Here is a 69,787-nt window from a genome sequence, read left to right on the forward strand (position 1 = left end):
GATTTAAAAGCGCAACAGTTGAATAGGCATAGGTGGTAATGGGGAAGGGGGTGAATTTTCCCACCACGCATTTTCCGCATATAGGGTATGGGAAATAAAAAAACAACAGAACAACTAAAAGCGTGTAATAAAGGCTTTTTTTTTTAAATTTACGTATACGTAATGTATAAATGTAATCCAAACAATTTGCCCCCCACGCAAAGCAGGGTCGCTACGGCACTGTTGCTCGGAGAATTTAAAAGCAGAGGCGAGTTTCAAGTACGCAACAGTTGTATTTTTTCCTTGCAAGTGCGCTGCTCGTCTGGGACTTGCTTCCAGCTTGAATTTATCTTCAAAGCCAGGATTAGGGAGGCGTTTCTTTAAGTGAGCGTACGTGTGTGTGAGCGCGATTTGAAAATAAAACTGCAAATACATAACAAATTATCAAAAGGCAACCAATACAAACACCCGATACCAGATAGCCGTGCGTGTTTACACTTTGTTGTGCGTTGGTGTTTGTGTACCAAAGGTAAATAGAAAATGGAGAAGAAAAAAAGGGGAAGAACATGTGGACATTTTGTTGTGTGTGTGCGTGAGTGTGTCTGTGTGTGTGGATGGAAGTGGACTCCATTGCAATTTTGCGTAGGACTAATGAGTGATCGTATTCTCGAAGGTTTGGACGCTGAAAGCTCTTTGCATCTATTGTTTCCACTTAAGGCCTTATTAATGCACTTACTTAATGTTTCTTATTCCTGTTTCTGCTGTTTCTTATTTTTCTCCGTTCATGGTTATTTCCCATAAAAACAAAGGCAACAAGAATTTCGAGTGCAATATCACAAATAACTGCAACAACACATCTATAAAGTATTTGCAGACTTGCTCCTTATCGCTCACACCTCTCTCACCCCTTATATATGTATTTACTTGGTTACATTCCCACCTCCTTATCAAAAAGCAGCTTATTGCATTGCATTTAATTTTAAATGGAACAGTCCCCAGCTATACGCGTTAGACAATATTAAAAGGCAGCCGTGGCCAATCTGCTGTACTTACATTTTTTATGCCCGCTTATCGGGGAGGTTTAATGCTCCTCTGTATTGGTAATCACTGGCCCTGGGCTCGCTCTAACGCAAAAGTTATAAAACTCAAACATCAGCCGATTTCGAGTATTTGTGGTGTCTCGGAAATGACTTTCCTCTTTTGAATGGGCAATGAGAATGGATCAGAGAGAAGACACCCAGTGACACCCTATTATTTTAGTAAATAATTTTCTAACTCAATATTATTTTTACAACCAGGAACGTGAATTTCCTTTAAAGCAAACTTGCCCTAAGCTCTGACTCGCAAGGCAGCAAATTCAGAAATTTAACTAACTTAGCCAGAAACAATTTTTGAAATAGTTAATATATAGTTATAGTGTTCTTTTGTGCTTTATTAGTCTTTTCATTCATAAAAAAAAAAACCATTAAAAAACCCATAATTTAGACAGTTCTTAATTTTCTGTTCATGGAAACAATCTTTGAAACGTCAAATGACAGATCAGTTGTCATTAAGTTCGTCACTAAGCCTAAATAGGTTTTATACCAATTTACTGATAAGACTTTTGATTAAAAAAAAAAAAATACAAAAAATTAATAAATTCTAAGTAACTGATAAAGTTTCACAAGAAATATATGATGATGGCTTTGAAAACCTAGCTGACCTCCTGTCTAAAGCTGCGACACATGCCAATCTTAAGTCCCTGAAGGTCGTCAGGAGCATAATGCTGCGCAAAAATATACAGATAATTTTTGGGGTTTCTAAAAATCAATTTATTAATGTTGACATGCATCGCTAATTGGAGTTTAATAAGCAAGCAAGCAGCTTAATCTAACATTTTAGCTTGATTGCATGCTCTGACGAAAACCCATAGGTTCAGGTGATAAGACTGGATTCTGGGGAAACAAAAAATGGGTCTGGCAACAAGCCGGATATGCCTCGCTAAATGTTCCTGTGCCCCTCAGCATGGGAAGCGATAGCCGACAAACATTGTGCAAAATATCAGGCAGGCAGCAACGATAAATGATTACTTATTTAATACTTGGGTTCTTTGAGTTGTTGGGGCCGTTCCTGCAGTGGCGGTGGAGCAGGCTCCATTCTCGTCTAACAACGTACGAAGCCGTGTACCCAAACAACAACCGGCGGGGCCGAACACTAAGGCATGAATTTTATTTTTTATGAATTTTAGATTTTATCAGGTATTTATTAAAAGCTATGAGTTCGAGTTAGGGGGAAGGTGGGTTGTATAAAAGCCTCAAAAGAAATATGCAAAGTCTTTATTTGAGTTCCTTCGATCGATCGGTGAAGTCTCCCCGCTTATTCATTGCCATTATTAAAATATAACATTTAATTGTTTATTTTTCGGCTATTTGTTATTTGTTATGAACGCAATAGACTTGATTGCCTGTGGAAGTTACCCGAAAATTGGAATTGATAGAGAAACTGAAACAAAATTCGCACCAGAAAAAACCAAGTCTCAAGACAGTTGCACTGATCTCACCAACACTTCCATACAAACTTCACGAAGATCTGCAACAGAAGCTTCTCTCCACGCGCAGAAGGAACTGCAGCTGGCCACAGAGAAGAGCGTGGCATCCACAGCAGGCCAATCTATGCCGCTCAATTCGTACAACATGAACGCTGCCGCCATGGCCACTGGTGGCTATATGGACTCCAATGAAATCTTGGGCGTCACCAACAGTTGCAATCCTGTCCAAACCATGAGTGTCACGCCCGCTGGCTTCATGGCTGCACATAAAGTTAATCTGTACGAGCTACAGCTCCAAATAAAGCATACCCTTAAAGAGTTCGGCGCCTGCGGCAATGCCCTAAAGCTGCTTGTCCAAAACTACAGCTACATGCTGAACTCCACAGTCTCGCCCAATGCGGAGGTGGCCTTCAAGTGTCTGATCGAAGAGAAGGCCACCATCGTGATCACAGTGCGTAGCAGCTTCATGTACTACGAGTCGCTATACGAGATGGTCTCCCACGAGCTTAAGAACTGGCGCCGCCAGCAGGCTTTTGCCGGAAACGGGGCTCCGTTCAATGAGGGAGCTCTCGACGATATTCAGCGCTGCTTCGAGATGCTGGAGACATTTGTTGCTCACCTACTGGCCGCCATTAAGGAGTTAATGCGCGTCCGCCTGGTCAGCGAGGAGCCGGAGCTGACACACCTCCATGAACAGATCCAGCTCTCGCAGGAGAATCTGGTCTACTCTGCTTTCATTGTGGACAAGCAGCCGACACAGGTGATAAAGAAACACACACGCTTTGCAGCCTCAGTGCGCTGGCTCATTGGATCCACACTGGGCATCCACAACAATCCACCCACTGTTCAGTGCATCATCATGTCAGGTTTGTATTTCAAAGCTTCTGCTCCTCTGGATACCACGGTTCTAATCTGGTCCTGTTTTCCCTTCAGAAAAACAAGCGCGTACGTTCGTAACCCGCGGCGCCCAATTGGACAACAGCTTGGCCGGACAGTCCTCCGGCGAAATACAGAACTGCTCCAGTACAATGGAATACCAGCAGAACAACCACGTGTTTTCGGCCATCTTCAGTAACATGCAACTGATGAGCATCAAGCGGCCTGAGAAGAAGGGCAATGAGAGCGTTATGGACGAAAAGTTCGCCCTTTTATTTTATGCCACCACCACGGTGAACAATAGTCATCAGATCCGCGTTTGGACACTGTCCCTGCCCGTCGTGGTGATCGTGCACGTGAACCAGGAGCCCCAGTCGTGGGCCACCATCACCTGGGACAATGCATTTGCGGAGATGGTCCGTGATCCCTTTGTGACCACCGATCGCGTCAGCTGGGCACAGCTCTCTGTGGCGCTGAACACCAAATTTGCATCGAGCACACAGCGCTCCCTGACCCCCGACAACCTGGACTTAATTTGTAAGTTCTAATGTATGTCTTACCTGAAGGATTCTAATCTGTTTTAATTCTGTTTAAAGACGAGAAGCTCCAGCGGAAGGAATATATAACGTGGAACCAGTTCTGCAAGGAGCCCATGCCAGGTCGCTCCTTCACCTTCTGGGAGTGGTTCTCTGCCATTATGAAACTCACCAAAGAGCACATGTTGAACATGTGGAAGGCCGGCTGCATCATGGGCTTCATCAACAAGGCCAAGGCGGAAGATGATCTGAAGCGCTCTCCCGTTGGCACTTTTCTGATCCGCTTCTCCGACAGCGAGCTTGGTGCTTAAAACCAGCTTTCTTGACGCTAAAATTCTTAACCTATATTATATACCGCAGGAGGGGTCACCATTGCCTATGTCAACGAAAAGAGATTGGTCACCATGCTGGCCCCCTGGACTGCCCACGACTTTCAGGTGCTTAACCTGGCGGACCGCATTCGTGATCTTAATTTCTTGCGTTGGGTGTACCCCGTCGACCGCAGTGCTCAATGCTCAATTCTAGATAGAGACACCGCCTTTGGCGAATTCTTTTCAAAGCGTCAGGGTAAGCATTCCATCGGGCATTATATGTTCCAAAAACACTTCCTAATTTGAACCCAATTCCCGATATGCAGAACTCTCGTCTGGCTACAAGAAGACCTTCCTGCATGTCCAGGTTTATAACGGCAACAGCGACAATGCGTCCACCAGCGGAACACCGCCTCACGTGCCGACGCATGATGGCATGCAGATAGGAAAGTAAGTTTCGCATGTCCGGGCTCATTTTACTTCAAATCCAGTATGTTTAATTCAGCCGATGATGATCCGCCTTCACCTATTTCCGCTTATTTCCTTTACTTTGCGTTGTTTTGCTTATGATTTTGACAAAAAGTAAACAAAAGTTTAACCAGATTGTCGAAAACGGAACACGAAAAACGTTTGTTGTGCCTGAGACTAACCCAAAATGTAGGCTAATAAAACTAGTAAAATTTTGTTGGAAACTCTGGACGAGAGGAGAGCGAGATCTTCGCGATCTCTACTTATTTCTAGTCGAACAGAAAACTTATCACCTGTGTGCTCTCTGTTTATTTTCATTTATCGTGTCCACCTTCCTCTGCGACTTGTTGGTCATTTTTGGGTGATGGTTCAGTATTGAGGAATCAGATTCCGATGGCAGCGAATACGCAGGGGAGATTGCAAGGTTCCTGCAAGAGGCCAATCCCAACGATCCTGCAGTGAGCGCGATCAATGATACCATAATGATGTGCTCCCCGAGGCACATAACGATGAGCTCCTAAGGAGCAGCAGAGCATACAGACTGTTGATTCGGTTCGGTCACTTACCGAAAGGTATAACAACAATTTAATTATGTTCGCATCTCAAAATCATTCAAATCCGACTACGTTCCCTCCGTTCGCGGTCCATCCATTCGCTCGTTGCACAGCAGCCGCCGCCGCCGTAACAGTCGTAACTGCGCTCTCTCATCCGCCTTCCCGATGGTCATCTTTCATATCCATTTCCATCAGCAGGCCATATCCCGGGTCATCATCAGTTTCAGTTTCAGTTTCAGTTGGGTTCTCCTTCAATCAGGTTACTAACTCTAGTCTAGACGGTTGCCCTATAACACCAATCACAATATTATTAGTTTGCATCAAGTGGGTCTTTTGTTATTTTGTGTTACAGTTATTGTCTTGTTCAAAGTATTGCCATCTTTATAAACTTTTCAGCTTCAAGAAGATTTATGTATGAATAAATCAAAATCAATCAAAATTTCGCAAACTCTAAAATTGTATCTCTCTAACCGCTTACCCTTTTCCTCTTCTATTTATTTCGCTTCGAACGCAGCTTACAGAATAGCACCATCATGCACCTGTAAATCTGATCCTAAGCTGAATCTAGATCTCAGCTAGCCAAGCAACCGAATTAGACAAAACGAGAAAAGAGAAAATCGAATTACATATTTAAACTCTTGCTTAAAAGTCGCGCAACAATTACCAGATTAGAGTTATTAATATTTGTGCATGGCCTCTTTGGGGCTCGTTTGTTCGCATGTTCGTTGCCGTTGTACCTTTCGTTTTAATTGTGATTTCTCTCCCGATTTGATGTTAGTGTTGTTGCAAAATATATATTAAAATTATTTAATGTTAAGGGAACCGAACCGGTCACTGCAGCTGGCTTTCATTAAAGGCTTTGCGTCATATTAAGCCAAAACAACACAAAAAACAACCTTCATTTCTCTTTGCATTTCCCTGGCATTTCTCATTTCTCTCCTCTCTATGATCCTTCTCCCCCTCCACCTACCTCTTGAACTCACCTCCTGCATGAGTTTGGCTTTTTTTTCGATTATTATTTATTAATCCATTTTCTTTTTACATTTTACCCCCCGTTTATTCCATGTTCCAGTGGCGACTTTGGGATAGCGGACTTCGATTCAATGACGAAACGAAATCGTATAAGCGCCCGAAGAACACCTTCTTGGCACCGCTATCATGGAAGTGGATCGTAAACAGCGATTGAAACACACCGCATTTTGTGCTATTCGAAATTATTATTTTATGTTATCTAGATGTAATTATTAGAAATAGGAATGCATCGTAGAGGCAGGTTTTGTTTGGTATGTATTTTAACTGTATGTGGATTAACAACAATCAATAACACTAATTGTGTACATTGTGTTAGTGTTTTAAATGTAATTTCAAACGCTATATTAAGTGTGCTGCAATTTTGAAAACTTGAGTGGGAAATACCTAAAGAACTATTCTTGTCAAATTGGCCAATAAAATAATTGATTTTAAAAACTAATAAGAACGAGCTGTTTATTTTTTTTGGATGGTTACACGCCTTGAAGTTAGTTCTCAAGAAAATATGGATATATCGATTTTGTTTAGATATACGACTTAAAATTCGATATATAAATTGTTACATCGATTTATTGAAACAATATATTTAAATAATGAGGCAAATACATTAAATGAATTACATTAAATGAGATACTTTTCGATATTTAAAATTAGAATATGCTAACATTTATAATATTTTCCAGAATTTTGGACGTGATATTTTTGAAGAATTTTTCCTATCGCTGGCCATTTCTAGTTCTTATTGGCACAGCACTTGTCCTTGGGTCCGTTCTTGCACGAGCACTGGCACTGCTGGCTGCAGGCGCAGTTGTCGCCGCACTTGGTGGCCGAGCACTGGCAGTCTGCGGAGTTAATTATGCCCATAAAGGAGCTGTCTTTTGGTGAATTTTCGTTTCTATACTCACTGGTTCCACAAGCCTTGCAACCCATCTTGTTTTGGTATAATATTTTCTGTGAAGATTTTAAGCTTAACTGAACTTTGCTGCTAGCAAGCGCTGTTTTATGATGGCAGCTATGGGGGACCAGCCCTCTTATAGTATTCCAAAGCTGCTTTGCACACCACCAAGCGGGAATAAATCGAACGCGTTTTTTATTCTCTTATCAGGGCGTGCGCAATTTTTTGCTTTATCAGAGGAGAGGGAAACTCAATGATTTTGCGCACGCCAGCCGCGCGCAACTGCACACGGCTTTCTTATCTAATCAGCATAGCCAGCACGACCCATAGTTTTAATGGATTGAAAACGGGTATAAAGAGGCCAGACTCTCAGCCCAGAAGTCATTACAAAAGTCTTACAGCTTTACCAATAGTTTTGTTTCGAGAAAAACCAACCACAACAGCCACCAAAGATGCCTTGCAAGGGATGCGGAAATAGTAAGTAAAAAGGAAATTTGTAAAATAAAATATAATGCTAATGCAAAGCATCCATTTTTCACAGACTGCCAGTGTCAGGCCGGCAAATGCGGCGGAAACTGCGCCGGAAATAGCCAATGTCAATGTGCCGCCAAGACTGGAGGAGCCAAGTGCTGCCAAGCCAAGTGATTGCTGTCAACGAGACATACCTAATTTAAATAATTATTAGTTGTTAATAGTTGCTACCTAATTGCCTACGACTGAAGCTCAATAAATACCTTATAATGTAATATATAAAGCTATAATATTTTTTATTGAAAAAATGCCAATGAAGGTAGTGGGTTAACTCGGTGCAAAATGTGCCACTTTTCCAAAAATTGTTGTGGCGAAACGGCTGAAGGTAGTTTATTCAATTAAATGCCATATAACAACATAACAATTAAACCATTTTGTATTAATTATTGTATTGATAAATATTTAGATGTATTGTAGTAAAAAGGAATCTACCAAGTGTTTTCTCAAAAAATTGTTGGTTTTCGGTGTGCATTCTAACTGTCCACAGAAACATCCGATATCAAAAAAATACATTGCATTCGTTCCAGGATAAATATTCCGGGGTACTCACGTAGCGTTTTTATTTTAATAATTTTTTCTTGAAATTGTTTTCAAATCGTAAGTCAAAATATCGATTTTTGACCAAAAAATTAGGTTATTTTCTTAAAAAAAAAATATAATAAATTCAAAAATGAAAAATGCCGACGTAAGCACCTGAAGTTAAAGAAGTTATATACCAAATTTCAAAACGATTCGTCCAGTAGATTTTGAGTTATAGTGTAAACCGACCTTTAAAATGGCACTTTTCAGGAGAGCGCTGTAAACTTTTAGAGACTCATACATTCCACTCATACTCATAATACCACAGAACCGCCGTTAAATGTTAAATTTTTTAATTGGTAGATAAATTCTTTAATAAATAATTTAATTATCTAAAGAACAATCCTAAAGTAGCTATATAATTTGTACAAATATTTAAACCTTAAAAATACCTACAGGCAAGCATGTGAAACTTGTAGTTTCATGCCCCACTTTGGTCATAAGTTTATAATCTTTGAGGTTTATTTAATTTGCAGCGGAGGGGCAAAACAGTTTGCTGCCATTTGTGTGCCGCATTTAGCCAAGTGCAGTGGTTGGTGGCTTGTGCAGGTGCGTTAGGTTAAGGGCCATCAGCAGTCAGAAGGGCACTCGAGTCGCCGCAGTCTTTAAATGTGCAACTTGAAGGGGCTGTGTGGGTTGTGTGGGCTGTGTGAGCGGAGAATGCATGTCTGAGTGCCGTGTCCTTGCCTTACAGTCCTTCAGGATGCGTGCCTTAAACAGGCCGACAGGATGACAGGCAGCAGGTGGATAAGGATCTGGCGGACAGACAGGCAAGAAGGAGGCACTGTGTGGCAACTGTCAATTCTCGCCAACCGAAAGATGCATTAAGCGCGCTAATTGCAGTTGACAATCCCATTTTGGAAGGCATCCAGTTCAGAGATTGGCGGATCCTGTTCCCTTTCCTGTAGCACATCAAGGCCGATGTTGCCTCCATCTATTTTTGTGCTGCCTCGAGCTGGTTTCGAGCTTAGCGCTTTGGCCGAAATTTCAATTTCAGCTCTTTTAATGACGTTAAGCGGCGGAAATGGAATCGCGCGCCGCCCGGTAACTGCTTTTTGCGCCAAGTCATCAAAGTTAATTCGCATGGGTGGAAGTTCGAGCTGGAACTCAAATGTTTTTACAGCCATTTCCTGTTTTGGGGCAGGCAGTCAAAATGCCAGACATCCATCCAGCTCGTCCGTGGCTCGTTTTGCTCTATTTGTTTTGTTCCGCTTCTGGCGGAAATCCGTGTCACACCATTTGCCAGATTTGTGACTGATAAAGTGACACGTTCGCGCTGTAAGTTGCTCTTGAATACCGTCAATTGCAGGAGAGCAAGAGTGGGTCACGCGATGAGGTTGCATCTCGGCCTTAGCCCTCTTTCAGGAATCCTTACCTTTGGGGTTTCCCTGCCTTACAAGGATCCATACCATTGGGCTTTCTTGTGGCAATATTTTGTTGTGGAAAAAACTTGTAGGAAATGTTTGCTCTTGAATTTGAAAGTCTTTAAACTCACGGTTTTTCCTCTGTTCTGCGGGTCAGCAAATTCTCTGCCCGGCTTCTAAAAACTTCTTTCAGTTTCTTACACCCACAACTGCAATGTCGTCATAATCTAAACCAATTTGTATTATATGAAGCCATAATCCATTACCAGCTGTCCAATTCATTACGAACATGGCCATATTAAGACTTCCTTGGGGCCACGGGGCGCATACGCGATTTAAGACGCACATGCGGCGCATGGGGCGTATACGCGACTTCATTTTCGGCCATTTTGCGCGGCGTTCACGGAGCGCAAACGCAAACAGTTAATTACGTCATTAAGTTTTCATGTCGCAGGGCAGGGAAACGGAGCAAAGCGGAAACAGCTGCAATGCGGGCACTTCGTGAGGACTTTGTCGCCAGCCGAAAAGGAGAGCCATGCAAAAAAAGGACGACAACGACGACTACGAGAACGTTGAGGCGCCAGCGCATCACTTATGCATAAGAACATTTTAACTTTTCGTTGGCCACTTTGGACCTTGGCTGGGATAACAGCTAAGGGATGCGGGATACGGGATAAGGGATACTGTGGATCCGTGTTTATCTTTGCGTGTGAATCTTGCCTCCTGGCAGTGTAAAGTTGTTCTACGGCGAAATCAAATTATCCCCACAATGGCACACACACACACACACACACACAAGTGGCGAGAAGTTTTTGGCAGGCGGCAACGAAACATAAATTAATGAAATGCACAAAAACTGTATACAGACACCCTACCATCTGGGTGTGTGTGTGCAAATATTCTTAATAATTTATTGCAATTTGTTTGCTAAGCGCTTCGAAAACTTCCCTGAACTTTTCGGCATAAATTAACAGATTAGTCGGCAGCCGTCGCGCCGAGCGGCAGACACCACAATGCGGGTCCGTCCGGATGCCCAGGTGTTACTGTGCCGAAAAAATAAACCCAAACAGACTGTAGTCCCAGACATATCCTGCTCCTGCTGCTGCCCAGCTGTTTTCGGTTGCCCTGCGTTAATTTCCATCTCCCAACGAGCTGTGAAAACTTTCAGCCCGCACGCACCGAGGCCCGCTTGTGGCCGAAACGCTGTGGCTAACACTATAAATCTTGGCCAATTTGTAAATCTCTCCTCTAGCCGCCCTTTAGGACACTCGGTTTGGGGTTAAATCTATTGGGAGGTCCAAGCGCCTACGTTTCACACATTTGCCTCCATAAAATATTCATTTTTAATTTGTTTTATTTATCGTGCAGTTTTCTAGTTAAATTCTTAAACTTGACTTTCTTAAAGTTTTCATTATTTATGTTAAGCATAATGAAACTAGCATGTATTTAATGAAAGGAAAATAAATGTACAAATGCAGTTCAGGGCTTAGGTTACCCACAAATTATAGCAGATATTTTATAGAAGTTTCTAATGTTTTTTTTAGGGAAATATAATTTTAAACAATTTTCGTGCAGAAAATTAAAACTGTCAGCAGCGACATTGATTTCATTTTGCGGCGGCGGCACATCACACATCCAAGTGAAACGGTCCCAGGTGCGTAATCAGCCACGTCCACCGACCAACACCTTCTTCCAGGTGGAAGCGGGGTGGCCTTGGGACCGAATGTCTGCCCGGGCGCTTATCAATCGCTCTGACGGCACTCTTCGCACCGAGCTCATTTTGCTCTCGTTTCGTTTTCAGTTTTCGATTTGTCGCTGATTTCCCCAAGCACTCTGAGGCCGTGACACACGGGTCGGGAGAAGCGTGTAAATGTGTCACCTCGTGATTGCCATAACTAAGGCCAAGGAATTGCTTCCTGTGTCGGGTTGGCCGGGCAAACCCATTAGGGCAGCACATCCTGCGGTTGCAGGAAGTCGAGCGGGCGGTCGGGCGGTACAGGACTCCTGGCTGTGGGAGCTACTACGGCCGCCCTTTGTTGACAGCAATTTCATATGCACGAATGCACCATTAGACGATGTGTCACACATTGCAAAGACAAAGGCGAGCCAGCCAGCCCTGGCCGTCTCCTCTGCCTGTCAGTTGAGCAAACAAACAAAATTACAGTTGTGCGTCCTTGTCGACCATTAGATTTATTATAAAACTTTAATGCAACTCTCCCTCCCTCTGGATAGTAATGAGTTTGGCTCGGGTGTATGTGTGTGTTAATGCTGTAATGTTGTTAATTAAGTGAACATGGCAACCGCAATGACCTGGCAGCTGTCCAGCTTGTATCCTGCCAACCAGGACCTGAACCCGGAACCCCCCGCTCTCCGCCTGTCACTTGCAACCGGAGAATTGCTTCGGGTCAGGGAAAAATGCAGAAATGTCAGCGGCGATTGCAAAGCATTTCAGAAAGCCAGGATGCCAGGATGCCAGGATTCCAGGATGCCAGGATGGCAGGATGCTAGGATTCCAGGTCCTTTTCCATCATGCCGGAGCATTGGGTTCCGTCCGTGCCTCATTAGCTGGCCGTGCACGTGCACAAATCAATTTGGCTCTGTCCGCACCCCCTTCTGCTGCAACCAAGCTAAAAACAATCATACGACGCGTTGTCCAAACGGCAATCAAAGTCAACTGCTTTCGCTGGACGAGAAAATCTCACACTGAAATAAAAGCCATGTCATGGCATCAATAGAGCAGGATGCAGGGTAGATGTCATAAGAATATTAATTATTATAATTGGGTAACAATTGGGCAATATGACAATTAGGTTGGTATTAAAAATTTATTATATAATTTAAAAAAAGGATTCCTTTATTTCGGATAATTACCATTTGCAAACTGCTAAAACCCGTTGGGAATTTTAAACAAATTTTGTACGAAATAATGCGTAAGTAAAGTTTCTTTTTCTAACTAAGAGCGGACAATATTGATGCCAAGGGTGCTTTAAAAACTACCAAGTCTGAAGTCTAGTACTTCGATTGACATTTAAAAGTTAGCAAAAACACTGAAATAATATGTTAAAGGTACCCAAAAACTTAAAGAAAACATGGTAACTATCCTCACAAAGTTTCTTTAATAAATCTAAGAAAATCATTATACATTTTCTGACAAAATATTCCAGTACCTATGGTACATGTATATATTATTTGTTTCAAGTGCATTCCACATTCAAACCACGAGCATGTCGTGAAATGTTTTAATAAGCAATGGCTTAGGAGGAGCCAGCACGATGCCATATTGGATGCTTCACTGGGAGCTCCCTCACCAAGATTGCTTCAGTTTCGGTAAGTATAAGTATAATGCAGTTTTTGCACCGCTTCCATGAGTCAGCCACTCAGCTGATGCTTATCTATTGCAGTGCTTGCCAACCGCCCTGATAAGTGCACTTCATGATGTTCAAATTATATGGCTGCCTTGGAACGAGCGCCATCAGCATTACACCCACACCGAGCAGACATACACACACACACACACTCAGCGAGCACACACACATTGTTGCATAGACTATTAAACACGCTCGAGAAGAGGGGAAAATGCATTTTTAATGCAGCGCAAATGTGGCAAGTGCTTGGCCAGGCTTAGAGGATGCTGCTGCCACCGGCTTGCTTTTAGTTAACCAAAATTCGTGGCGGCTCTGTGGAAACTTCCCAATGGCGAAAACTTTGCTCTCCTCTAGCTCTTACCCAGCCCCAATTAAACAACAATTAGCGGGAGGCCAAAGTCGTCAGCTAAACTCTGGCTTGGCCAAAGTTTTCACTTTTTATATGCATTGATTTTTTAACCCTTGCTCTGGAGCCTATTTAAGGACGCACTCAATCGATCAACACAAGTGGCGGGCTCGTTTTCACGTAATCCCCGTTCTAATTGTAATTCGCTTTTAAGGACACATGGTTAGGAAATTAAATCAGAGCAAGCTAACAGTCGGGCTCATTACTTTGTAGAAGTTAATCGCTTTAAATTCAATTAATGCATTTAATGTGTAGACAGATGACTTGTCTACAATGCTTGGACTTTATTAGCTGCTTGCTGCTAAACTTAGACGATAAATAATGATGATTAAAGTGCAAGCTATAATTTAATTGCCAGCACGTTGAGCCAACACAGCCAGTGAGCTGTTATTTGGGAACCCAATCCTACAGCTACATCCTTCTCATTCTCCATTCTTTATCCTGCACACAAATCCCAGCCACGAAGTCCATTTGCATGCACAGAGATGTGGTGTTGGCAGGAATTGGCTGACTCGATTCCTCCTTAGCTTGGCGGACTGGTGAACTCCTCACTCTAATCAGTGGCTGTCGCCAGGCAGCATGCATCCCACGTACACAGGACCTCCGCCGAACCGATTCAATCGGAGCCAGCAGAATGCAGAAATCGCTGCAATTTGGCCTGTATCAACAACAATGGCGGCGGCCAAAAACCAACCGAAATGCTCGGCAGTAAAAAGCGAATCAGCCATGGCGAAAGTAGATCAACCAAATAGAAATCAGGCACGAGGCGAGGCACTTGTGAGACCGAATCAAACAAAGGGACCAACACAATGTCCATGCCAAATGAGCAGGAAGCAGGACGAGTGTCCTAGAAAGAGACGAGTTGGCTTTAAGGTCGCTTGCCTTTTACACGGAGCCAAAAAAAGGAATACATTCAATGGAAAAATAATATATGATATATGCATACTTTTCTTACAGATTTCGAGTATATTATAACAAGAATTTCAATATTTTTATGCCCAAATTGATTGTTGAATTTTTTTTTAGTTTTTATTTATTAAATTCAAACCCTTTTTATTGTATATTTTATATGTGATTTTTGATTTCCTTCGAGTGCGGACTAAGTCCATTTCACAATTCCGGAGAGTTCACCTAATTTTTCCTACGGAAAAACATCCTTCGCTGCTAGTGCATTAAAAAATGACAATAAATGTTGTACGAAAGTGCAAACAAACACCGGTATCATCGCTAAGTAACCGCAATTTGTTTTTTAGAGCACATATTTGTTTCGGCACAGGGCACACATTTTTCGTCAACTTTCATGTGCCCCACGGGCGACCCTTTTTTTACCCCCAGATGATTTATAAAGTGCAATATCTTTGCGACAAGCGAAGCGTATATAAAAACTCACAGCCAGAGTCACATATGCCAGCGGCTTTATTTGCCAACTCTTCCATAAGACTGCGGAGGAGTCCTGAGGACTCTGAGAGCATATCAAAATCCATATGAAAATGCAAATCGCAGAGTGATTTTGTTTGATAGACCGACATTCGAGGGGCATTCGAGCAGCTTTATTACACGGCCGCCACGGGGAGCAAATGATGTTTACTCATTTGCCGCAGCCTCTAAATAATGCAGAGAGTGCAAACTTTATTTTCGATCTTTATTCTGCCGCCGCTGGAAAAGCCTCTCAGCGGCTGCTGCCTAATGAAAAATGCATGTACCACCGCCGCGTGTCGCCTGCAATTGAAGATGTCGCTCGACAACTCATGTGGAACATGGAAATGCTTTTCAAGAGTAGCATTAAGTCGGTGGAGAACAATTTGATGTCTGGATCTTAGGCCTATATTCTGGGATCTACAAATTGTATCGAATGAAATATTAATTAGTTAACGAAATTAAGAAATTAAGCTGAAATTATCTAAGCGTCAGGAAAACTTCGATTTAGAGATGCTTGAAATCAAGTCATTTTATTTATAATATTATTTCAAATCAGGTTATTTTATTAATTTTATTTCTCTAACCAAAAAGCTTGTGAATTTTGATAATTGTAAATTGTGAAAACTTTTAGAAATCAGTACTAATCTATGATGTTTTAAGAATGCTTTCATTGAAGGTAAATAAAAAACATTAGGTTGATATTTTTCCCGAGAGCAGTTTTTATCTCCCAAAATTCACCTCTCTTGCCCGTTTTATTTCATCCACATTTTTAATTGTTAATACTTTGCTAACTAGTCAGTGATGTAAGCTGGCGGGTTCAATTCAAATGTATGGAATTTTTAGGCACTCGGGGAACTGACCGACCGGTTTACGTGCTGGTTTCAATGAAATGAAAATATAAAATATGCATTTACAGCTCCTGGCCCCTCGCTGTCGTAGCCTGGTGGCTCCTGGCGATGCCCGGATAAGTATGCTACGGGCCACGTGGTGGGGAATTGCGCCAAAAACGCTCGCCTTGCATTCAAATGGGTATCCTGGATAAGGGGGAAACCTAATCCTGGCTCGGGGAATGGGATGGGGTGTGACGAGGACGGGTGCATCGTCCGTTCGACTGACTGTCTGGCAGGCGACAAGGCCACTCAATAATAAATGTAACGAGCGCATTACAAACACTTATGGCAAGTTTAAAGTGCCCCGAGAAATGGAATGTGGCAGCAGCCAGTGTATAATATGCTCCTATGGCATAACCGTGCACTGACTGCCGCATAAATAATTGCACAGTTGCTGCAAATAAAATGGACATCAAGACACCAACTTAGTCTAGTTTTCTATTGTCACGGAAAAGTGCTTGCTGGTAAAGCTGAGGGAGAGATGCAATACCGGGTCGCTTGCTCTTGAAGTGGAAAAACTTTACTGCATTGCGTTAGGAAAAGTTGCGACGCTGCTTGTACTATAAAAGCAAAAGTTTGCAGTCAAAGCGAGAGTTAAAGTCGGTGCCAAAATAATTTGAATATGGAAAAATGAAATATTTTCAGGCATTGACTTGACCAGAACTGACCCCCAACGAGAGAGAGAGAAAGAGAGAGTCTCAATCAATGAAATTAAGAAAATTATTTCGAAATTATTTTTCATGTTCTAGTGCCATAAAAGGGCGTGGCAAGGAGGGTGACCAGGGTGCTGTGGGAAATCGAGAGCGAAATGGACGCAAACACACGTATCGAAATGGCACAGAAACTTTCTCGTGTTCTCGTTCCCGTTTTCTCCCTTCCCCTCGACCGAAAAAAATCCTCCACAATTGGCAATCGAAAATTGGAAAACTTTTCCCTATATTTGTTTTGGCTTCATTGACTCGACTCCCTTCGTGCTTAGGTACACACACACACCCATACATACGGGCATATCCTGCATATATAGACAATCAACTCCCGCTCAGCTGCTGTGCTGTGCTATTATCAAAAGTTTTCCTCGACAGGCGAGTTCTCAGCTAACCGAAAGCTAAGCGACGGACGGCAAAAACTTTAATGGAGCCGCGAGCAAGCCGAGGGATTGGAACTTTAATTGCGAAACGGGTAGTTTTCAATTCGTTGGCAGCTGCACCTCGCCACTTGCTACCTCGAGGCACATAACCCGTAGCTCCAAATGCCCCAAAACAAAAATTGACATAAAGTGCGCTGCAATTAGAGTGCAAACAGACGACGTTTTATGGGAGTTTTCTTCCTTCCTTCATTTCCCTTTTATTTGTTCTTTATTCTGTATGAATTATTAATAGTTAGTCCTGGGCATATATGCCGAAATATACGAATTCCGACGACATTTAGCCAGGGGCCAGGGCCACGCTGCGTATGCGTAATAACTGAAATGTCAAGAGGTGTATGTTGCCATAGATATTAAACGGATTTTTAGTTGGCAAAAGTGTTTAATTACTTTTTGAATTGTTTCTATAGTTATTTTTTGCTTTTTCGATAAATGAATTTCAATTTTAATTGTAAAATATTGTTAGAGGAAAATAATTAAAGTTACTTCTCGATTTATTGACACTTTTATGGAGTGTTCATTTATTTTCCTTTTTCATTTCGTTAGTATTTTTTCAATAATTGATTTAAATAATAATTATAAACTTTAAATAAATTTTAAAAACAATTCCGATTTTATTTTTTATATTTATTTTATATTAAATATTCATCAAAATCAAATCACAATCAGCGTTTTTGCGATTTTAAAAGTCAATTGCAATTGCAAATTTTAATATTCCGCAATATTTTCCCCATGCTATGTCGTAGAAAATCACTTCCCCGAAAGTGCCAAAGTCATTTCAACTTTTTTTTGTCGAGTGTGTGTGTGTAGGAGACACCATCGAACCAATAGACACGTTCCAGTTCACAGCCTGTTATGGCCATATATAGAAAATGTGTAGATGAGGAAGGATATCGCTGCGCTGCGTGTGCTCTATTCACTTTGTTGCCGCCGCTGATTTCCCCAAGCAGCAGCCCCACCACCCAGAAATCACCCGCAATCGGAGCCACCCCCGCCGCGTAGATATAGCCGTCATAGCGAGTGCGACTCTGTCAATATGTTCAGGGTTTATGGCAAAAGCTTTTCGCTCGACTATGATTTAGGTAAGCGTCTCCCAGGACGCCGTCGATGTGGATCCTGCTGATGCTGACACTTGGAGCTTGGACACATGCATGGTGAAACCAGTTAGTGATTTTATTATTTATTGTTCTGCGTCACACCGCAACTGGGGGGAAATGGCCACACCAAAGGATTTAACATATAAATATTTCATTCCCTAGCCGCCTCTTTTTTTTGTATAAATATTTGTACGAGAGAGAAAACGGGGGAGGAGCTGTCAAAAATGTTTGGGCATTTGCATTATAATCGTCGCATACAATATAAATCTATGCCCCATGCATATTTTATAAATGGTCGTTGGACATAACCCCTTTTGTAACCATTTCCATTCCCCCAATCCAATCCAATTCCCATTTCCCATTTGCCATTTCCCTTTGAAATGCGAAAGCGTTTACTTCAACGAATTATATTTTATGTGATAAATTCTAATGTCCTGGCATGGTCCTATAGGTGTGTGTACGAGTGCGAGCCAGTGTGTCCGAGTTCGGTTGTGTGGCTTTGACAAATTGAAATTAAATTTTCGTTTGTTTGCAGATCACATTCCGTATTTCCTGCCACTCAGGCGGGGCTTTTATTTAATTAGAAAAATGTTGAAATACGGTTTGCATGGGAATTGGTTTTGCCAAAACTGCTGCAGCTATGCCCTTCGACTCGATTAGTTGGATTAATTGCCTTTGACAGGGGACACAATACCCGTTCTAGCTCACGACCTTTGTCATGTCAAAGCTAAAAATACATATAACTTGAAATGTCAGCATTGAGTAGCTGCACTGGAAAATAAACATTTAGGGGGAAATGCCTAAGATGATTTGTGTTTAGTTAAACTTTGCTCTAAGGTGAGCAACAAAATAATTTTGAGAATCATTTTCACAGAGCTTCGATGTTTGTTTAAGATTATTCATTTAACTTTGAAATACTGACTCAAGAAACTGTGCAGAGAGTTGTGATTTATAACTGCTTATGAATTTATATCCAATTAGGAGATCTAATTTGGAAGCAGAGTTTACCAGCAAATTGCTTAGAAATTATTAGGATATAAACAGGAAAAGCGTTCATATTTGAAAGATTTATTTTTTCAGCTTTATTTAGTATTGTTTAACGAGAGTATCGTATTGTTTTGTGGTTTGCTATGATTAAATTAAATCTTTATATAAATATGTCAGTTTAAAATATGGAAACACTCGATTCTTCTCGTTGCCTAATCTACCATTTTTCTAATCCTTGTCTTTTTTCGTTTTATTCACGACTTTTTTATTTACTATTTACTAATTTTTACTCGTCGCCTTTATTTGTAATATTTAGTAGTCGATTTAACTCGTTGTTTTACTATTTGACTCGTCGTTACTACTACAAAAGAGTAACGACAACGAGTCAAGTCACCGACTGAAAATGGCTAGATTCAGGGCATTCTCGCTAATTTCACTCGCCGACTTGACTCGTTGTCGTTACTCATTGTACAACAAATGAGTAACGACAACGAGTTTGAACTGTTTGAACTGTTTTCAACTTTATCGACTCACTCGTCATTTTGCTATAATAAAAAAAATAAAAAAAATCTAAAACAAAGTATAGTGACTTATTATTAAGGTTTAAGAAACTCAGGTTACTCTTCTTACATACTTATTGAAATTAAATATAAATTATTTTCTTTCTCTGCATTTGATTTAGTCGCACTCGTGACTTAATTAAAATACAAATAATTGTTAATTAGTTAATCAGTGCGGTGCGGCAGCAGCTAAATAATCCAAATAGTGAAATCACACTAATTATAATTAAAGGTAACTAATTGCATTTAGAGCAGACCACAAATGGCAATTAATTAGGCGAAAACATTGGCCAATGCTGAGGTCACTCGAGCGGGCTTAAAGCATTTCCGCATGTTTCCCCGTTCTAGCCTTCCGGGCAACTCTATTTTATTATAATTCTATTTGTGGACTTTTTTAATTTCATTAGCTTTTCGAACCCCTGGCCTGACCCCGTTCCCGTCCCCGTTCCGTTACCCACGGCAGCGTCAGCAACGCGGTTTGTAATTAGAATGCCACAAAGAGACGCGGCTCGAGCCCCAGGAGAGCTCATCTCTGCGCACAGTCGAGTGCGGATTGTGGACGCGCCCACGCATTTTCCTATTAAAAATTTCAATTGCCGCGTAAAAACGCGCGTGTCGAAAATAAACCCGCCTGAAATGGAATAATTAAGCAGGTTCATTCATTAAATTCCGGGCCAGCAACAGCAGCAAAAGTTAAATGCAGATCACCCTCCTCTGAGTCGTGCTTCAATTTCGGGTTTAGCATATATATAAATTTGTCCTTTCCTCTCGTCGCCCCATATTTTCCATTTATTTTCGACTTTTTCCATGTGGAGCAAAGATAATAGAGTTGCGGCAAAATCGACTGACCCGTAATTACAGGGCCGAGTCCTCCTGCCTCTGAATTGTGTCAACAGAACGGGAATACAGAGAGAGAGAGCCTCGGCTACCGCAAAGAAAGCTTGGACAGCCTGCGCCAAATTGCATAGGATGAAAATGTATTTTCCACATGAGACATGAGGCCCCAGCCTGAGGCGCTCCTTCTCCGGTCTCTCTGCTAGCAGCAGGTGCGGATTATGCATAAACATAAAGCAACTGGCCGTCCCAGCAGGAGACCACACACAGCCAGAATACTTTTAAAAACCAGCAGCAAAGACCCAGACACAGGCACAGCCACAGACAACTGCAACTCGAGAGGGCATAATGCATGCAAACTTGCAATAATTTTCCCCTGACTGAAATCGTTTTCATTTTCATTTTATTTTTTTCCTCTTTGTAAATTTCACAACCAATAAATTTTATGCTTTCTGTGCAAACGCCGAAGGCGGCACTGCACACGAAGTGCCTGGGAATAACAAGGGGGTTGGGTTAGGTTGGGACAGTAAAAACATTTATGGTCGTTGGTAGATAATTAAGTTTTGACTGAGTTCTCTCCTTCTAACCCATTTCCAGCTAAGCATCTGTCTTTATGCCCGCTTAAATGAGCAAGGAGTAATTTAATGCCTTTTATAATATAGGAAATAATGAACTGATTTACTCAACTTGTTTTAAAAGTTATTTACATTTGCTGAGTACATTTTTTTATAAACAAGTTTGAGAAACTTAAAAATTGTTGAAGTCTGAGAGGATTTTTCTATATTCCTTTTACTTAGTTTAAGATAAATATTTGTTTATTGAAAAGATGATAGTTTTTAGTTTGATTTTAATATTTAAGGAGTTTTTTATTACGTTTTCTGTAAATTTATTATCTCAAATGTAAAATTGTTCTGAAATGTTCTACAAGAATTTGTGGTGATTAGGATCACTACACAGGAAATAAACCCCAGAGAACGTGACATTTTTAAATTGAGCTCTTTCACGACCTTGAGATCTGCACTTTGTATTTCCCCGGGATATTTCTCGGAATTCCAAAACAAACTGCATTTGTCAGCAGTTGCCAGGAGTTGGGTCAGCGAACAAATCTGAAGTGAATTATGCAAATCCATTCTTCCATGTCGTGCGATGCTCATGCATTATTTACCCAAATTTCGCCCACTTGGCTGTGACCCCTCAGCCCCTCTGAAGAGGAGTGGAGTGCAAGTGTCAGTGCCTGGGTATGTGTGCGACTGACAGCGGGATTGGACTTGGACCAGGACTTACCGGCCAAGAGCTGCCACTGCTCAAGGGTGCTCAGCACAAATGTGCAAAGCGAACTTCAAAATCGTGCTGGCTTGGATGTTCACCTCAAGCGCACCCCCAAAATAACAACGACGACGACAGGAGCGGGAGCCACTTGAGCTGAGCCACAGGAGCTGCGTTGCTGTTTCACGCACCTTGCACCAAACTAGGTTACTCCACTCACTCCATCAATGGCGTTGGCAAGGCGGTGACGTTCATGCGGAAGCGCTGGGCGCCAACAATTGCAGAAGGTAAACAAAAACACGTGCTGCACACTTATCCGCAGCGGAGAAAGTCCTTTTCCCAGGCGCATGAGCGGATAATGCGGAACTTGTGGATAGAAAAGAGAAAGCTAAAGAGTGAGTGGCAGCTGTTAAAAGGATAAAAGTTAAAGAGAGGCGGGACTAGAAAGTTTGAGAGAGAGAGAGAGAGGAGGGACACTGCGGCGTATACGCAATGTTTATCTTACTTTATTAAGACAGGCATTTGAAAAGTTTTTGGGTTTAAGTTTAGGCTTTAAGTGTCATGATTTCTAAATTATAGGAAAATTAGTTGTGCTAAAGAAAAACTCAAGACGTTTTTAAAGGAGTTTTAAATATAAAATATCTAAGTTACTGAAGTTTTTTAATAATAATAACTAGGAAAGTGGTATTAAATAAAAGATAAATTGATGTGCTTCATTAAAAAAACACAACGAATAACGCGGGCTCTCTAAGCTACTCTTCTCATTGATTTAAATTACTAAAAACAACGTTTGTTGAACATAAAATAACATTGTTTGCATTAAAACATGTTCTTGTAGTTCATTTTAAATATTTGAATAAATTTATTTGGAAAACTATGCTTTGCCTTACGCAATATAAATTTTATTTTTGAGCTTACAAGCAAAAAAGGAAATTTTTGGCTCCTGCCTAAGCTTTAAAATTCAAACAAGCATAGATCATGGAATCCCCTCAAAGTCCACACACACATTTCAGCTGCAAATTCTAGCTTGTAAATCAGCTCACATTGATTTGCATAGGTGTAAACGTTAAACGCTATAAAAATAGTTTCAAAGTGTTCATTGAAAACTTATTGAGGCGTAACGCCAGATGCGATATATTCGCTTTAAATAGCACAGGAGTCCTGCCGTTAGGACGAAGGACGTGTATTTGTGCACCTGTTCGAGAATGGGTGTGTTGTGGGTATGGAAATCTGGTGTACTGGGGAGTCTGGGGAGTGGGTGTGCATACAAACAGGATGCTTGCTGTGCGATGTCTGGCTTGCTTCCATTTATAGCTCGCTCACCTTTTGCAGGGTGAGAACCGGGATCGCTGGTAGTGGGAGGCTGTCCATAAATTAGATATTTGTGTGGTTCCAGAGTAGAGGAGAGGTCAGCTGTAAATAAAGGCAGCTGGCGGGGAGCAGTGGTTCGAGTGTGTGCATAAATTGAAGGCATTGAATTTGGTTTCATTTACTTTCCCCAATTCAATTTGGATCTAGTGAGAAATGCAATTTAATTAAGCGTTAAGTGGCGCACTCGGAATTGAGTCGTTCGTTTTCGAAGCTTCGATGTTTTCATGGCAGACAGCTGATGTGGCACTGCACCATAAAGCCTTGTAATGCGCTCGTAAAGGCCTCTCATAGCCCGTGGCAGTGGTCCATTAAATTTTCGTTGATAGCCCCATGTGCACATGCGATAAATTGTCGGGCTCTTTTTCTGGCTGCCTGCCTTTCGGTCCAATTTAATTAGCTTGCCAGCGAGTGTGCCATATTTTTGTTTAATTAAATGGCAAAAGGACTGGAGGCATTCGCGGCTTAAGATACCATTGAATGCATCTAGGTGGCCATGGTGCGTATGATTGATGTGTTAGAGGAACCTATAGCTCGAGGAGCTCATCCCCCCTCGCATAAGATATGCATGAACTGAGCGATCTGGAAACATTCTGTCTAACTGCCAGGTTTGTTGACCCCTTGCACAAAACCCAACAATTGTATACTGTATTCTCCCTTCCGTCCCAGAAGCGACATCCTGCATTTTTAATGAATTTGTTTCCAGCTCTTGTGTCCAGTTTTGCCTGGTTTCCCTTTGCATTCTTGCTTATTTTTTTTATGCAGTTCATGAAGGTTTTGCTACACTTTTCAGTTGCTGTTATAAGCCTGGCTCATCACATCTCAGCCCGGCTCATCCGTTCCTCGTCTGCGTCCTTCTGCTGGTGGTGAAACGCATTAATTCACTTTAGCCGAGAATTATGAAAACTTTGCCACAAAGCTGCAGTGAAAGTTCAGCCAGCAGTGCACCTTTGTGGTCGAGTCGAGTGGAGTCGAGTCGAGTATCTGTGATGGCAAAAGTTGAGCACTAATTAAGCGCTAATAACATTTTTGCACACTCTACTGATGGCCGGAGGGAGAAACTCCTTGATCAACCGCAGAAAAACGGAGATGAAAAAAGGGACTGCTCACCGCTTTAACCCGCATGCTCTTACATATATTTACTCTGGCCTGTTGGTCCGTTCGGGGGCTCTGGCCAGCTTCAGCAATCAATTTCACACAGCCGGGTTAAAAACATTTTAATTTCCATTTGGGCAGAATGGCAGGCTGGCCAAATTGCTGCGATTGCCATCAAATCCCAGGGCACTGGAATTTTCTCGGCAAGTTTTTAGGCAGCTGCCAACTGTCACACAGGTGGGCGGGGCTCGGGATGTAACACAGGGCGGGGCGGCGGCAAAAGGACAGGACAGGATAGGTTGTGCTGCCCCCGGCGGTCTCTGTGAGGATACTGAAAAAAATATTGAAAGAAAAGTGCCACAAAAATAGGTCTCGATTTAAATTAATTTTAAAATGTGTCTTAAAGTATACATAAAAATGTCGAAACATATTTCATTGCATACTTTTTGAACATAATTTTAAATGTTTGCAAATCTCCAAGTTTCCATGGAAAATTAATAAATATTAAAAGGGGTTATCGATTTTATAAATTAATTAATTATTATTAATAAATTTCGGGTGATCTGGAAATTGATCTTAATTTGAAATAATTTTAATAGGTGCCATAGATTATGCATCAACATATATCATTGTATACTTTTAGGTATTTCTTTTTTTAATTTGCTTAAATCCCTACGGTAAATTAATAAATATAAAAAGTGGACTTTGGTTTAAAATGTATGTCAGGAGTGCCCAGAAATGTATCTTAATTTTAAATAAATTTAATAGGGGCTTAAATAAATATTTAGATATTTTGTAGGGCTTACTTTTAAACACTATTTTATTTACCGAAATCCTCTTCAGCAATTTCTGTGGCATACCTTTACATCTAACTAATGAAATGCCTTAAAAATATTTATCCCTTTCAATCCATTCAGTGTAGGAGAGGACACTGCTCTTAAAGCGGCTGGCAAAAGGGGTTCGGAGAGAATAAAAATGTTGTTGCCATCTCGCAGTCAATTGAGTCTGGTCCTGAGCGAGTCTATGTGTGTGTGTGTGTTGGGGGCTGTGTGTGACTGTGGAGCTGATTGTGTGTGGACTGGAGTGTGCGAATGCCAGTGCACTTTGCATGCGAGCAGCCAGCAACAGCAGCAGGTCCCCAACCGGTCAGGGTTTAGTTTTCTTGTTTGTAGTCCTGCGTCCTCGTGTGGCGTGTGTTGGATGTGTTGCATGTTCTCGTGTCCCCCACCGGTGCCTTGAGTAATGTTGTTTAGCCGCCTCTGAGCGAACTGAGCTGAGATGCAACTGCAACATGCAATGGATGCTGAATGCCGCCCGCCGCCTGCTTGTGGCCACCCCGGCGGAAGGTTGCTTGATTTATGGGCCAGCACAATTTCACTTGACATAATCTTGGCCAATTTCTTGAATATGACTCCCCAGCGGCAGAGCTGCTTGAACTGAATTGAATTCTAATTTTCGTCAGGGGTGCAAACGAGGTCAGTTGTATGGCTCCCCTCTCCGCTCTTCCATCCCTGTGGCTTACAAATCCCGACGACTGTCGTCCTGTCTGTCTCTCTGTCTGGCAAGGCAAATAAACGCTTATTTGCACACTAATTGCACCTGCGACGTGCTTTGTTATTATAAAATTCTATATTTACACAAGCGGGAGCTCTTGTACCGCCAATTCAACCAGGTGAAACCTACCCCCATGTCGGCATCCAGCTCAACCCGTTTCACCGTTCCTTTTTGTTTTCGCCATTGTCACAATATTTGCCATTGTTGTTGCGCCAGCCTGCCAGCAAGCCTGTTAGTGCTGAAAGGCTTTTCGGCTGCTGCTGAATAAATTTTTCAGAGCCTTCAAAGCCAACGTGGCGTATGATTAACCATGCGGATGTCTCTGCTGCCGTTGCTTGTACTTCTGTTGCTATTCCTACTGCGGTTGCTGCGTTCACATGGCTTAATTATGCGCAAGGTTAGCCTGTCTTTGCCCTGACTATACATATATACGCCGGCTATATATCCCACTCATGTGCATTGCATCCTTGACCCAGGATGCGTGTTTCCCAGTAGCAGTAGCTGCAGCAGCGAAATTATGGTCATTAAAAAGCTTTCAGCCCGCGGACATATCAAATGACATTACAACATGTGTGCAAATGCGAGATTCCAAATGAGCTTGACCTCTGGTCTTTACTGAAGTCCTAACATTCCCCTTGGGGTTCATATAGATATATATTCAAAGGTCCATTAAAAAGAGTTTTAAGTTCAAGGCGACAACGTTTAATGTTTTACTTAAAGATAAAGATATAAAATAATAAAATAATCTACGGTTTCTACTTCCATTTTTAAATGATATCTTAAAGATATCAGCTTCATCGGCCAGAACCTTCAATTTATGTTAATTAATGTCCATAACTGAGCTTCGAGTTAAAAAGAAACTTATCTAGCAGATTGAGGCTTCGCCGTGACTTGTGGCCTCTTTCCAGCGTTGCCTACTTCCCGGCGCTATCTGGCGGCTGGCAATTAGGCAAAGTTCGGCTCTGCAGGCAGCTAAAATATTTAAAGAGCTCCGGCAGAGAGCTGGAATTGCGTTAACCTTCGGGGAATTACGTGTGTCCAAATGGAATGGAAATTAAATGTCCAACTGGCCGGGCGACTGGGAATCGAAGAGTTTTAGGACTTGTGCTTTTACTTCGCTCACTACTGCTGCATTTCAAGTAGGGAGAAAAGCGCAATGGCACAGGACGGCCCAGATCCAGTCTCCGGGAATAGTGAGCTGCTATAGCTTCTGTTCCTTCTTCTCCTTGCAAGGCATGTCCAAGGAGTCAGGCATGGAGCAAGGTGGGGGCTTTTGTAATATGCGCTCAACTCGCTGGAACTTTTGTCAACTCGAAATCAAAGGGGACGGAGCTGGCACAGGCACAGGCACAGGCACAGGAAGTTGAAAAGTTTCGAGTTTTGTGCTAAAGTTACTAGCAGAAAACCATTAAAGGCTCACGTAGTCAAAGTCAAAAGACAAATTTGCATTGGAACGCTTTTCGTTTATTCTCTCAGCTTATTTATATTTTATTTTTTTTTTTTAGCTTGAAGGTGCACGGAATTCGAATGAAAATTACGTGGATAAAATGGAGGAAAATCCGCTTTAAGCATGGCGAGCAATTTTCTGGGTTTGTTTGTCGCGCATTCAGCTGAAATTGTTTGCACTTAGCTGCGTTTGCTTTGAGCGCACAATTAAAATGCAATTTGCCAGCGAGCAGGCAGCCAGCGCTCACAAAGGCGCAAACAATGAAGCCGACGGAGAACCGAATGCAAAGCTCTCCCGTCCAGGTGAAAATTCGACACCTGGAACTGGCTTCTGGTCTGCAGAGCTGGGCAAAAGTGAGCTCTGCTCATGGACAATTGCTGCATTCGGTGGGGGTAGCGACTTTATTTGAAGACCCAATTTGTTGGCATTTTGTTGTATTGCTAAAATGTCGCTACTCCTCCAGTTTTAATGCGAAACGCGTGAGAACACGACTTGGCCACTTGTCCGTTATCGTTCGATTCGCATCAAGGTGTGAATTTAATGCTCCGGGGTTATCACAGGCGCAGAAGTGCGGTGGCGGTGACGCTGACCCAAAAATCAATTAATGGCAGAGCACACACACACACATTTCCTTGGGGGAATCTCCTGTTGTTGTGCCATCAATTTTTGGTTATTTTCTTCCCGTTTTTAATTCAGCGCTTCCCCACATGTTGCTGTTGTGTCACATTTCAGTTTGCTTTTGCTTTTGCCAATTTTCAGAATGCCGGAATGTTGCAATGTTTTTGTCACGTGCTCTGCAGCTGCTCGCAGCATGTAAATTGAGCTGCCACACTTTTTGTTTATTTGTTCAGCAGCACGTGTGACTGCGCCAATTGTTTATGATATGTTCGGGACCAAAACAAAGCAAAAGGTAAAAAGAGACGCCGACAACAGAAGGCACAACGGCAATTTACTATATTTTTTTTTTTAAGTATCCCCTCGATACAGGCAAAGATAATATTCCATTTAAAAGCTCTGTGAAAAAATATGTTTTATATTGTTTTTTGTATTTATATATATTGAAAATATACATTTTACAAAGAGTTTAATTTTAAAATAATAGATTGATTTCGAGGGCAATATGCTGTACATGATATTAATTTCTGTAGTTATTAGGTTTTTAGATGACATTTCAGTTTTAGGATCGTTGAGCATGATTTTATTTTGTTTAAAAATTATTTTATTTGTTCCAATATAAACCGGAACTTTGAATTTTAAGATTTGTTAAGCATCTTACTTGAAAATATTGACTGATTTTAAAAATTGAATTGTTATTGATAATATCTGGGTAATAATATTTTTTTTATTTATTTAATTATTTTTAATTTACTCCTTATAGACTTATTTTCATTTTTTTTAATAAAAATTTTCTCCAAATTTGTGTTATTATTTATGTTATGTATAATCAAATGTATTCTTAATTTTAAACCTTCACAAAATATGTTCACATTGTACAACACACATTCTATCCTATCTGGCAACCTTACACTTCTTCAGTATACGATATGAATAAACAGTTGGTAATAAGCACTCGACGTGATCGCTTCTGTCTGCTCGCTCCCAAACATAACAATTGGCGACGAGGCAAAAGAGAAGAAAAAACAGCATATAACTGTAAATCAGCCGCAAGAATACAACATTCTTGTGTATACCAGCAAACGCAGCCGTAAGGATATTACATTCTTATGTATAATTGTGTCGCATAGTCGTTGATTTTCATCAGGATGGCGGCAAAAGAAAAAGAAAACGAAAACGAAATTCAGACAATACTTGCGCAACACCGAGAATTTACATCAGCTATATTAGAGCAACAACGAAAATGGATGGAAGCAATAATGGAAAAAAGTGCTCCAGCAGCAGCTAGTTCACCGTCTCTTCAAAGTGAATTATCAATGTGTCCACCGTTTCATAAATTTGACAAAGACAATCAGAATTGGGAATCGTACCTTGAACAATTATCGCAGCATTTTAACGCATACTCGGTTAGTGCAGAACAGAAACAGAAAGCCTATTTTCTTTCATGGTGTGGTGTAAATATATTTGAGCTATTGAAAAATCTGTTCGATAGCAATAACTTAAACGAATACACATACAAAGAGCTCACAGACAAACTAACGGAACATTTCACTACAAAACGGCATGTTGTCGCGGCTCGCTACGAATTTTTCAAAAGAGAAATGAAACATACACAAACACACAGAGAGTGGGTAGCCGATTTGCGCGGGATCGCTCGTGAGTGCCAGTTTGTGTGTAACGCTAACGGTTGTTTGTCAAACTATGTAGATGAAATGATACGAGATCAAATCATAGTACATACGCCTTACGACGCCGTTCGTGCGTCAGCTCTTCAAAAGTCTCAGCCAACTCTTGAAGATGTGCTCACAGTTGCAGAAACCTATGAGACAACAACAAAAACCATTGCAGCGCTTAAAGAGAATTTACCGAGACAGGATCCAATCAATGCGATCCACACATACGCAAAAAAGTCAGCAAGCAGTGCAAGTGACGTCAGACCATACAAAAATGACTTAAAGTCTTGCTCTGGCTGTGGTGAATCTCATCAAAGAGAAAAATGCAAATTTCGCGAAGCAGTTTGTCACAAGTGTGGTAAAAAAGGGCATATATCTGTCGTGTGTATGTCGAAACATGTAAAGTCAAATAATGCGCAGTACAAAAAAGGAAGAAAGCAAACAAGCAAAGTAAATGAAATAGAAAATATCGAAGCAGTGCACAGTGTCACAAGTCTTGTGAAAAGTATACAGAACAAAAAAGTAATTGATCTTGAAATACTTAATCAAGTGATTTCATTTCAAATGGATTCCGGAGCTACAGCTTCAGTAATAAACTCTAATACATACGCGCTATTGAATAAGCCAAAATTGCACAAGTGTTCCCGAGTATTACATGCGTTTGGTCATACACCAATACCACTACTAGGGGAGTTGCACACTGTTGCAAAGTGTGGAGAAAAGCAAAAACAAATAACAATAATCGTAGCAAACATCGAAACATCAACCAATCTCTTCGGTTTGGATTTATTTAACATATTTGGGTTTGATATTATGCAAGTGTCAAACATTTATGAGGTGCACCATGAAAAAGTAATTGATGTATGCAACAAGTACAATAAAGTTTTTGAACCAGCCATGGGTGTCATAAAAGACTTCAAAGCCAGCGTATTTTTAAAAGCTTCAGCAACTCCAAAGTTTTATAAAAGCCGCCAAATTCCGTTCGCACTGATGGACAAGTTCAAAGCAGAAGTAGAAAGACTCACCTTAGCAGGAATTTGGAAACCGGTAAAATTTAGCAATTGGGCATCCCCAATCGTGCTCGCACCTAAGCCAGGTGGCGACATTCGTATTTGTGGCGATTTTAAGCAGGCAGTAAACGCACAAATCGACGTCGAACAGTATCCATTGCCAACAAAAGAAGCGCTGTTCCACATCATACGTCATGGTAAGCAGTTCAGCAAAATAGATCTTAAGGATGCCTACCTTCAGATGGAATTGGATGAAGCTGCAAAGCAAATCATGGTCGTTAACACACCACTGGGCCTATTTCAATATCAGCGCCTACCATACGGAATTGCAAGCGCACCAGCAATCTTCCAGAGATATCTTGAGCAACTTCTAAAAGGGATAGAAGGTTGTGGCAACTACCTAGATGACATCATCATCTCAGCACCTACAAGCGAAGAACACCTTCAACGCATCGAACAAGTTCTCAGCATTCTTCAAGAGAACGGCATCAAATGTAAACGTGAAAAATGTTTCTTTTTCAAAGACGAAATTGAATATTTGGGGCGAAGAATCAGCGCAAACGGGATTCTTCCAGACAGCTCAGGCTTAGAGGCAGTTAATCGTTTGAGTCCACCTTCTAATTTACAACAGTTGGAAGCATTCATGGGTAAAGTAAATTATTATTGTAACTTTATTCCAAACTATTCGCAGTTGGCGGCTCCTTTGAATCAACTTCGAAGAAAAGGCGTAAACTACTATTTTGGCCCACAACAGCAACAAGCGTTTACAGCTCTGAAGTCTCACATCATCAACGCAACGCAACTAGCTCATTTTGATGAAAAATTACCGCTAGTCCTCGCCACAGATGCCTCATCCTTTGGCATCGGGGTAGTCCTTTCGCATCTTCAACCAGACGGCGGAGAGAGACCCATTGTGTTCGCATCGAAAACACTAGACAAGCACCAGGCTAAGTACAGCCAAATCGAAAAGGAAGCACTCTCCATAGTATTTGGAGTTAAACGATTCCACCAGTATCTTTATGGAAGAAAGTTCATTCTACTTACAGACCATAAGCCGCTTGTAACTATTTTTAATCCAAGCAAGCACCTGCCGTTAATGACGTCAAACAGACTACAACGTTGGGCCATTATTCTCATGGCCTACAATTTTGAGATCCAGTACCGATCCACATCTGCTCATGGTAATGCAGATGCGCTTTCGCGCCTTCCAGTGGGTACAGATCCAGACTTTGATAAAGAAGAGGAAGCTTGCTACACAGTATTGGAATCAACTCCACCAATCAATTCAGAGACCATTCGCAACCATGTGGATAAAGACAAAGTTCTGAAGCAAGTCCTTCAATATGTATCTGAAGGATGGCCAGAAAAACTTCAGCAAGGCAACGAAGCCTTATTGCCTTACTTTAACCGGAAGTTTGCTCTCACCATCAACAAGCAGTTGCTTTGCCTACACAAAGACGCAAACCGTGTTGTAATTCCTTCTAGCCTACGTGCCCATATCCTGAAACTTTTACATGAAGGTCATTGGGGCATTGTTCGAATGAAACAGCTAGCTAGACAGCATGTTTGGTGGCCTACCATAGACGATGACATTAAAAATATTGCTCAGTCATGCGACATCTGCAAATGCAACAATCCAGCACCACCAAGGGAGTTCCAAAGTTGGCCAGCAGCAACAGCAGCATGGGAGCGAATTCATGTCGATTTCGCAGGCCCAATCTTCGACAATATGTGGCTTATATGTGTAGACGCCTACTCGCAGTTTCCATTTGTTGTTCAAATGTCGTCTACAACCACAGATAACACGATCGCTGCATTATCATCAATTTTCGCTATAGAAGGATACCCAAAGACTCTAGTTAGCGACAACGGTCCACAGCTTACGGCTGACGCCTTCAAAGAATTCTGCAAACTACACGGCGTAAAGCACATCACAACAGCACCGTTCCACCCAGCATCCAACGGATTAGCAGAACGTTTTGTACAGACGTTTAAATACTCAGTCAAGAAGAACCTTCAAGACGGTATACCAGTACGAGTAGCAGTAACTAAATATCTTGCTTCTTACAGGTTTACTCCTAATGCACAAGGGAAAACTCCTGCCGAGTTAATTCATGGTCGACCAGTCCGTACCGTTTTAAGTCAACTTTTCGAGCAACCTACTCAAGCTAAACAGCCAGCAACAAAGTACGTTCCAAATCAAATGGTCTATGCTCGAAATTATTCAAGGGGAGAAAAGTGGATAGAAGGCATCATCGACCGTTCCATTGGAAAAATGATTTATGTTGTAAAAACAAAAAATGGTTTTTTCAAGCGCCATTTCAATCAGTTGAAACCGAAGTTGCCAGTACTCAACGACATAAGAGATCTCCAGAGATTTGGTGGGTTCCTGAACTCCCACAGTCAGCTTCCAGTCAAGGACCACAACGACCAGATCAACCGTTAACTACGCCAGCTGTTCAGAATCCTGATCCTGTCCCTGATCCACCGGAGAACATAGCAGCACCCAACCAACAACCTGATCCTGTCCCTGATCCACCGGAGCACATAGCAGCACCCAACCAACAACCGGTGCAGTTACAACAAACACGTCGTCGTTCGGGCATCCCAATACGTCAAAGCACCAGAGTTCGCCAAGAAGTCGATCGTTACAAGCCTAAGGACTTCAGACAACAAAAACATCCGCATCGCTCGTAAATTAAAGGAGGAGATGTGTTATGTATAATCAAATGTATTCTTAATTTTAAACCTTCACAAAATATGTTCACATTGTACAACACACATTCTATCCTATCTGGCAACCTTACACTTCTTCAGTATACGATATGAATAAACAGTTGGTAATAAGCACTCGACGTGATCGCTTCTGTCTGCTCGCTCCCAAACATAACAATTTACAATCTAAAATATTATTCCACTTTGTCCTCAAAAAATTATGATATTTTTTCAATAGCTCAAGTTCTTGTTTTTTCTCGGAAAAAAATATTGCAAACAAATGACGGCAATTATTGCGAGGCAACGAGGCATATGAGCTGTGTAAACTTGATAGGTTAAGCACAGCAAAGCCCTGTTAAGCAAACTGCTTGCCACTGTTAAGCTACAGCGGGTTAACAGAGCGACACGCCCCTGGGCAAAGTTAGCTGAATGAATATCTAAGAATATATATTAGTGTAGCGGCGATAAGGCTCTGCTAATTAGTGACCACACGAAAATCATATCAGGCGCTGATCTTAAAATAATATAGAAAACCACCTCGAACTGGATATTTATGCAATTTTGTTTGTTTGCAAGCAATTACCACAATAATTCGCACTCGCCAATGAAAATAGATGACATTAGTTTGAGGCGTAGAGCTGCAGAATTGTCGTGCCCGATCCCTAACTGTTAATTTCTGCGGTGCGTTAATTTCTTTTTGGCACCGACTTGTTTACACCATTGCGGTTACTTATAAATAAAAGTAGAAATAACTATATAATTATAATATTATAGAAAATAATAATAGTAATATCCTTAAAAATTTATCATTAGATCCATTGATATCTATGACAGATATATAATATGTTGCTTATTAGAAATTCCTTTATTTAATCAATTATGTTTACTAATTTGATAAAAGCAACTTCAACAGGCTAATAACATCAATTAACTGTGCTAATCCAATTAGGTGCCTGTTTTCGTGGAAATTATTTAGACATGAATGAATAATTAATACAAACATTTAAATAGAAAAGCAAGTTTAAATTTAGTTTAAGGGGCGCAGGCAGAAAAATGGGCGTGACCTTATAGCGGCTATAATCATGATTATTATTTTTGTAAATGTAATAAAGGGTTTAGTAAATGATATATGAGTAATAAAATAAACAATTAAAAAAAAAATTTAGCATTAGAACTAACTCTTACCTTAAATTATAACTTGTATAATAAATTAAACAACGATTAGCTCTAAAAAATTGAAAAACCCTGTGAAGCCTTCTCGCTTTTTTCGCCTTAATATTATATTATAAATATCGTAAATTAAATTTTAGTTATCGCTATTTTCCGTACTATAAGATATGAAAATTTGGATATAAAACGATACAATCTATAAATTTCCGAAAAAAATAATAGTAATGTTCTTATCTTCCGATCATATTCGTTCAATAAATAAAAAAATAATAAAAAAATCGAAACGATAAAATAGCGGTTTATAAATTATTATTTACAATATTATTTGAAAACAATATTTAGTTTTTCTCTTTCCAGTTATATGGTTTTAATAAATTCAAAAGTAATATCGTATATCTAGATAAATCTATAAAAAAATGTTCAAATTTTGATTCATACATTGATATGATAGATCATATAGAAAACTATTCAAACACAATATTATTTATTATTATGTACACCAAAAATATATTTTTCGAATGTATTTAAAATAATATCGACAGATATGTCGATACATTTATCGAAACGTTAAAATATGGTTTTTCGATTTTTTCTACCATTCCGTATATATATGTTTATTTCACGTTAAAAAAATCTTTCTTAAACGGAACCGTCTTGAAATCAACTTAAATTAAAAGCAACCAACCTTGAACCTGTTCATTTTCCCTCATTCCACACTCGTGCTAAAAGTAGCTACCGAAATTAGTGGCAAATCTCGCAGATTCAATTTAGTATCAGCAAATGGTGGGCTGAGCGCGTAAGCAATGGTCGCCCGAATTGCTGAAAGAATTTATCTTTACAAGCGCCACATATTCCGCCTAATCAAACGATAAGCTTTATGCCGATCCCTATCAGTGCTGGCGTCCTAATCACGCCAATGTTCGGTCGGGTCCGTTCCTGCCTCTTTTGGCGCTCTGGCTGGTGGCTTTATTGCTCCCCGAGCCAGTGCCTCAATTGAAGTTAAACTGAACGATGATGAGCGGGGTGGAAATCCCAGCTCTCGCTGCCGAGCCGAGCTGTTGGCTGCCGGCAGATGGATGGATCAGTCCGTTGCCAGCTACCGGCGACTTCACACCTGCCCAACGCCCACACCTAGCGGCAAGCAGTGCAGTCGAACGGATCGATCCAAGCAGTTGACAGAGGATTCCAGTTTCCCAGGCGCTCTTTCCAACTTTCATCGGTGCGTTTTAAGTTTTTATTTAATCGATTTTTTGCCTTCCAAAAAAAAAGTTTTGTGCCAAAGTTAACGTATTTTACATACATTAAGAAAAAGTTTCAAAAGTGTTTCTGTGCACATGTACCGGTGTTTAATGAACTCGGTGAGCTGTTTGCTCAACTGTCTTCGATGAAGTTTAATTAAAGACATTTTGCCGCCTTGCAGCTGCTGGGATGCAAATCTTTATGTAGATTGCATACACCTTATGAGAGGTGTTTTCTGGATCGAATAATTTGCGTATTTTTATTAGACTTGTTCGGTTATCACGTGTCAGGTTAGGTACTGCCTTTTATGCCTATTTTTTAAGCAAAGAGGTAAATATTTTTGTCGCAACGAGCTACTTATCAGAGGCAACAGGTTTTTTGGCTTCATGTATTTTTTCATGGAGCTGTCGAAGATGTTTTGTTTGCCCCAGGCTAACCCCATCACCCGAGGCCGGAATTTACGATACCCAAAATGGCACTTCATAAAATAAAAATCTCAGTCGCAGTCAAGAAGACCAGGAATTTTTGCAGATAAGCATACATAGGACAATAAAAGGATAAGACCAGGCTATATATAACATTTTATGATTGCCATAAAAAACGAGAAACTCATTAAATAGCAATTAGTTTTTTTTTATTTTTTTAATAGGAGCAGTAAATTGTTTTACGATAGCCGATTGTGGAAATGTTTGATAGCATGGAAAACTTGCGGTAAGCACTTTCCTTTGGTTTATTCAGTTTATGACAGGCAAATGTAATCAATTGAGCGGTAGTTGTGCCATAAAACCATAATGATAAGCACAAATTCTGGTATCTATTTGTACCCACAAATGTCGAGTACCGGAGTGGAGAGTACCTAGTACCCAAGCCGAGTACTTTCACTGATTTCCCACACGTGCGTGCTGGCTGTGCAATTGCTTCAATTTTTTAATGGCAACCAAAGGCAGCGCGTGTTGTGCCGAATATTCATGCAATTTGCAAATCAAAGCGAATCAAGTCGGCTGGACAATTATTTGATTATGACATCCATGAGGTTTATAGATTCTCCGCCGGATTTCGCGTGCCACAATTGGCGAAGCACTCGCTTAATAAGTTAAATGGATAATTGAGTTAAGATGCTCTGCTGTCCAGATATCTCGTTCTTCCCGCCTCTAATCTCGGTCTGTCGTATTATGTTTCCGCATTAGTATCCCACAAATTGCTTAGCAAAATGTTTGCTCTTCGCTCAGTGTCAATGTCAATTAAGGGACGCAGCACGCAACCGATCTCGCGGGCGGGCGACTATATATAGCCCCTGTGCATGGGCGCGATCTAACAATTGGTGAAATTATAACACGCCTTTTGTATGAGGGAGAGACCTAAGTGCAAGTTTAATGAATCGCCATCACGCACATGAGTTGCCGTATTGTATTGTATAAACAAATTGGTTGAATTATTTGCATTTTCCAGGCTCACATCGATCGGCTGGCTGGCACAATGACTACTGACTTGGAGTCCCCGAAGAATGGCAAGCATCTGGAGCAGGTGGGCCACAACAAGTGAGTACTTTCCCCAAGGCTAACAATCTTGTTATGGTTCCACTTCAAATGGTTTCCGCATGCTTTAAGGCATATGGAGATAATTCAAGAGTTTACACAGTGGGGTTTGAGGAATGTTTTAATTAAATAACAAAGTGATAATCAAGAACAGAACTTGAATTCATGTTTTAATAAATAATATTGGCTTTCTAGAATTATTAATTATTATTAATATTAATTATAAACATTTATCAAAGCCCTGCAAAAGTCACTGTGTGAATAAATGAAGCTTGCCTAGCAAATAGACTCCTCTGGGCCTGGGGCGAAATGGGTTGAATAAACCAGTCGATAAGAAAACCGCTCTAAAACTGGTTCCGTGGCTAGACGTAAAAACAAAAATATAAGAAAAAGAAACAGAAACAGAGCAAACCAGACTGCCTGCAGTAAATACTGGCCAACAGAAAGGGAAAGTGATCCCCTCGGGCTCATCATTTGCATGGCTACCAACTCCTCTTCCTTCTCCTCTAACCAATTTTTTGCCCATTTCACAGCAATGAAATCACGGAGAGCGAACCGCTTACCTGGCGCTTCTGGCGTAAACAGCGCTACATTGTGGTGCTCCTCGCCTTCTTTGGCTTCTTCAACGTGTACTCTCTTCGGGTGAACCTGTCGGTGGCCATTGTGGCCATGACGGAGAACCGTACAGTGGTGGATGGGGATGGCAATATATCCTACGAGCAGGACTTTCCCTGGGACTCTAAGCAGAAGGGCTTGATCCTAAGCTCCTTCTTCTATGGCTATATACTGACGCAGTTCCTGGGCGGCTACATTGGCACCCGGATCGGTGGCAATCTGGTGAGTAATCATACTGTTTATTAAAATATTAAAAGTATTTTAAAATATGAATCGATTTTATGACATTGCTAAATTAAAGGTTTTGTAATACTTTGTAGTAAACAAATCTATATATGTACGTTAAAATTCAAAACAAAAACTGGTTTGTCTATTGTGTCTGGGGGGAGTTATTAATAGTAGTAATTATCACAAATAATTACTTTCAAATTACAGTGTGAAATCAAAAGAGTGAACTATTTAACACTACTTGAATTTAGTTAATTTAGGTTTACTATAAAATGTATACAATTTATTAAACTATTAAATGAGTTATAATTAACTAATTAAATTATTATAATTTTTTTAAAAAAGAAAAGATAAAAGTAAATAACTTCTTCTAATGTACTTTTAAAGATATTTATTAATAGTTTAATTTATTTTAAATTAATTTATTACCATTTCCCCATCTTAGGTATTCGGCACTGGCATCGGCAGCACTGCCATTTTGACCCTGCTCACTCCCCTGGCCGCCACGCACAGCCTGGAGATGTTCCTGGCCGTACGCATCATCGAGGGCTTCTTCGAGGGTGTGACCTTCCCGGGCATCCATGCGGTGTGGGCCCGCTGGTCACCGCCGCTGGAGCGTTCCCGCATGGCTTCCATTGCATTTGCCGGAAATTACGCTGGAACCGTGGTGGCAATGCCTTGCTCAGGCTTCCTGGCCACTAAATACGGCTGGCAGAGTGTGTTCTATGTATTTGGAACCATTGGTCTGGCCTGGTATATCATTTGGCTGATCTTTGTGAAGGCCGGACCCGAGTTGGATCGCTTCTGCTCGAAGGAGGAGTGCGAGTACATACAGAAGACCATCGGATTTGTGGGCACCAAGCACATCAAGCATCCCTGGAAGTCCATCTTCACGTCGATGGCCTTCTACGCCATCATGGCCTCGCACTTCTCAGAAAACTGGGGCTTCTACACGCTGCTCACCCAGCTGCCCAGCTTCCTCAAGGGTGAGTTCATATCCTGTGATTGCTTGTGCGTGGAAAAAAAGCTATATCCTTACTATTGCGCAGATACGCTCAACTTTGACTTGGGCAAAACGGGCATCCTGTCGGCAGTGCCTTACCTGGCCATGGGCATCCTCTTGGCCGTGTCCGGCTATCTGGCCGATTGGCTGCAGGTGAAGGGCATCTGGACGACCACTCAGGTGCGGCGCAACTTCAACTGCGGCGCCTTCTTGGCCCAAACGGTGTTCATGATGCTGACGGCCTATCTGCTGGATCCCACCTGGTCGGTGGTTTGCCTGACCATTGCCGTGGGTTTGGGCGCCTTTGCCTGGTCTGGATTTGCGTGAGTGTGGAGGGGAATGGTTAATCCCGAGAAGAAGTGCCACTTATTCGGACTCTTAATGTTTCACTTGCAGAGTCAATCACCTGGATATTGCACCGCAGCATGCCAGCGTGCTGATGGGCATTGGTAACACGTTCGCCACCATTCCGGGCATCGTCAGTCCGCTGCTTACCGGCTACATTGTTCAGGAGCAGACCAGCGAGGAGTGGCGCATCATCTTCTTCATTTCGGCGGGCATCTACCTGATTGGCTGCGTCATCTACTGGTTCTACTGCTCTGGCGAGCTGCAGGAGTGGGCCAAGACGCCCGAGCAGAAGGCCCAGGAGGCCGAGGAGAAGGCCCAGCTGCAGCTGACCCAGACGACTGGGTTCGTCAATACCGCCGCCGAGCTTAAGGACTAACTAACTGCTAGTTGAGGTTGCTCCAACCGAGCGAAGCGTCACCACCATCATGAATTTTGTGCCCTAGTATTTGTCATTGTTACGTTTATGTGATGCTAGCAATATGCGCACCATTGTGTCTAATTTATATATGTTAATCCAATTAGTATTTCTCCGGCACTCGCCGCGAGTGTGTGTCTGCGAATAAACAAGGCATTTTATTACAAGTATTTATTTGTATATATTTATTCAATAATAACAAGTATACTGCTACCTATGTGGCAGCTTAAACAGGTTGTAAATTATAGGGGAAGAACGAAATTTAGTTATAAATGATTATACATTAATTTTATACTATTTACATTTTAATTATTTACATTTAATTATTAAGCTACAAACAGTTATATAAATCTTAACGGGAGGTCATGTGGGTGGTATTTTTTGAGTCTCCTTTTTCTTGGTCTCAATATGAGCCTATTCGCTAGGGAGTTAGGATGAGTACCAAGGCGTTCATGGTACTTTTCTGCTTGTATCCGTATTACGTCGCCTATCTTTGGGATTTTGAGATCTCTTTCTATATCCCTAGTTCTCATAAACCAGGGGGCGTTACAAATTGATCTAAGAATCTTGCTTTGCGCTACTCTAATTTTGTTCAGGTTAGACTTAGATGCTATGCCGTAGACTTGCAATGCATATTTCCAGATTGGGCTGAGAACAGATTTATAAATTTTAACTTTATTGGACAGTGAGAGCTTATTTCGTGGTGATAATAGCCAGGACATACTTGCTGCCTTTGAAAGCACAGTCTGCTTGATCATCGTTGTGTGTCTCTGGAAAGTAAGCCCTCTATCCAAGATCACACCAAGGTATTTGTAGTAGGCCTCGTGCCGAAGTACCGAGCCAAGCATGGAGATGCCTGGGCAGTTTTTTGGCCTTGTGGAGAATGTGACACAAGCACATTTGCTGCAGTTGATGCCTATGTTCCATTCTATAGCCCACTTTTCGAAACGTGTCACGTACTCCTGCAGGCCCAAGGTTGCGATATCTATGCTTGGACTTCTGACCATAACTGCAGTGTCGTCGGCGTAAGTTGCGATGAGCATATTATCATCGTCGACTTCGGTACAGCCCCAGGAATCTGGCATATCTGATGTATACAGCGAGTATAGTGTCGGACCTAGTACACTGCCTTGGGGAACACCGGCTGAGATTGGGCGCTTTGACGACTTTTCTCCATCGACAACCACACTGAATTTTCTTTCAGATAAAAAGCTCTGAATGAGGAGAAAGAGCTGAGGAGTTATTAGATTCTTCAACTTGCTTAGGAGACCGTCGTGCCATACCCTATCAAAAGCTTGTTGAATGTCCATGAAAACAGCGACTGAATACATTCTGTTTTCCATGGCTTCTAAAGCGAAATTGACTACTCGATGTAGCTGTTCAGGTGTGCCATGACTTTTCCGAAATCCGAACTGCCATTTCGGAATAGCTCTGCTTACTGTCTCTTGTCCAAGGATCCGGTCCAGTATAACCCTTTCCATCATTTTGCCCAATGCAGGTAGGAGACTAATTGGCCTGTATGCATCAACTTCTGTGGGTTGCTTTCCAGGCTTGGGTATCATAGTGATGATAGCATTCTTCCATGCACTTGGGTAATGACTCAGCCTTAGGACACTGTTAAACAACAGGACTATAAATAGCAGTGCCTTGATAGGCAGAAGTTTCAGCGTTTTGTTGTCTAGAAGGTCCTCTCCTGGCGCTTTTTTATTTTTGAGCTTTCCGATCTGTGACTTGACTTCTTCCAGGGTTACTGGCTTACAGGGAAGAGCCATTTGAAAAGGTCTGTCCAGTTGCCTTTCCACAAACATTCGATTTTCCATCGGAGTTAGGTCTAGCGGCTTAAATCTGTTCTCTAGATTATCAGCAAAAATATCCGCCTTCTGCTGACTTGACCCACACCAACCACCAGCGGGATTTCTGAGAGGAGCCTTTGGGATAACTTGTCTCTTGAATTGGCTTGTGAGTTTCCACAAGGAGTAGTTTGTCGATGCATCTGGGCTCGCATTCTCTAACATCTGGTCTATATGGTCTTGCTTGTTCTTTTTCAAGACTTTGCTTAGCCGATTTGACAGTCTTTTATAAATCTTGTAGACGCGAATATCTCCTGTCCTTGTGTATTCTCGACGGACTCTTCTTTTAAGCTGTATGAGAACTAGAGCATTTTGTGGGAGTATATTGCTTCTATTTTGGTTCGGAAGGTGTCTTTGATTCGGGCTAGCAGCTGTCGCAGCAGTGTATATATTTTCCATGAAGGCTGCTACCTCAGCTTCAAGATCATCTGGATGGTTGATGACAGCGTTGAGGTTAATGCTTCTGTCCAGGGATTCCTTAAACTTTTCAACAGAGGAGCCGGGCGGTAGTATTGATTTCCTTTTGGCCTTGCATTGCGGTATTTGACTTAGTGTTGCGACAATTGCCAAATGGTCCGAGGATAGCTCGTATTTGGTTTCGATCGAAAGTTTGTTGAGTGGAACCCCATTTACGATGAAGAAGTCCAGAGCTGTCGGTGTGAGCCTGGTATTTGAGGAGTAAAAGGTAGGTTCCCCAGTAGCTAAAACTTGGCTTGAGCTTGAAACTATGGCCTCTTGAAGACGCTTTCCCCGGCAACAGGACCTTAAATTTCCCCACCATTGATGCTTGGCATTAAAGTCACCTCCAGCCAAAAATTTTGGGCCTAGAGAGACTAGTAGCTGGTCGAAATCGTTTCTTGTCCAAGGCTCGCTGGGAGGAAGATACAAGGAAGCTATTCTAAGTACACCACCATTTGTTAAAATATCAATGCAAGCTAGCTGTAAGTCTATTCGCGTTGTGGGCTCCCTCTGCGTGTGGATAATGCTGGTCTTGATGAAGATAGCAGAGCCACCTTTAGCGGTGTTGCTAGGGTGATTGGCAAAGTATTGGTCATAACCAGGAAGGTAAAAATTAAGGCCGGGACGCATGTGTGACTCGGTAATAAGCATTATGTCTATAGAGTTATCAATAAGGAAAAGACGAAGTTCTTCACTATTTTGAACTATACCTCTTGCATTCCATAATCCGATTTTTATTGTTGAGACTGTCATTTTCTAGAAATTAGAACCTGAACTATATCGCGAAAAGCCTTGTTCGACTCAATCGTTTCCATAACTAGTTTGAAGAGTTGATCCAGCCTAGTGTTAATATCGAAGATTGCCTTCTCCAAAGTAGACAAATTCCTATTGGGGTTGCCTCCAGGTATATGTGCGGCAGACTGCGTAGCTGCAGCGCTGGTACTGTTTGGAAGGTTACTCCTTGCCATGTCTGCATAAGAGACGCCATCTCTGGTAGCTGACATGGAGAATTGTTGACCGTGTCGGCTTTCGTTGGTCCTGCTGTTCGTTGAGTTGCTTAGCCTTATTCCAGATTTTAGTTTCCTGCTTAGTTCCAACCTGACTTTGCAGCCTTTAAAACCTGCAGGGTGATTTTCTCCGCAGTTTGCACACATACATTGGTTGTTAAGAATTGACTCGCACGATTTCGAGTTAGTAGGATGATCTCCGGCACAATTCCCACACACAGGCTTTATGAAGCAACAATTTTGAGTATGTCCAAAATTTTGGCATTTATAACATTGGACGAGGTCCCTATTTCGAGTAGCCTTTTCCACAGTAACTCTGTGCCTACCAATTTGCTTAATTTTAAGCGACTCGGCGACATTCGTAGTCATCTTGAGATTGACATAGAACAGATTTTGTCTATCATCAACATTAACGTCAGCCGTAGTGCCGCGCGTGCCAGGCTTTCTTGGACAGTAAATATTGACTACGTTGAAACCTTTGTCCGTGAAGCAACGTTCTATTTCCTCTTTTGGAACTGTGGAATGTATGTTCCTTAGCACCAGCTTAAATGGTTTGTCCTCTCGGAGTTGATGATGCCAAAACTCGCAATTTAAGGCAGTCAGGCTACGAACCACCTTGCGGAATGACTCTGCATTGTCGGTGTATATTCGAGAAACTCCGAATTTGGATGTACGAATCTCATAACTATTTGCATCGATAATTTCGTCAAGGGTTCGTTCCAGAGTGAGGATGTCAGTGACCTTTGGAACACAAATGGGTGGAGGTTTTTGGCTTGAAATTTGTGCTTGGCTTGGCGGTGGATCAGTCATCTCCTCATTTGTCTCCATCTCCTCAATTGGGTTCGTTTCCTCAACAAAAGGTGCGAAGCGGTTGTTGCGAAGTCCATTGGAGGTCGAAGCTTGATTTAAATTGCCAATTTTGGCATTGTTTACATTTGCCTTAGTCTTCTTTATGTCGTCTCTTTCTTTACCGCTGCTTGGAGGGTTACGTTTCCTGCTACGAGTAGTACTTGGTGCTTGGAACGAGCACCCCGTAGCGGGCGGGATCGGGAGATTGTTAGTTCCCAAAGATAGAGACGTTCCTGCTGTAGAAACTGGGCTGGTATATGAGGAAGCTGCAACAGTGTAAGTGGTGGTGCCAGAACTGGCACTCGTAGCTGTAACGGTGTTTGTTACAGGTGTAGCTGAGCTAGTCTTAACAGCATCTGCATTTCGTTGACGAAGGGTGTCCAATTGCCGTTGAGCCAAGTCTTTTGCAAGCTTGGCTCGAAGTTCCGCTGAAGATTGGCCAGCGATTTCCTTCATCTTCTCAAATCCGGGCAGCTCTTTCGGGAGCGGCGGATAAGAAGGTGAGTTCCCATCCATTTATTAATTAACTATAGTTTTCGATTACGAAAATTATAGAAATCAAATTCAAAATGTTCAAAAGTCTTTACTTCTTATCTCCCGCTGGGCAGTGAAGGCGCAAGCGAGAGACAAGACCGAGCCCAATGGGCGAAGTCGTAAACAACGCTTACACTATGCTCGGGTGGTAAACAAGTCGGACTCGGTAAAGACCCCGGCGGTACGGAGTCTAAAAATAGATTACGCGCAGATAAGCACAACAGAAGAAGTTGAGGATCACTCTCTGGTTGCTAATTAGGAGCTTACACGACCGTACGAGACAAGTGCACAAACTCGACGACAAGTATTTATTTGGATTTGTATTTAATTTGATCCGAAAAGTATGCCATAATCTTTATTGGAAAATATGATTGGTTCGTAGGCTGAGGGACTTGTAGGTAAAGCCGGAAAATATGCTACGGATTGTTGGGATTTTATTTAAGTTTATTTCTTTCTGCTGCTCCAATGGAATAAATAAAACTTCAGGAATTAGTTATTATTTAAACGATTCTTTGTAAATTAATGCAAAATAATTTTTTTGTTTGGGTGTAAGATCTCCAAAAATTTCTTCAGTTATGTTTTACATTTAAATATTCAAAAACTTGTGATAAATTTTATTGATTTTATTTTGTTATACTTTTCTCTTATTTTCTGTTTAAAATTTCTACAGCTAAAAAAAATATTTAAATCTCAAACATTAAATTCTGCAAACTTTCCAGTAAAATAATCCAACTGTATGAGTGCCAGTTGGTTAACCTTTTCCTTTAATTTTTATCATTTTTAAATTCAACGCTTAATTTTTAATTGTATAATTATAAATATAAATCATGTTCACAAACTGATTTGGAAGCCTTTTTCCTTAGAACAAGGACCAAACATAATTTTATGATATTTTTTTGTAACGTGATTTTTTTTTTTGGAAACAGGTTAAGGCCATTAAAATTGCTTAGATATAGTTACAAGAAAGGTAACAAAGAATAACATACGCTTTTTGTTACTGTTGCTTGTGTGCTTCTGGGATGGCCGTGAGTCATGCCACGCCAACGCGGCGTATACGCAACGCAGCTGATAAAGCCATTACGTATACGCGGCGTGTGCAGCGAGTCGGGCAAGCGAGATTGCGTGCGCAAAAAAAAAAATATCGTAGGCCCGGTGCCTGATAAATTGCGAAGCTCTCGCTCGAGGCTTGCACACGACGCGATAAGTCGGGTCAAGCCAAACAAATTTGTTTTCGATTTGTGCAATTTTGCACTCGCCCGAGGCCATCCAAATTGGTATAAATGGAGGGGTATCCACTGCCATGGGTCAACAGTTGAATAGCTAAACAAGCTAGCAAGTCCTAACGAAGTCACACAAGTCACAGAGAGATATATACCAATCGCAATGGTTTGCAAGGGTTGTGGAACTAGTAAGTGATACCAAACAGCAGCAGCAAGTCAAGTAATTGACAAGCGTTCTCCATTCTCCGTTCACAGACTGCCAGTGCTCGGGCCAGAAGTGCGGAGACAATTGCGCCTGCAACAAGGACTGCCACTGCGTCTGCAAGAATGGACCCAAGGACCAGTGCTGCAGCAGCAAATGAACTGGCCAACTAACTAGCCAACTTCTAAACTGAAGCTGAACTCCCTTCGAGTAGTTTTGGCCACAATAAAATAAAGTTTATGAAGATTTCGAGCATTTAAAAGTTGTGTCTTAACAAACTTTCATTTGGGAAGGGGAAGCAGGAGCAGCAGGCTCCAAGTCGATAATTCCATTTTTGGCCTTTCCCAGCTTAAACCAATTATGGTAAAATAATAAACGTGGGCTTGCATTTCCGTTAAGCAAACCGCAAAATAGAATTACATGAAAAATAAACAAATGCAACGCAATGCGACAATTTGGCTGAAATATCTGTAAATAAATATAGTTGTCATCTGCGCTGGGATTAAAATCCAATCCATCAGCGGTGATTTCGTTGCCAACTTTGTTCGAATTCTGGCCTAAACTGCACGCATAAACAGAAAATAGCACAAAATGTCATTCAATTTGCCTGCTCATCGAACCGAAACCAAATTATTTAGCCGTTTTAAGCCCCCTCCCGTACCGACTTTGCCCATATGGCCAATATGACAGCGAGCTCGAAATGCGTTTTATTTTTAGAGCAAAATGTATTTTGATTTTGTAGCAATAACTCACGAAATTGCATTTCGCAAAAATATATATCGAACTTGGCTTTGCAATAAATACCTCCATCGTTAGCTCAACTTTCATGACATGCCAATGGATTTTATGTGTTTCTGTATCAGCCAAATAATAACTTTCCCTCCCAGGTTTATTTATTTAATGGCCATTCGGTGTCTGCCCCCTGCTGGATTCTGTTTAAAGAGCGGCCGGCTGCTGGCTGCCGGCTGCCAGCTGTCAAAACCAAATGACCATTTAAAATACAGGCACTTGTGGACAATTTCAAGCGCCCGTTTCCGGTGCCTGAGCTGTCAAAATATTTATGAAACAACAGAGCTACGGATCCATTAGCATAATCAAAGGTGCGTGATTGAGGCGTTTCTCTGAGGCTTTTGTTGCGTGCCAAGCTCGTTTTGTTTCCCTTTGTGTTGGGCTCCGTCTAGGGCGGAAGTAAGCGGCAGTTTTTGGCTAATCAGGTGTAAATAATGTGACAAGAAAACGCTCTCGGGTATGCACTGATTTTACCTTTGCTGTTCTGAGAAGCCATTGCTTTCTTGAAATATTTTAAAGGTCTAGGAATAGTTTTGAAATTAAACTTAGTTTTGGGTTTAAATTACGAAAAAAAAATAAATTTATAGAAATAATACAAGCTAGTCTTAATTAACTATTTTTATACGTAAATTGGAAATTAAACAATAAAGTTCAACTCTCTCAAACTTTTTCTTTTGTGTTGGCAACATCAATGAGTGTTGCTAGCAACATTAGTCTTCATTTGGATGTTCTCCAACATGGTTTTAGCAACATTTGATTTCATTTGTCAATAAATTCGAGCAGTAAAGCTTATTTACTAAGATGATAATATTTAGCTCTCATATCTGGTTTTCTTATTAATGTTTAAAGTATTCTTGATTGTTGACCATATAAAAATAACAAAGAGAGTACAGAATTACCCGTCACAAATAATTACAAGCCGAAAATAACTCTAGAAATGCAACAGAAAATGAAGGTGGATTTCAAGGTGGGCCAAGGTGATCAATTCATTGAAATGCAGCCAGGAACCGCTATAGAGATTCCCCCAGGTGAGTACAAATACCAAGAGGAACTACCTCATCCTTATGCATAATTTCTTGAAGATGACGAGAGCTCCTCTGACGAAGATAAATCCTCTAAAAGCACATCAAGAGCTATATTCCTTGTGCTGTTGTTTAATGTATTTCTGATTGTGGCCGCCATTCCTGTGTATTTGTACTTTCGAACTGCAAATGAGCTATTGAAACAAAGGGTACTTGACTTTCTAATTGTCGGTGGAGCCTTCATAGGCATCCCCGTGCTGTACTGTATGGGTGTAAGTATTTAAAATAATAATTAAGCTACAACTACATTTAAAGGACTGGCTTTTACAGGATCTGTCCGAGGGTAGACCAAACTTCTACTATATATAATATTGAACCTTAAATTACTTATTTATTTTCAAAATTCAAAATGTATCGCGCTATCCATGCAATTAATTTCTAGACTGATTCCTGACTTGTTTTTCAGTTTTTCATACCAAAGCTGTTATCAATTATAGCGCATTCACTAATTTATTTACCAAATTTTTAAGTGAAAACGCAGCTTTTAAGTCTGTAAAAATGTCACTTAAGAGGCCAATATTCATGTCCTACAATCAGCGCCGCATTGCGCGGTGGTACTTTGGCGGTGTGGCCAGCTCGATGGCCGCCATGATCACTCATCCACTGGATCTGATGAAGGTGCTCATCCAAACACAAGCGGAGAAGTTGTCGATGTTTGCGACCGCGAAGAAGATTATCAAGGAGCAGGGCATCCTGGCTATGTACAACGGTATTTCCGCCTCCATGTTGCGGCAGTACACCTACACGTTGTCTCGCTTTGGAATCTACCAGGTGGGCTCCGACATGGTGGATACCAGCACTATGCCACGGAAGACTGCTCTGGCCGCGGTGGCCGGTGGACTCGGTGGGTATGTGGGTGCACCAGCAGATCTGGTCAATGTTCGCCTCCAGAACGACGTTAAATTACCCCAGGATCAGAGGCGCAAGTATATATTTAACTATTGAGCTTTAATAAGCGGATATTAATGATTATATTGTATATTTTATGACAGCTATAAGCACGCCATCGACGGGCTATTCCGAATCACTCGTGAGGAGGGCTTTCGCAGCCTATACAATGGCTCCTCAATGACCGCCTTGCGCGGCATGTGGATGACTGTGGGCCAGATCGCCTTCTACGAACAGAGCAAAGACGTCCTGTTGAGCCTGGGCATGCCGGAGAATTTGGGCACATACATGACCGCCTCTGTAGTATCGGCCACGGCGGCCACGGCATTGACACAGCCTCTGGATGTGTTAAAGACGCGTCGCATGAACGCACCGCCTGGCCAGTACTCAGGATTATCGGATGTGTTTTTCCAGACCTTAAAGGAGGGTCCCTTCGCCTTCTACAAGGGCGTAATTCCCTCCTTTGCCCGACTTATGCCGCACACCATTCTGCTGTTCTTGAGCCTCGAGTTCCTGCGGACTCACTTTGGCTATCTGCCGGAGCCGAAGAAGACAGGTCCTTATTATCGCTACGAAGGTGATACTGATGACTGATCCACTTTGTTTGTAATGTTTGAAATTCTCAGTGATTGTATGCAGTATGTCCCGTCTGATAAATAAAGTAATCAGCTTTGTATAGGTTTAAAATTCTCTGGGTTTCTATATATATTTTCTGAGTAACTAATCAGCTTATGTAATGCTCAGAATTACCCACGATTTCATGTTTACTGCAAATACAATGGGTTTCTTTGTTTGCAAACGAAATTAAATTTCGAATTTGCAATTTGCATCTGCTTTTTCTTTGGGGCCTTTAGAAGTTTTTCTTGGCTTTCGCTTCACGTTTTCGCGTTCCACTTCTTTTTCGGACCCGTTTTTGTTTGGCCAATGAATGCTTTATGAGCTGAAGGTACTCCATTACCCAGATGAATGCTTTAATGGGCCTTAAAGCTAATGAAGCTGCCGTGCGCCAGGCGCTCGGAGAACTGGCATTTCAGCAAAAGACTCATAATGCGAGCTCACAACAGGGCTGATGTCGTGTAAGCGCATTAAAGCCATTAACAGGTTACACGAGAGGAAAATAGAGGGGGAAATAGCAGGAGCAGGAAAAGTGAAAGGCGAAAGGAAAGCTAGTGTAGAGACACGTTTTGTTGACACGGGAAAACAATCATACGCCCCGTGTGCTACTCCGGTCAAGACTCAAGGTTACAGTGCCATCAGTAGTGCCCCACATCGATGGCAGTGTCCATGCAATATTGATGCCAGCCAACGAGCTTTCAATGTCCTCCTAAACAGTGTTTAAGGCAACTTGGCAGCTCTTTTCCAGCAATCTGCTCCGGGGCAGCTGCTGTTCAGCTCCAGAGTTAATTACATTTCGGAGACATTAAAAATTGAATGAGTCCCGCAGCTTCTCCACACGGCATCAATGTGCTTTGGCTCACGTGAGTGGAGTGGCTGCGGAAATTATAATAAATAATAATTATGGAAAAGAATTTAATTTCACCGTCCGATAAGCGATAAGCATTCGTTGTTCAATATAGCAGTTAATGTGCATGAGAGCTCACATTAAAGTTGAATGTTGGCGCGGAAATTGAATTTAATAGCGAGCTCTTGGGTTGCATAACGATTGCGGTGTCATTACCTTTATGGAAATAATTGTGGCTAAATAGCTCGGGCAAGGTGTGTGTGTATGTGTGGGTCAGACGGCAATGAAATTACGTCAGCGGCGAATTAATTGTTTGGACATAAATTACAATTATTATTCAAGTCTCCTGTCAACAACAAAAAATTTGAAATTTATGATTAATTTATAAGCAAAATAATAAAACTCTTTATTACCTATTTTATTAGGTAATTATTATTATTATTCATTTTATGATTATTAATTAGAAATGATTAAAATTCATTTAATTAATTAGCTTTCGACAGCTTTTAAATATAGTTTTGCTTTTGTATACTGGCTTTGTTTTTTAAAATAGAAATTATGGTAATATATTACTTTAAATATTACTCAGAATATTGTTTAGCTACGTAATTATTTATCTAAGAATAATAATTTATAGCTCAGATAATTTTAATGATTTACTCTATTTCGATTTTATAAATAAAAGCACATATTTACTATTAAACTATTTACTATTTTGTTATAAAAGTTAGGATTAGCTCTCATCTTTAAAATTGTTCTAGAATATTCTTAAGCTATTATAAATATTTTAATAATTTTAGTAATCTACGAAAAATGATCTAGAGCGTAAAAATTTTGATTTATCTAATCTCATTCGCTTTTATAAATATTTATATATTCTATTATAAGATTTTTATATTGGAGTTTTTAAAAGATAAATGTAGTTTTTTTTTTGTAATTACTCTAAGCCATTGTTAAGTTACCTTAAATATTTTCTTAAATTAATCAACTAAGAATCGTTTCGATTACGCTTTATTAAAAAATAAAATATATTTTTTAACGATTTTTAAAGAAGTTAAGGTTACAAAGAAGTTCAGAATGGATTTAAAGAAGTTAAGGTTAGTTCTACCACGAAAAAGTACTCTAAAGAATTAATAAGTTACATTATATATTTTAATAAGTTAGTATATTACAATATTATTATATATCTTACAGCTTTTAACTAATTTAATCTGCATCCCTTTTATAAATAATAAAATATACTCTTATAAGAATTTTAAAGTACGGCTTTCTTGTAGGTCCCTTATCTTATTTACATTTTAAGGTTAATCAAAAACGTTAATTGCAGTTCTTCGTTGAGTAATTACTTGCCAAGATGATCAAATTATGTTTTAAAACAGCTGTGTTGTTAAAATCAACCGTTTTCTCGGTATTCACAACTCCCTTCAAGCTTTACGACACCGCTTTGTTGCCCCCACCGAACGAAGTACATAATAAAAGTGCCATTTGGCTGCGGAAAATTTATGCAAATTTCTCATGTGCTGTGTGGCAGCATCAGGCCAGCAGGACGAAAGCACAGTCAGAACAGCACAGAACAGCACAGAACAGCACAGAACATCAGAGAACAGCGGCAATAACGACCGCAACGACAAATGCATAAATCAGTTTTAATGCAAATTTCGTTACATTCCATGTTGTTGTCGTCTCAATAAGCAGCCATTAATATGCTGCGCCTTCTGCATAAATTGTGCGATTTTTGCGGTTTTGCTTAATTATACGCATTGTCGCAAGGACAACGGCCAATCCCCGGCTCCTGTGCAATTATTCATGCGATGGTCAAGGACAACAGCATTCAACAGCAGCCTTGCCATCGTCAGCTACCAGTTGCCGCACATTTGTGGTGAGCGTTTTGCGTGGAGATTACTTGGATGCACTGGGAGAAACTGGAAATAATACACAAATATTATTTGTTGTTTTATTTAAATTGAAAAGAAAAACCAAAACCAAATTGATAATGTTATTTAATGAAGCGCAGAAAGGGACATCTAGGACAAGGGACATGAAAAGATGTCATTCTCATTTTCTTCAAAATTTAAATTGGTAAGTATTTGACCCGGGTAATAGTTTCTTCTTTAATATTTTCCCTTTGAGTTTTTTCATTGAAAAATTACAAATTGCGCAAAGTAATGTTGAATGCATAACTATTATGAATAAATTTAGAATTTTATTACTTAATTGATTACTATCATTAATATTTTTACATTTTAAATTGATAGTGCCATAAATTTATTATAATTATAGTAGATTATGCGTGTTTTTAAACCTCAAAAAATATAAAAAATAGCAAATAGTTTGGTACTATTTAATCTACTACATACTGTATTTATTAGTATCATTATTTTCTTTTTGGCTTAAGCATTTGTTTCATCTGCTTGAATTAATATGAATAATCTAATTATGTTATTTGCCATGATTTTTATCCGAGTTTCGTGTTTAACAACAATTTAAAACTGGAAAATGTTCTTTCAATTAGAATGTGGCATCCATTGGCGTGCTCCTTTGAACTACATTTCAATTAGAAACCACAATTAGAATGAACACGCCCATTTCTTGTATTTTTTTAAAAACCCGTCACACTTTTCCCAAGTGCATTTATGTCGGAATTGAGTCGCAGCAAGGCGTTCGCAATTGCCGGCCATTTAAATGCAGGACAATAAATTCAAGCACAATTTGAAGTGCCGCTTTGTCTGGCATTCGTCCCGGCATTATCCGCTTTATGCACGGAAGTCCATTTATATTGCCGGCGACCGGCGACTGGAGACTCCGGACAAGAGGCAAACGGAGTGGAGGTGGAGTTCCCATCACGGAGCACGCAGTGCGCTTAAATACCTTCGTGGCCGGCTCCATTTCCCCAGAAAGATGCCGGAATGCAATAAACTTCTAAATCAGTCGATTAAGCGGCGAGCTGCAAATGCCCCTAAAAGCATTCGATATTATTCGCACACTCACCCGAGTGTGCGTGCCAGTCTCTGAGGGTAGAAAAAAAAAGTTGGTGAAAAATGTTGAGCAATTAAAATAAGTAGCAAGGACCTCGGGTAAGAGGGAGTTGGTTTTTGGTTCGAGTTCGAGTTGCTTTGTTATCTTTCGTGTGGATTTCGCTGTCAGCAGTTGAACCGTAGATACCAGAGGGGCACTTCGTGGGTGTGGATTTAACTGGACATTCTGGACCATTTAATTATACTTTAATTTAATTTCAGCGAAAAGGAATTAGCAGAGAAAAGCTTCAGGCAAGTAGCAGGTTGATTTTAAACAAAGAAATTTTATGTAAGGAATTAAGAGAGAGTTAAATAGTGAAAGAAGCTTATGAAAAATCAAGTCAAAAAGTCACACGATGGTATTCCTTTTTCCAGAAGAAATTTAGGTTTAATTTAAAATTCCTAAAATATGTTTGAATTTGCTTTATTTATGGGCAAACCTTAAAGTCCAGCTTCATGTTGCAAAAGCTAGCAGTTTGCATTTCAAAGCCAGTCATAAATTCCTTATATTGCAATGCACAGAAAATATCAATATTGAATTTTTAAATTTACGAAGGGAGCCAAGTCCTGCCAGCTTGTAAAACAAGGCAGCCTATATATGTATAGAGTAAAGACTGGAAGTGGAATTCATTGATTGACAGCTTACCCCGAAAATAATTCTGTAAATTGGGCTTGGCATAAAGCATGCAAAATGTGATGCCAGTTTAGAAAATACAAAATAAACAGAATTCTTCTGTCCGATTAGAGATTCCAAACACATTGGAATTTATTTGGCCAGCATCTCGGCATCTTCCATCTGCCGGAACGGAGATTTTTTGGGCCATTTGAATGCTGGCCACATACACGGGCGTGGTGGCTTGGCGTTGGCAGGAAGCATAACAGTTTATCTTTATAATTAGATCTCATCTCGTTTCTATCTGGCCAAAGTAGTGCACAATGGCAGAAACCACTTCCACCGCCATTTGGAGTTCATGCTGGCTGGCTCCACGTACTTACTCCCGCTGAACCTAAAACCAGACCCAAAATCCAACCCAGGGAAACCCAGAGAAACCGAACCGCGAATCGCGAAACTTGGCTCATTAAAGATTAAGACGCATTAACACAAATGGTGTGAGGGCTAGCAATTTAAGGGCCATCAGCATAAATATTTATGCAAATTGGGATTACAAGTATTTTGTACGCATTCTGGAAAGTTTCGTCGTCTGAGATAACTTTGGGCATTGCCCGAAATTGAAATTTAATTAGAATTTAAACCCAGAATTTCGATTACTTGAAGTTTTCCACGCGAAGCTGCTTCTTAAAGCTTTTCGGTTCTCTGGGTTTCTGGTTAACACTGCTACCACTGACCTTGTTGGTTTTTGGCCGCAATTGCAGCTGCTACAGGCTCCGCAGCTTTGCAGCATCTTTGAGCTTTCCCGCTCTTTCGATTTTCCCGCTGGCTGAACTGCAGCTGCTCTTTGTTTCGACATGCTAGTTTGCATTTCCCGCACTCAAGGCCACCAAAAAAAAAGAAAAACCTTTGGCAAACAAATGCATGCGGTATAATTTATGCTGCCACGAAGCGAAACCAACTTCCAGCTCATAAAATGTCGAGGTAAGTTGAGTTGAACGGCCAAGGCTGCCGGGATTTAGACAAATGAAATGCATAAAGATTCCGCTGATGGCATCCGAGGTTATATCTGTCAGGGATTCCACTCCATTTCGAACTGAATGGCCATTAAAAGTCGCCGATTTCAGAGGGCCAATGGAAACAGAGAAACAAAATTATGTATACACATATATAGTAGATTTTTTGGTGGAATAGAAAATTAATAGTTCTTGTATTAAGCAATAATAATTGGTTGTACTTTCATAGTCATTTCATACTTAATTTTCAATATGAACCACAATAAAGGTAGCCTAAAACTATGACATATTTATTAAGCACTTATAATTAGGACGATACGGATATGTTAATTGTATTTATTTATTATATAATTCAATGATTGCTTTGCATAAATTCCTTTTTCCAGTGCACCAGTTATCCTTTACATTGGTGGATTAGCTCGCTTATCGCTTATCCCGCTTCGAGCTGAGCTCATCAATATGCATTGAATTCGAATTTGAGTGGGAAAACTTGTCGGCCCCTTTGATGTCTGTCAAATGATTATTGGCAACATTGTTGCCTAATGCAATTAGCCGCATTTATGCGCAATTTCGGTAGGCTTATGACCCCACCGCCGCCCAACTTCGCCACACCCACGCATCGTAGAGAACGTGGCAATTTCCCAGCTGCTTGTTTGTTGAAATTTCATTACTTTGTGTAAACAAAGTGCACGTGCTGCTGGTCCTCCTTCCCATGTCCTCTCCGGATGCTCTCCTTGGCTTGGCGCCTGCGCGGATAATGCCCAAAGAGCGTAAGACTTCCGACTGGCAAGCGGCATGAGACATGGCATTAAATCATTGTACGTTTTCCTGTGTTTCATTCAATTATCAAAAATAATTTAAAATAATTTTATGTGCCGCACACATACAGCACGATAGACTAACATCTCCTGGCTGGTCACGTCGTAATCAGCAAAAGGTTTCGCCTAGTTGCGGTTGTAAAGTCGCCTACGTGACTCCCATTGCAAATGGGCTGGAAAGCGGTAGCATAAATACGAAAATTTCTAATTTATGTAGTTTACGTTTTGGATTTATTGCCGTCTACTATTTGGCTGTTGTATATCATTTATCTCTGTAACTGGAAATGGATATGGATGGGTCTTTAAGCGCTTTACGCTTCACACGCGGCGTTTGAGCGATGTGCTTAAAGCCATTTCGGTTCACACGGCGTATGAGCAATGTGCTTGAGTAGCATTTAATGCGTGTGCCAATTCAGGGGTCCCAAGTGGCGCTTCACTCGAGTGCAGCTGCTTGGCTGTTGGAGGGTGCTACTAGCTCCTAAGCAAAAAGAATTATATCCAACTAGTAGCTGTGTAGTTGGTTCATCAGCTAATTAGGAGAATTACCACGGCTAATGGAACTCGACGCGAGGTGAGGCCTTGACACGTTTAGCACTGGGACTCGAATCGATCTTCGGGGACCCCTAAAGCTGCGACATGTCGGGGCGTATCCCTGCACAGGAGTCACACCTTCTTTTAGCCTCCCCGGAACGAGCAATCTCATAATCAGCAAAATTCTCATGTAAATACAGAACAACAGCCGAAAGTCAGTAAGCCGTGGCTGTGATTCCATGGCCGAGGGCCAGACAAGGCAAGAGATCTTGGCCAAGATTGTGCACTGAGATAATTATTTGGCCACTTTCCGTCGTTGCCATTTCCATTTCCACTACCACTGCCCAGATCCAATTCCGTTTCCACTTTCGCCTTCACTGCCGACGCTTTACGCTCCTCGACTGCTGTTGGCAAGTTGTGCCCTGGAGACCAGTTGGCCAAGAATAATGTTTGCCGTGTTATTATCTCCCGCTGCTGGTAGGCGTTGCCAGCGAGTGTCATAAATAAAATGGCAACTATGTGGCGGCAGTGCCGGCTTTTCTACTATTCCCCGTACTCTCCTTCTCTCGACATCCACTTAAGCACCATTATTAGCCAAATATATGTAAGGCTCGTTGTTGCCCAGTTTGCTTTTATTACCGCTGCTCAAATTTGATTTCGTTTGCACTAATTGCTGGCAGTGTAAAAATATGGCCAACCATTAATCACAGATACTACTCCGGCTGACTCCTGGCAGGCCACCAACCAAGGCAAACATCGCGTCGAGGCGAGGCGAGGCGAGTCGAGTCCGAGCATACATATATGCAGTATACTATATATATGGGCGATTGCCGATGGGCTGCATTCGAGTGCGGCGTATTTTATTGGTTGTACTCCATGTAAACAAATATAGTTACAAACAATAATATTTGCTTCGGCCTCAGGCTGTTTAATCAGGGTAAAGGTGGGCTCTGTGAGTGGCTGATATCAGATCACTTACCAATTTGTCGTCTATATATCCATAACTGAGACTCGCTGACTCGCTGGAATGTCAAGAAATTCATTAGCTTAGCGAGGGATAATACATGTTTTCCTATTAACGGGTCATGTGCGTTAAGCTGCTTTTTTTATTTGAACAGTAAAAAGTCAAGCATAACACGGAAAAAATAGAAAGGCAATCTTAATGGGCTAAGGAGAAAGTTAATTCGGTGAATTTTGAATGCTCTTTATTATTTGAAAGGGTCTTAAAAACTAAAATCATAATTAAATCTCATAAATCTATATTGAAAATCCTCTCTATTTAAGTACCTTTAAAGAATGCTGTAGTATATAAAAGAAAATATATTTTCTATATTTTTAAAATGTTTAAAAACTTATAATTAAAGAAAATAAGTGTTCAGAAAAGCCTTAATTATTTTATTTTAATGAAATAACCTACAATAAATGTGTATAACTCATTAATAAGCTCACAGAATAGGAAATATTTCAGACTAAAATATCTAATATAATTCAATAAATATGATTTAGTAATACGAAAAATGTAATATAGCAATAAATAATTTAATAAAACCCTAACAATGTAGAAATCATGTCACTCAGGGCTTGTCCCATAAAATACCATTGTGTTTGCCAACTTAAACAATTAACTGCTTCCTAGTGTTCGAACTCAAATTCATGGTCTATTTTTGTCGACTTATAGCACAAATGATATAACAAAATACCTTCTGTTTTCCTTCACACGGGACTCGACTTAATGTGAGCTCATAAATTGGCCCTAAAAGTAACTGACTCGAAGAAAGGCCCAAAGGAACATACGAACACAAACAACTAGCATTATTTTCTTTATTGTTCAAAGCGATATATATGTGTACATATGTATGCATATAGTACAAGTCATGCAGCGGCCAAAACGATTTCATGGCTGAACAAAACCGCGGCGGCATGGCGGCACGGTGGCCGGTATTCTCGGAACTTGGAACTGTTTGTCATGCCAGAGTCAATTTACTCCATTCAAAGACACTTTATTGGTAACTCGACAAATGCAGGAGGCAACAAAAGGGCTGTGTGCATGTCCTGCGGGGGAGGAGGAGAAGGGGAGTTAAAAGTTTGCATGTCATTCGAGCCGCACTTCATTTCATCGCTGCCGTCCTTTCTTTTTTTTTTTTTTGGGCATTTTTCCCATTTTTCCACCTCTCTGTGTGGGCCACAAGGTGTGAAACAATGTGTCAGGCTGTCCGGGGGTAAAACTGGGGTAAGGGAGAAAATTATTTGCACTCTCAGGACTCGGAACAGGAACACGGTTTCTGCTGCTACTGCTGCTGCTATTTTCGGGTTCGAAACAATTTTAATGCACTGCTCATGTTGGGTTTTGGGGGCAGATTTGTTTTGCTTATCCCAAGATGTAATGTGCTTTACAACCTGCTGAAAAGTTTTTGCAGAAAATGCCGGCTTCCAGCACAACACTACATAGTAGTGTTCGTGTGTGTGACGAGCTAATGCACCAAGGAATTCACTCAGCTACATTTTCATATGCTCAATTATTTAATACACCAGACGAACAACGAACAGCTTCACTTGCAGGCCCCGAGAACGGGATTTAACTTTATCTGTTCTTGTTTATTCGAGGGAAACAAAGTTAAATTGTTTGTACTTGAATGGCTTTAATGTGGAGAGTTGCCTCCACGTGGCTCTCGGCTTACTACGGGGGCACCAATTATAATGCCAGCTATGTACCGCCTTTGAACCGCTCCTTGTCTGTCATAGACACGCCATCGATTGCAGCCCGCTTCTGGCCGGGCCAACTTTCTGGCCCATTTCACTCTTATTGCCGCCTTGCACTCAGAGAATTTAATTGCCTAAAAAGGTTGTGATAGCGAAGGCTCTAAGCAATTAACTAATTTTAGTTTTGAATTGTAAAATTTACAGTATTTTAAATAACTTTGAAAATCATTTTTGTGAATTTGTAAAGAACATTTTGAATTAATTTAATATTCTTTATAAGAACACCAAGAATACACGAAAAGCAATTAACTAATTTTAAAATTAAAAATCGTATACTAAATTGTAAGATTTGAATTTTAAGATTTAAAACGAATTTTTGAGTTTTTAAGATTTCATATGGCTTAATTTAAAATCCTATATAAATATAAATGATAAAAAGTTATTTATTATTTATACAGATCACCAAATCAAACACTTATATCTTTTACTATAGATAATTATTCTTTAAAAATCTCTTAAGAAATTAAAAATTGACTCCTTTAATTAAATAAAGCCAAGAATGGCATTTGCTTTGTTTGTTTTCTACTTTTCGTTTAGTGTATCAGCGGCAGCCACAAAGAAACAGTGACCAGAACAACAGCCACAGAAGCAGCAGCAGCAACATCAGCAACAACAACCAGAAACAACAACTACAAAAAAAACAAAGAATAAAGGCCGACAGCTGCACGGCTTAAGTAACATAGGGTGGCCCATTGCCTTATTGCCTCATACTTTGCTTTATTTATGGCCTGGTCCGGCTTACTTATTGTGGCTTTTAAAGCCCGCTCCCACTATGGCCCATTGTTAGCCTGAATTATTGATTTTCATTACTGTCTTGGCCGTCTTCGATTGCGACGACAGTTTCAGTTTGCGGTGTGTGTATTTGATTTTCTTTTGAAATCACTGGCTCTGATTTAATTAAGGCCGCCACCATCGCCGCCGCCGCCTCAGTTGAAATGTTCGACAGGCTTTAACCTGGCCATTAGCCGTCTGTGGATCTTGAGACTGCCAACACCGGCTGGGAGCCGGTAACTGGTAGCTGGGAATTTTTTAATTTAATTAAAATGTCGACTGGCGACTGTAGGCAGACGACGCTCTCTGTCTGGTTGTCCCTACGCCCACAATGCAATTGTAAGGTTTCCATTTTAATTAAAGTTTTTACGCGCATTTCACTTACTCGAAATCGCAGCTATGGCAGGGCCGCAAACAGGAAACTGTGACTGCCAACCAAACTGGCAAATTTCATATTCCGTTAGAGTCCGGGCAACCTGGATTCCCGGATTCCCGGATTTCTGCATTCCCGTATTCCTGGCCAGCCCCCTCGAGTCAAAAAGGGACGGAAGAGCACAGCGAGAGGACTATTTAAATAGCAAAAGCATAAAATCAGGACAGCTCTCTCCCCTATCCAAATGCACTTGGAAAAATGTGGGGAGAAGTTTGCTATTGTTAAGCTATAAGTTTATTTATTTTTAAATGTATTATTAAAGGATATTTGTTTCTAATGTTACAAGCACAATTGTATGTCTACTTATTTATTACAATTTTTCCATAAAGCGTAGTTCAAGGTATTTTAAACAAGTTTTGTATTTTAATTTTAATTTTTCCTTTACAAAATCTTTTAAAAAATAGTTAAAAAATCAATCAATTTATTGCCAAAGTGAAACGCAAAGTTTAACGGAAATGGAAACGCTTCGAGTGTAAGTATCGGGAGCACTGATTTCCCAATTTCAGTTCCGACAAAGTGCACCCCCGCTTCTCGAGAAGATCAGGTTACCCACCTTCTTTAACGCAGCAGGAAGCCAATTCCAGCAGCTGTCGTGGCAGCTATTCGTTTCGCTTTTATCTTAAAGTTTAAACTGGCAATTGATTCAACGAGACTCCAACTGGCAGGTGTTTAATTCGTTATTGATGGGTTCCGCTGACATTGCGCATACGCCGTGTGGAATGCCTGGCACGCCTAAGACGCGAATAAGCCAGGAGGATAAGATGGCTAAGAGCACAGCTGGGGCTTCACCGAGCCACACTTAGGCGACTTTTAAAGCTTCGCCACTTGATGGAGGGCAAAAGACTCGACTCGACTCCCTCGACTCGACTTTATCCAATTTCCTGGCCATTGTCGTGCATAATCGAGGCAATTATGCAACGCAACGATCTGGCATTGTCTTTGCTGGCCGACTTGAACTTGTCACTGGTGTCGAGGGGTCTATGGTGTAACCTCGGTTGCACTGCGGCAATTACCCTTTTGTCGTTTCCAATTAGACCAGTCAATGACCCCATGCCACCAACGAACGGCTGGCTGTTGATGGCAAATAATTGGCGCAGATAAACCAGCATTAAGCCACATTAAATTATGCACTGAGGGATCCCTTTTGGTTCCGGAAATTGAAGTGGCTCTGCAGCGGGAACCGTTCCGGGGGCCTCGAGTGTGTCAGCAAGGAGCGCCGTGGCCGGGCGCCGATGCCGACGATGGCCACGCAACGCAACTCTGGCGAGTAGCAATTAAAATGTCAATTGAAACGCCAAAGGACCATGGCTAAGCAGGAGCGGAGTGTAGGGATAGTCACGGGAGACAACAGGTTAACAGTGGATCAAAGAAATTACTGACTAACCATATTATATTAATTATAGTACTGATATCTTTCAAATAATAATTGTATTTTTTTTAAGGCACATTTAATGTATATGTCAAAACTCGAGTGATGCCTGCGACAGTTTAATAGCATCCTTTAGAGACTTATTCTCAGAGTGGTATTATTTGTCGTTACCCAGTCTTTTTTGTTTATGGCTTTCCCAGCCTCAGAGCCCAATATTGCAGCTCCGCGATAACAATTTTCACTATTTCCGCCCATGACAGTTGGCTCCACTGTGGGGCGTTGACAACTGATATTGCAAACGGTAGAGCTAGGTTGGTGGTCCTTGTCCATAGCCAGAAACAGTGTCTGAGAAAGGAGAGAAAGAGCAAGGGTAGAATCAGGAGTAGGAACAGAGGCAGGAGCTGGAGCAGCGACAAAGGCAGGCCAAAGGCAAACATTCCAATTTCATTTGGCTGGCTTTGGGGACCAGGACGGTTTGTTTGAGCCTCTGTTTTAGCTGCCAACAGCAAGCCGCCTTGCATTGTCAACTAATTTCGGAGTGGTCGGAATCAAAGTTGCATTCGCCAGGCCCTAGCCAAGCCAAGTCGAGATGAGTCCCTTACAAACTTTCGCTTTTGGCAGGTCAAAACAATGGCATCAGACGGAAGTACACACGGGGCTCCCTCCTGTGTGTGTGCGTGGAAGGTGCTTTGAAATGGGGCCAAGAATGGGGTTATTACGCCACACGCTGAAGGGCTAAATCCGTGTCGTGCCGTGCCTTGCCATGCCATGCCCTTGGTTTGGGACATAATTAAATTCCGCTTTTAAGTGCAACGCCGTTCAAATGTTAAAAATAGTAACTAATGTGCCAAGTGAGCCACTTCAGTTGTATCCCATTTTCGTGGTTCACTGGCTCAGCTTAATTTCATTTAAAATCGTTAACGTTAACGTCCTAAAAATACCCCGAAGGCGCCGCTTGGCTGCTCCACGAAGGGTTCAACTTGTCATAGGTCAAGCTCTGGCGCAGGTGGGAAATCACATTACATATACGTGGGATTTATTTTCTGCCTTGCACATTTTGAGTTTTACAATTAAATTAGAAACTTTGACTGTAAGCTGCGCCCTGCAAAGTTTCGGCGGCAGCGTCACAGCTCGGCAAGTTAGACGGACAGTTTTCCCCCTCCCGAATACTTGGTTGAGGGTGTCCACCAACTGGCCACCGATCCCCACACACATCTGACGAAATAAAATACGTGACACAATTCCATATGAGAAAAACAACAACAACAATGGCAGTGCTACAACTTCTGGTGTGTGTCCCGTGTACCATATAATCCCTGGACTTCCCTGGGCCGAGTTCAATGAACTTTTAAGACCGGCAAGAGCTAAAGCTGAGTGCTGAGTTCTTATTTAAACAATGGAATAAGAAAATGTTTTAAATTTATATATAATTTTGTATATTTTTAGTGGATGGTTTAGCGGAGATAGCTTCACTTAGGCTAACTGAAATCAAATATCAGTCTTGGATAGCTTGGAATATATTTATAATACATTCTCTAACCCTTAAAATATACGATTTTGTTTCTTAAAATACCCCTAAGCAATTGAAAACTAAAGCTTTACTCAATTCCCCAACTGATAGTCATTGCTTGTTCCCAAAATGAACTTCTTACCCAGGACACACCTTGAGTTCGTGTTAAATTTTGTTTTTGTTATGTTTTATGTGAGAAGCCTCTGGCAAAAGAGTTCAGTGAACCATAAATGCATGGGAGCATAGAAACTTGGCTAGGACATACAAACATATGTATCTTTGCCGGTTGGATGAGGCAGACACTTGGCCCCATTCTTTTTCAATTCGTTCTGGTAGTCTTAGCCGGATTTTATTTATTTATATGGCCAAATGTTGTCTTTCGATTCGGCTGCTCTCATTTCCTAGCCGGCAGCCGCTTCCTTCCTATCTCTATCTCTTTTTCTTTCTATATATACATATATATGTATATATCTATCTTCTTGCTCTGGCTCGCTCCACTTGCGCTCATTAAACATTTAGCTACATTGTCTGGCGTATCTGGAAGATAGAAAAGAGGAGGCGGCTTGGGGCTGGCTGCTTAGGCTAGCTGCAGACAAAAGATATGAGGCAAAAGCGCAACGTCAAAAGGGAAATTGTACGCCTAATGGTCATTGCCGGGCCAAATGGAGCTGCCATTGGGCGCTTCTCCTTCTGTCTATTGAAATATTTAAAAGGATTTCTTTTTTTGCCCAGCATCTGCCGCTTTTGGACCTCACCTTCGCCCAGCAGCAGCTTCAGTTTCTCCCTCGTAGAACGATCTGGGATTAAGCAAATCAAAAAGTCAGTGCCCCAGCATCACTTGGAACCACCGACATCGACAACTGTGTCCGTTTTTATGCACAGGAAAAAAGTTTTTAAAAATTTTGAAATGTATTTTATAAATAAAATCAATAATTCCCCAGTTGAGGAAAGTGCAAAGTGTGATTTTATAAATATTTAATACGACTTTGTTCAAGACTTTAAACATTCTGAAATATAAATACCAGTGTGTTTAATGAATATTTAATTTCAATGTTGATTTATGAATCTCCTTTTAAGAGTGACAATTTTTTTGAGTGCTTTGATCCAACTTCGGGCTCTGGAACACTTCCCGGTGCCAGCTCCAAGCCCATCATCCCTGCTCCCAGTGGCAGTCAGAGTTGCAGCTGCACGGGCTGCCTTGTCCGAATGCAATTAAAATGTCAGCGATGCAGAAACGGGTCTGCCCGCGGGCGGGAAAAATGGCTGGCTAACATGCGAGGACAGAGTGGAGACCGAGCTGCAACCCGCGGGACTCTCTTTCTGGCCAAACACGCATTTGCCATGCCGAAAAGACTGGACACTCTGGCCTCCCAATGGATATACGGCGGGAGGACGGAAAAACAAGAGAGAGCCAGGGGGAATGGGGTTCCCCGGGAAAAAAGAAGAGTCGACCACGCCCCATACACACCATTAAGCGCACTTGTGATGTACGTAAATTAATTTACTGTCGGCCATTTATGTTCACCGTCAACCAATGAAGGAGCAACAACACCAGCTACATATCCACATACCACATCCACATCCACTTCCCCATCAACATCAACATCAACATCCACATCAACAACGTAAAGATGAAGAACCCAGCGCGTTGTTAGCCGCTTTATTGACAGACAGAAATTTGTAGCCAACGAAAAAGTTGCACAAGCCGCAAAAGTTTACTAATAAATAACATTTAGCACCCAGGAGTTTGCCATAAAAACACGGACCTGAATGTGAGAGACACATCCCACATAATTATTGATTCGACAGGCAGGGATATATGTAAGCAGAATTTATGATTCACTTTGATATATGTCAGGGGATTGTGATTCTTCACAGCTAAGCTGTGAGGGGAAAGCCGAAAAAACAATATATAAATATGCACAGAGCGTATGTGTGATAGGATTAGGGCAAAGAAACCTTTTAACTGACCCTTTTTTTGGGATATATTAGTTGAAAGCATGTTTAAAAATTATTTATCATAGAGAAACTATATTATTTTTGTCCTTAGGTGCTTAATTTACTTTGATTAATTATTTATTACAATTAATAAAAACTATTTCTTATTAGGAAACTACTTTATCTGTGTTATACAAATCTTAATTTTGTTAATTAATTAAAATTTTAAGGCCTAAAATATATTTTAATCATTTGTAATGCTTTTACTTGAGCGATTTATTATTTGTTAGCTGTTTTTCTATATGTAAAATTTATAAAAAAAATGTAAACTTTGACAGCACATTAACTATGACTTTTAGCTTAAACAAAACCCTTAAAGGATTTAAAAAAAAATTTTTTAACTACTACTTAACCCACCGTTAAAATGCATGAATAACCCCTTTTAAATACAAAATATGCTGCATATAATTTCTAAAGAAATACCGAAGGACCCCGGCTATATCCCCTAAGCTATTCGTACTGCAAGTGGTTATTATCAATACCATTATTCAGGGGAGAGGCGTGCATGTCTGCGTGTGCCACAAATGGCGACCGCAAGTTGCGGATATTATCTGGAGGGTGTCACTTTGTCGGCAACAGATACTTAAGTGCTGTCCGGACGCCATTCCCATTCCCATACCCATTTCCCCCTCCGGCAGACCATATACCGCATTCCGGCACTGTCCGGCCGTGCTGGCTAGAACGGAAGCACGCGACTACGGCGGAAATTGCTGCACATGCAGCGCACGCAGCCAGCCACTTGGTAACAACTCCCCTTTCCCCCGGGGCCATCGAGATGCCATCAAGTGCAGGCATTGCCAGGCAATGGATTGGGATACGAGAGGGTGAAAGGGGTAAGTTTTTCCATTCGCTTCAGTTTTTTTTTTCGAGTTAACAAATTAAAGTAAAAATTACAATGCATGGCATGCCATAAATACGAAAGTTTAAGACCTTGACAGCCATGACCAATTGACCCAATTGTTTGTCCGTAGTTTGCATGTGCCGTGGCTCAGTTGAGGTGTTTGTGTGGGCGAAACTTTTCAGCAAAGAGGTGTTTGGGGGGTTTTTTCGGGTATTTTTTGGGTATTTTTTTTGTTGAAATTGCAGCAGCCTTCGTGAGAGTGTGTGTCCAAATTGAATTTGAAGCGCAGACCCTAGCCGGAATAGGTCCATTCCCAAAGGCCTTAATCGCCAAGCCAACATTGACTTTAAGTTTTTTGGTCGAAAGCAAAGAGAGCCCAGTAACTCTCTCTCTCTCTTAAGGTCTGGCCACGCTCTTTGGAACTCCAAGCTTATCCGGAGCAGAGCTCGGCTCTTTGGGTCTTCGGCTCACGGACACGACCTAGGCGAACGGAAAATGGAAAAGCGGCGCGCTTTCCTCGACTGTCAGTTTGCCGCAGTCGAGCACTGAACACGCAACGCGCGCTTACTTCCGACCCATCGCGAGGATAACTCAGCCAGGATAACAATACATCGTGCGATCCTTTGAGGTTCAGCTTGAAAAATATCGCCACAGGCCAATCACGAAATCCATTTGAAGCTCTTGCGAAAAAAAGGGGAAAACCCCTCTGGAAAAGTGTTAGTGAGATGAGATAGTGGTGCTGTGTGTTTATGTGTGCGAGAGAGTGTGGCATTATGACCGAGGGCACTAGTGCAACCGCTAACTTCCGGCGGACCACCGCCTCTCTTGACCCCGACGCGTATTGAGTTTTGTGCGAGAGCCGCAAATCCAACGGTTAGTTGCAAATTCACAACGTGCCACCAGCAAAACACTGACACCTCCTCTGTGCGGCGGCATCCATCTCGTTTCGGGCCCCCGAAATCCGTATCCCGTTGTCGTAACCAGCAACCCGCTGCCTGCAACCCGTAACCCGTAACCCGTACCCGCTACCGTGTATTCCGTATCCGTATTCCGTGTTCGCGTCGCGGTTCGTTGAGCTGGCAGCCAAAAATGTCGGTTTAGTGGCGCCATTATCTATATCCAACACACACAGAGACGCAGCCCGGTGCTAGTATCTCGGCTCTCGGCTTGCAGATTGCATCCTCCATATATATGTACAAACATATATGCTATATACCCGGGAACGTGCAGCCGCTGGCCATGTAAGTGATATCCGTGGACCAGGGCTATATGGGTTTTTAGTTGCCACAGAAAGTCAGCTCGGCTTGCTGACGTACTACCACAATAAATTACCTGGCAACTGTCATGTTTCGGAATCGAAATGCAGTTGCCTGGCCTCTGCATGGGCCCAGTCGTAATTAAATTTCTGCAGAATTTTATCAAAATTTACGGAACACTTGCAGCACAGCACAGCACAGCAGCAGCAGCAGCTTCACCCATCGGTCTTCTCCTTTATCCTTTACCCTGGCCAGCCAGTCATGTCCTTGTGCTCGCCCTGTGTTCAATAACAATGGAGCCATGTCGAAATCGAGCCGCGGGCCATTTGGCGATGCTCCTCCTGATACACTCTCTTTTTTGTGGGTCAAAAAATATTGCAAAAACTAAAGGCCAAACTCCATTAGGACGCAGCGCTAGAGCCGCATGATTTATACAAGGGTCATGCATCATATTCCTAAACACAACATACAAGGCATATGTACAGGCCCCTATATAGATAATGTTATTGATCTTTTCGTTTGACAGTTGACTCGGGGGCAAGTAATCAGGGCGGAGATATAAACAAAGATTTTAGATTGTGGCAACGACCCTTAGAACTATGAAAATGTAATTACTTTGCTTGGAGAAAACGGAAGAATAGACTCAAGGTAAATAGCTTTAGTCTTGGGATTTAAATTTAATTATTTCAGGCAACTGAGCAAGAGTAGAGAACAATAATGTTTATAATTAATTTAAGGTAAAATTTCCTTTGGTAACCAGAAGTAACTTTACTCGGCCTTAATGTAGGTCATTACCTTTGGTACTACCCTCAACGAAATCGCAATAAATCAAGTTCTGCTTGCTCAAAATAAGTGAAATGCAAATAACATGACAATATTAATGATTTTGTTCAAATAAAAGAGAAAGAGATAGATAGAGAGAGATGGAGGCGGAGGCGGAGCGACATGCACATAATAACAATAAAATATGAAACAAGGCAAATTTCGATTCCAGTTTATATGGAATGTCTTTAACGATGACTGGCTGCCAGCTGCCTCCTGCCAGGGTGACGGGAAATATCGAATACCCGGTGTTTTATCAATTGCCATATCGCGTGCTCAGCCGCGAATGAATACAAAAATAAAATAACAGAGAAATATTTAGCAAATGAATGTTGGGGAAAACGAAAACGAATCCGAAATTGCTGCTAGTGGAACAATGGATCGTCGTTGGGCCCAATGGCAAGTGTGTGAACTGTTTTGGCCAACAAGAAACCTGATAGCGAGGACCCAAACAAAAGAGCACTTTCGCCTGCGAATGGCACCGCGGTCTTTCGCATTTGATGGTCGCCATTAGCTATTTGCTGCCGCTAATCGAAGTTTATGTTTTGCATTCATGTAACCAATCCCCCGTACCCCCCTGCCTGGCTCTCCCTTTTGGCCAACTATCATCTAACTGGCAGCCATGTTCTCATGTTGCGACTGTCAGTTTAATACAAATGAACTGTTTATGTTAATAAATGAGCTCACCGGTTTATGCCAACCCGAGGGGGGGTATTACATCATTAAAGCAACACCTGCTGTGTGTGTGCGGTAGGTGTACTTGTGAGTGTGAGTCTGGGTGTGTGTGTCAATGTCAAGAGGCGCCCACGCAGTGGAGTCCAGTGGAGGGGCCTCCCTTTCCAGCAGAGAAGGCTCCCCCCAGTTGCAGGCAAATTACAGCTAATTAAGATTTTTTTTTTTTCAATTTGTGCCACAGATATTTTGCCAGGATTCTCTAAGAGAATACACTATGGAAAAGGTGAAAGAAAAAGGAATTAAAGAAACACTTGAAAAAAAGAATATTACATTGTCTGTTGTGTTTTAGTTTAATTACTAGTTTTTTCTAGGATTAAGTTCAAGGATTTGTTCCTTAAATATTATAAACTTGAAAAATGATGATTTAATTATTTCCTTTACCACTTACCATACACTTTTTAAAGTGCAAACAATCTTTGGTGTTGTGAAATTTGATTTTTGTACATGCAAAAACAATAAGCTTTTATCAAGAGGATAATAACGTTCCTAGAATTCGTACACAAAAGCTAGAAGGAAAACCTTGTGAATTCCGAGTTCTGTGTATTTTTTTTTCGCAAATTTAATTAAAAAATCCTGATGAAAAGGATTAAGGGATTTCTGGCAGTGCCGACATGCTGAAAGCCCACCGTGAGAGTCTTTGCCGCTCTGTTGGGCGTTTAATAGCCGGAAATCTGTCTATTTCCGCTTGCCGTGGCGTTGATTATACTTAATAGATGACCGACTGGAGCCGGTGCTGGAGCTCTCTCCCCTTGCTAGCTGCTAATTTTTCTTTTCTCCTGCTTTTTGCCTGATACTCGAGTATTAGTCGGGCTGTAATTATGCTCTAATTATATGCCACATGTGTGTGTTGGTGCCTGCCTGTGGCGCAAAGAAAAATCTGTGCTGCGATGTAATTACAACCCAACGTGTAAAAAGCTTGAGTGTTGCTTCCTCCGCCCGTCTGAGGCTTTAATCCTGTATTTTTTTTTATATTTTTCCAGTGGCCACCCCATCGCCAGATAAGGGCGGCCCAATTGAGTGTCCTTCAGGTGGGGTCGAGTGGCCTTGCATGTGCCTAATTGGGCTGTCAGTTGTGGGGAATTAACATAGTTAACCGCAAATAATTGTGTTTATTAAAAAACTACATGTTCAATAATTGGTTTTTCATTTTTTTCTCTCTCTCTATCTATTGTTTCAGGTGAATAAACAATCCGGAACTTAAAGCAAATAAAAACAGGAGGCCCCACAGCGATTAATGAATTAAGAAAATTTAATTAAAATTATTACTTTAACGATACATATCAATGTTAGTCTGATTTTTCTTAACTACTAGAC

At 41.2% G+C, this 69,787-nt stretch overlaps 7 protein-coding genes across 12 annotated transcripts; 6 read left to right on the forward strand and 1 right to left on the reverse strand.

Moving 5' to 3' along the window:
• Positions 1-285: 285 nt before the first annotated feature.
• On the forward strand, positions 286-6,930 carry LOC108072952 (signal transducer and transcription activator-like). 4 transcript variants are annotated; one of them, XM_017164357.2, is made up of 8 exons: positions 365-508; positions 2,413-3,372; positions 3,440-3,919; positions 3,979-4,221; positions 4,279-4,485; positions 4,556-4,679; positions 5,071-5,269; positions 6,324-6,930. In XM_017164357.2, exons 2-7 carry the CDS (start codon positions 2,631-2,633, stop codon positions 5,216-5,218), a joined length of 1,944 nt encoding a protein of 647 aa, XP_017019846.1. In that variant the 5' UTR covers positions 365-508; positions 2,413-2,630; the 3' UTR covers positions 5,219-5,269; positions 6,324-6,930. The 4 variants fall into 4 exon arrangements, with proteins under 4 accessions (XP_070143397.1, XP_017019846.1, XP_017019857.1 ...); XM_070287296.1 differs by lacking the exon at positions 5,071-5,269 and having other exon boundaries at positions 286-369; XM_017164368.3 differs by lacking the exon at positions 5,071-5,269.
• On the reverse strand, positions 5,263-7,350 carry MtnD (Metallothionein D). Of its 2 annotated transcripts, XR_011445358.1 has the most exons (3): positions 7,186-7,350; positions 6,946-7,122; positions 5,263-5,538 (listed from the first exon to the last, which is right to left on the reverse strand). XR_011445358.1 is itself a non-coding variant. In XM_017164381.3 (2 exons), the coding sequence occupies exons 1-2, from the start codon at positions 7,208-7,210 to the stop codon at positions 7,013-7,015; spliced, it is 135 nt and encodes a 44-aa protein (XP_017019870.1). In that variant the 5' UTR covers positions 7,211-7,349; the 3' UTR covers positions 6,833-7,012. The 2 variants fall into 2 exon arrangements, 1 of the variants encoding a protein (XP_017019870.1); XM_017164381.3 differs by lacking the exon at positions 5,263-5,538 and having other exon boundaries at positions 6,833-7,122; positions 7,186-7,349.
• A 154-nt stretch (positions 7,351-7,504) lies between these two features.
• Positions 7,505-7,929, forward strand: MtnE (Metallothionein E). The gene is made up of 2 exons (XM_017164394.2): positions 7,505-7,652; positions 7,717-7,929. The coding sequence occupies exons 1-2, from the start codon at positions 7,628-7,630 to the stop codon at positions 7,818-7,820; spliced, it is 129 nt and encodes a 42-aa protein (XP_017019883.1). The 5' UTR covers positions 7,505-7,627; the 3' UTR covers positions 7,821-7,929.
• Positions 7,930-35,338: 27,409 nt separating this feature from the next.
• On the forward strand, positions 35,339-39,817 carry MFS9 (major facilitator superfamily transporter 9). Its single transcript, XM_017180077.3, has 6 exons — positions 35,339-35,483; positions 36,953-37,041; positions 37,572-37,875; positions 38,327-38,867; positions 38,931-39,207; positions 39,281-39,817. The coding sequence occupies exons 2-6, from the start codon at positions 36,980-36,982 to the stop codon at positions 39,606-39,608; spliced, it is 1,512 nt and encodes a 503-aa protein (XP_017035566.1). The 5' UTR covers positions 35,339-35,483; positions 36,953-36,979; the 3' UTR covers positions 39,609-39,817.
• Positions 39,818-45,626: 5,809 nt separating this feature from the next.
• On the forward strand, positions 45,627-46,030 carry MtnB (Metallothionein B). The gene is made up of 2 exons (XM_017180144.1): positions 45,627-45,754; positions 45,822-46,030. The coding sequence occupies exons 1-2, from the start codon at positions 45,730-45,732 to the stop codon at positions 45,926-45,928; spliced, it is 132 nt and encodes a 43-aa protein (XP_017035633.1). The 5' UTR covers positions 45,627-45,729; the 3' UTR covers positions 45,929-46,030.
• A 1,372-nt stretch (positions 46,031-47,402) lies between these two features.
• Positions 47,403-48,051, forward strand: LOC108084081 (uncharacterized). The gene is made up of 3 exons (XM_017180102.3): positions 47,403-47,585; positions 47,640-47,851; positions 47,910-48,051. The coding sequence occupies exons 1-3, from the start codon at positions 47,495-47,497 to the stop codon at positions 47,946-47,948; spliced, it is 342 nt and encodes a 113-aa protein (XP_017035591.2). The 5' UTR covers positions 47,403-47,494; the 3' UTR covers positions 47,949-48,051.
• An 82-nt stretch (positions 48,052-48,133) lies between these two features.
• Positions 48,134-49,214, forward strand: Dic2 (Dicarboxylate carrier 2). 2 transcript variants are annotated; one of them, XM_041774478.2, is made up of 2 exons: positions 48,134-48,565; positions 48,632-49,214. In XM_041774478.2, exons 1-2 carry the CDS (start codon positions 48,138-48,140, stop codon positions 49,119-49,121), a joined length of 918 nt encoding a protein of 305 aa, XP_041630412.1. In that variant the 5' UTR covers positions 48,134-48,137; the 3' UTR covers positions 49,122-49,214. The 2 variants fall into 2 exon arrangements, with proteins under 2 accessions (XP_041630412.1, XP_070143255.1); XM_070287154.1 differs by having other exon boundaries at positions 48,134-48,561; positions 48,632-48,859.
• The last annotated feature ends 20,573 nt before the right edge of the window (positions 49,215-69,787 follow it).

Source organism: Drosophila kikkawai, chromosome 3R (assembly GCF_030179895.1).
Source record: "Drosophila kikkawai strain 14028-0561.14 chromosome 3R, DkikHiC1v2, whole genome shotgun sequence".
Classification (NCBI taxonomy): domain Eukaryota; kingdom Metazoa; phylum Arthropoda; class Insecta; order Diptera; family Drosophilidae; genus Drosophila; species Drosophila kikkawai.

Bases quoted from the DNA above. Each gene is read 5' to 3' on its own strand.
- LOC108072952 (XM_017164357.2), top strand. From the start codon at position 2,631: ATGCCGCTCAATTCGTACAACATGAACGCTGCCGCCATGGCCACTGGT. The intron at 3,373-3,439 runs GTTTGTATTTCA...TTTTCCCTTCAG, and splicing joins TCAGTGCATCATCATGTCAG to AAAAACAAGCGCGTACGTTC. The intron at 4,486-4,555 runs GTAAGCATTCCA...CCCGATATGCAG, and splicing joins ATTCTTTTCAAAGCGTCAGG to AACTCTCGTCTGGCTACAAG.
- MtnD (XM_017164381.3), bottom strand. From the start codon at position 7,210: ATGGGTTGCAAGGCTTGTGGAACCA. The intron at 7,123-7,185 runs GTGAGTATAGAA...TTAACTCCGCAG, and splicing joins TTGCAAGGCTTGTGGAACCA to ACTGCCAGTGCTCGGCCACC.
- MtnE (XM_017164394.2), top strand. From the start codon at position 7,628: ATGCCTTGCAAGGGATGCGGAAATA. The intron at 7,653-7,716 runs GTAAGTAAAAAG...CATTTTTCACAG, and splicing joins TTGCAAGGGATGCGGAAATA to ACTGCCAGTGTCAGGCCGGC.
- MFS9 (XM_017180077.3), top strand. From the start codon at position 36,980: ATGACTACTGACTTGGAGTCCCCGAAGAATGGCAAGCATCTGGAGCAG. The intron at 37,042-37,571 runs GTGAGTACTTTC...CCCATTTCACAG, and splicing joins GAGCAGGTGGGCCACAACAA to CAATGAAATCACGGAGAGCG. The intron at 38,868-38,930 runs GTGAGTTCATAT...ACTATTGCGCAG, and splicing joins GCTGCCCAGCTTCCTCAAGG to ATACGCTCAACTTTGACTTG.
- MtnB (XM_017180144.1), top strand. From the start codon at position 45,730: ATGGTTTGCAAGGGTTGTGGAACTA. The intron at 45,755-45,821 runs GTAAGTGATACC...CTCCGTTCACAG, and splicing joins TTGCAAGGGTTGTGGAACTA to ACTGCCAGTGCTCGGGCCAG.
- LOC108084081 (XM_017180102.3), top strand. From the start codon at position 47,495: ATGCAACAGAAAATGAAGGTGGATTTCAAGGTGGGCCAAGGTGATCAA. The intron at 47,586-47,639 runs GTGAGTACAAAT...AATTTCTTGAAG, and splicing joins CGCTATAGAGATTCCCCCAG to ATGACGAGAGCTCCTCTGAC. The intron at 47,852-47,909 runs GTAAGTATTTAA...TGGCTTTTACAG, and splicing joins CCGTGCTGTACTGTATGGGT to GATCTGTCCGAGGGTAGACC.
- Dic2 (XM_041774478.2), top strand. From the start codon at position 48,138: ATGTCACTTAAGAGGCCAATATTCATGTCCTACAATCAGCGCCGCATT. The intron at 48,566-48,631 runs GTATATATTTAA...ATTTTATGACAG, and splicing joins CCCCAGGATCAGAGGCGCAA to CTATAAGCACGCCATCGACG.